The sequence below is a fragment of the Nelumbo nucifera genome, chromosome 1, assembly GCF_055504915.1.
Source record: "Nelumbo nucifera cultivar China Antique chromosome 1, China Antique-T2T, whole genome shotgun sequence".
Taxonomy (NCBI): Eukaryota; Viridiplantae; Streptophyta; class Magnoliopsida; order Proteales; family Nelumbonaceae; genus Nelumbo; species Nelumbo nucifera.
Genome location: NC_142649.1, coordinates 71575455 through 71636402, shown reverse-complemented (window position 1 = coordinate 71636402; position 60948 = coordinate 71575455). Strand labels below are relative to the sequence as shown.

The 60948-nt window shown below is 37.1% G+C and overlaps 2 protein-coding genes across 4 annotated transcripts; one reads left to right on the top strand and one right to left on the bottom strand.

The window, feature by feature from the left end:
• Positions 1–12620: 12620 nt before the first annotated feature.
• Positions 12621–32795, top strand: LOC104612815 (heat shock protein 70 (Hsp 70) family protein). Its single transcript, XM_010280402.2, has 10 exons — positions 12621–12916; positions 13270–14577; positions 22983–23195; positions 29435–29530; positions 29628–29777; positions 30258–30458; positions 31299–31445; positions 31525–31653; positions 31753–31883; positions 32278–32795. Exons 2-10 carry the CDS (start codon positions 13408–13410, stop codon positions 32372–32374), a joined length of 2334 nt encoding a protein of 777 aa, XP_010278704.1. The 5' UTR covers positions 12621–12916; positions 13270–13407; the 3' UTR covers positions 32375–32795.
• A 5048-nt stretch (positions 32796–37843) lies between these two features.
• Positions 37844–45913, bottom strand: LOC104612814 (protein DETOXIFICATION 40-like). 3 transcript variants are annotated; one of them, XM_010280400.3, is made up of 7 exons: positions 45154–45913; positions 44423–45054; positions 44255–44311; positions 43876–44114; positions 41725–41843; positions 39859–39945; positions 37844–38286 (listed from the first exon to the last, which is right to left on the bottom strand). In XM_010280400.3, the coding sequence occupies exons 1-7, from the start codon at positions 45493–45495 to the stop codon at positions 38221–38223; spliced, it is 1542 nt and encodes a 513-aa protein (XP_010278702.1). In that variant the 5' UTR covers positions 45496–45913; the 3' UTR covers positions 37844–38220. The 3 variants fall into 3 exon arrangements, with proteins under 3 accessions (XP_010278702.1, XP_010278703.1, XP_088759279.1); XM_010280401.3 differs by lacking the exon at positions 39859–39945; XM_088903153.1 differs by lacking the exons at positions 37844–38286; positions 39859–39945 and having other exon boundaries at positions 41783–41925.
• Between the last annotated feature and the right edge of the window lie 15035 nt (positions 45914–60948).

The following is a 60948-nucleotide window of genomic DNA, read 5'->3' as shown; positions in this document are numbered from 1 at the left end:
GTACAATTAATTCAGGTTGATTGGGCTAAAGCTTGCCAAGGGACAACGCATTTCCACTCAAATTAATTTAGTTATAAGGGGTTTTCTTTTATAAATTAAACCAAAGTCCTGTATAATATTAATTAAGGATCTGTTTGGTTCGCAGTAATACGGGTATGAAATCGGAATCAGAATGGCCCATGCTATTTGGTTGTATGGAATCCGAATTTAATTCCCAATTTTGGTAGAATGGCCCACTGTTTTCAAAACCGGACCAGACTGGATGGTCGGACCGGAAAAACTGGGAACCGGTCACCTGACTGGTTCCACTTTCCTCCAAAACCGCTTTTTCCTATAAAATCGTTGATTTTGGTCAGCAAACCGCTGAACCGGTTGATTAACCGTTCGAATTGTTCAAACCGTTCAAACGGTTTTGACCGTTTTCCAATTTTTTAATTTTTTTTTATTTATTTTTTGTCAGAATGGGCCAGTCATTCGGGTCAAACGGTCAGACCGTTTGAATCGATAACTGGACCCCTAACCAGTTTGTTTTTAAAAACCATGGAATGGCCATTCCACTTCCCTCTTGGGAATGAGTATCCCACCCCAGTTGACTAAAAAAAGCCTCCCTCTAGCGAGGTAGATCACCATTGGTTATTGTCAAAAATAATCTCATTTCGATTCCGATTCTAATTCCTATCTGAACCAAACTAGCAAGAGGCAGGGGAGGCCATTCTGATTCCAACCACGAACCAAACAATCCTTTTAAGTGCACCTAACGGTGTTTTGGTAAATGTAAAAGGGGCTTATTAGGATCTTTTACTTAGATAATGGCATAATGCCTCTTGATCATGATATAGACTAGTATTTAACAAGGGCATTCCTTATGGCTATGTTTGGTTTGAAGGAAAATGTAGGGAAATGAAGGAAAAGGTTGAAAAATCTTTACAAATCTTATATTGATTTTCCTGTCTTTCCCTTCTTTTCCTTACCTTTTCATTCAAACCAAGCATAACCTATGTGTATGCTATGATGCTTGAAGAAGCCTTGTTTGTTCGTTTCGCCATTGTGGGTTTTTGTTCTTCCAAGAATTTATATTTGGATTCTCTCACTTGGAACTTCTTTTTTATTTGTCATTATTTGTATTTATACATGCTCTTGGTTTAATGAAATATGCCATGCCAGGCTTGACTATGATACCAGAAATATATAACATTTTTGAAAAAAAAAAAAAAAACTTGTCACCAATCAATCAACCTGTATCGTAAACATGATAATCAATTAGGTTGGTATTTATCAAAATTTACGTGTGGATTTTTCTTATCTTTCTGACATCATAAATTTTCTATGCATATAATCACTTCTTGGTAAGTGGTTATACATTCATCTATATCTAATTATCTATAATTTATTTTAAATTACAACTAATAACCCCATATAATGATAATAAAATTTTCCTATAAAGCATTACAGGCATTAAATATTAGGCATAGTTTAGGAAATAGAAAAGTTTAAAATTGGTAAAAATGATTAAAGAATCTGCACTTTGGATAATAATGAGAAATTTGCCAAAAAAAAATCCATCCTCCAAACCCTTCTTTATCATGGCAGTTTCATGTTCAAAACTAAGAGATATTTAAATATTTGCTTAGAAAAACTTGAGTGTTGGGATAGGAAATTGGATGGTGGGATTTGGTTGCAGTTGGTGGAACTATGTTCACTGACCAATTGAGCCAGCTGGTATATTCAGCCATTTGCCGATGCAGTGCAATTCTAGACTTTTCGATGGGTGAAAAGATCTTAAGGCTCGGTTTAAAAATTAATTTCGTTTACAAGGTTTTGCACTGCAACATTTATATTTGCACTCTTCCCAAACTGAGCCTAGAGGTTGGGTTTGAATTTTGAAACCGGTTGGGTAGGCTCAATGTAAAGATGAAAAATATTAATAACTGTAGAATAAGTGAGAAATAATAAAAGTAAAATATAGAGACGTTGATATCTCATATCTACATAAAAATGCATAGGGTGTTGTCTAATATATCATTGCTGAAGTCACTATTGTTTTTTGTTTTGAATAACAAACAAAATCATAGATATTATGGGAGTAAAAGACATTGTGGGCTGGGCCAACTACGCATCTGTCATTCGAATGGAATTATGTACGTAGCATTGGGCTGGGCCAAATAGGCTTCGGTCATTCTGCCTAAATAAGATTTAAATCAAACTTTGAATTTATCTGGGTGGGCCCGAGGCTCATGCATTAAGCACTTGGGCTGACTCAAATTCATGAGTCTACGATACCCTAATACCCTATAGTTGAGACTTGAGAGGGTCTTTTGCAATTGGAAAAGCTTTGGCTGTTTGGGACAAACAGAGTGGAAACGTTTTTGGCATAGGTGTGGCGTGTGGGGTAAAAGAGTAGGGTGTTTGCTCCATTTTGCTATTTCATGCACAAGCATGTTATATCACCTGTTGATAGCTAGAAACTTAATAGAGCTAAAGAAAAGAAAGAGAAAAGATTGGTCGTTGATGTTAAAAGTCCCAAAGTTGACCAATGTAAAGAAGTACTATTCTTGAGTGCATTAACAACTAAGAGTCTGAGCATATCAAAATTTTGGATTTCTCCAGTTGATGAGCATAAGAGATTTCTTGAAATATTGCAAAAAGTTCTGCTTCTTCCACTGGTTTCAAACATTTTCTGCCTCCTTCGATTCGCAAACATTCCAACTATGCATTCAGAATAATAACTCCAAAAGAAAAGGAAGCTTGACTAATTTTCCCTGCATCAGTAAAAATGATACAATCAGTAGATAGATTAACATGTAGACATAGACGTGGGGGAGAGTCCTGAATTGAATTGGAATTTGTTTGAGAATCCAATATCCCATTAAAAATGATATTCACTTTTCAAATAATCCAAATATTAGAAATAATAGAAACCTTGAAAACTTTTTCATTTCGCGCAAACCAAACATAGTATAAAGCAATGGCATACCAGCTAAGGATTTTCCTAAATTCAGACTTGTTTGAAACTTTTATTATACAGTTAACCCAGGTAGGATGGGATGTGGCGTTTAAGATAATGTTCCGGGGAGATGCAAATAGAATAGATTGTGTGAAAGAACATTCAAGAAATAGATGATTTAAAGATTCTGGATTATTGTGACAAAAAAAACAGGTTTGATCTTGATTTCAGAATAGAATTTTTTCCTTTACAGGAAGATAACCATTTATGATATGCTAGAATAACAATTGACAACGAGGAGGGCACTAAAGGTGCCAAATCCATTTAATACAAGATTTGAATTGGTCAATTAATTAAGGTAAGTAATCCTGAAGTAAGTCCTTGTAAGCAATTGAAGATACTGAAAAGTTTGGACATTATCAAGCAAAATTTGGATTAAAGAGATATTCCAAGTGCCATTATGTATAAGATCAGTGAAAGTATAATTAACAACTGAGCAGGAATAGGGCGATTGATCGTGTAAAATTTGTCATTATTTTGGATTCAAGGAACTTGGGAAATTGCATTTGTAGAAGTTTCTAAGACTAGGAAACCAACCTCGTTAAGTAGGTTCTGAATTTTTGGAGCAGTAGATTTCCAAAAATAAGAACTGGATTTAGAGATGGATTGAGGGAAATTTTCATTTTGGGGAAGGTATTTAGATTTCCATAATTGAGCCAACCATTTTTGCTGCTCATTGAGGTAACACCAAACAAGCTTTTTGAGAAAGACTAAGTTGACCAACTTGATTTCTCTGAATCCTAGGCCTCCATAAGCTTTAGGAATAGCTAATTTATTCCAAGAACACCGGTTATAGGGATATGGGTTAGTATTCGATTTACCCCACCAAAATTTTTTTATGATATGGTCAATAGTAGTAATGGTTTTTTGGGGAAGTTGTGTTACAGTCATGGTATGATTAGGAATGGAATGAAGTACAGATTGTATAAGAATTCTCCTACCCGCTTAACTAATAGCTGACACTTTCCAAGTGTTAAACTTATTTCTAAGGTTGTCCAGAAGGAAAGAAAGTTGAGAATGTTTATTTTTGCCCTAGATTAAAGGAAGACCTAAGTATCTAGAATTTTCAGGAAGATTTTTCATTTGGAGTTGTCTCCTAATCATTCTTTGATGTCGATGATAGGTGTTCTTGCTAAAATAAATTCCAGAATTTTCCAAGTTAATTAACTGCCCTGAAATATTTTGGAAGTTATCAAGAATAACTTTGAGATTATTCAATTCATCTCGGTGACTCCTCACAAATAAAAGAATATCATCGGCAAAAAGAAGATTAGAAATAGTGGGGGCTCTAGATGTGATTTGTAGACCTTGAAGTTGGTTCTCATTTTCAGCTTTGTAAATCATTCGAGTTAAGTATTCCATGGCCAGAATAAAAAGATAGGGGGAAAAAGGATCCCCTTGTCTAAGACCTCTACTAGATAATATTTTACCCTCAGCAGTACCATTTATAAGAATAGAGTAGGAGACAAAAGAGATGCATTTTAGAATGATTTGGCAGATATCCTAGGAAAATTCTAAGGCTTTTAAAACTTCAAGAAGAAAAGACTATTCAAGTCGATCATAGACTTTTGCCATGTCTAATTTAATAGCCACATAGCATGTACCCCGTTTGTGATGTTTGAAATAATGAAACATTTCATGGGCAATAATGGTATTATCTACCATTTGTCTTCCTGGAATAAATGCTGATTGATTGGGGGAAATACACTTGTCCAGGATAGTACGAAGTCTATTGGCTAGAATTTTTGAAATGATTTTATACAAAACATTACAAGGGCTAATGGGACGAAAATATTGAACATTAGTACAATTTTCTTTTTTGGGAATAAGACAAATAAAGGTATGATTAAGACGTCTAAACAACTTCTTATTTTGGAAAAATTCCTTGGCAAAGTCTATGATTTCGTTGCCCATCAAATCCAGTATTCCTTATAAACTAAATCAGGCATTATTCCATTAGGTTTAGGAGATTTTAGGCTACCTATACTAAACAGAGCTGATTTAATTTCTTCCTTAGAGGGAATATCAATGAGATTTCTATTACCTTCCTCAATAATGATAGGGGTAAAAATATTGTTAATAAAGGTTATATCATTAGAAGGGTGATGTGTAAGAAGATATGAAAAATAAGAAATGAAAATTTTTGCTATGTTCTTATGATCTATGAGCCAAGATCCTTGACAGCCTTTAATGCCTTGAATTTCATTCCTTCTCTAGCGACACATTGTACTTGTCTGAAAATAATTTGTATTTTTATCTCTCAAGTTTAGCTATAGTTGTCTAGATTTTTATCTCCAAAAACTTTTAATCTAGGATTGAGTATCATCATAATTTTTGTATAAAGACATAATTTTATTCTGATCCCAAGGTGTAGATTGTTCCACTTGGATAATTTGTGATTCTAATTCATTCAATTTAATTTGGGGACCAGTGAACTTAGTTTTCCTCCATTTAATCAGGTTATGTTTAATATGATCCATTCTTAGACAAAGACAATGGGCGGCATAACATGCTATGTGACAATCCCAACCATTTAAGATTTCAGATCTACAAAATTCATCCGAGAGCCACATTTCATAGAATCTAAATCGTTTTGGATATTGGGTTTTCTTTGGAAAGGCTGAAATCCAGTCAGGAGTGGCTAAGGCTCTATCTAGGGTTCGATTAACGAGACCAATAGATCTTTTATTAGACCAACTCAGTCGGCCACCTTGAATGTGAATTTCAAAGAGATTTTGGTTTAGAATTAGGTGACAATATTGAGTAGATGTAAGCCTAGAAGATCTGTTAGAGGATGAAGGGTCTTGAATTGCAACACTAGCTACTTTGTTAAAATCACCAATAAGTGAGAAAGGAAGATTGACTGCCAGAAATTATTCCTATGGGCTTTGATAGATGGTCCATAAATAAAACTAAGTAACAAGTTACCTAAAAGAGGAGGAGAAGATATTTTGAGAAAGACATATCTTGAATGAATCAAAAAAATAGAAATGCAGATACTATTTTTCCAAAAGAAAACTAAACCTCTAGCTCGTCCTTCAGGAGGAATTAGATAATAATTAGAATAATGAAAGCGATTAGCTAATGATTGCATTTTATCTAAGGGAATTTTGGTTTCACAAAGAAATATAAAATCTAGATTGTAATATTTGACCAAAACTCCTATTCCTTGAACTACCTTAGGATGCTTGGCCCCATGACATTTCCAACTCAAAATCAACATTGGGCGGTCTTGTGGCTGTTAAGGGCTATCCACTATCGCCCTTTTCAAATAAAACAAATAAGGAGATAAGAGAAAGAAGCTAACTGGTTCTGTTGCATCTGCATGGGTATTTTCCTTAGTCAGTAAGCCTTGGTTCTGATTAGTCAGATCATTGTCAATATCCAGGTTAGGATGGACTACAAAAAGGATTCTCTTAGTCTGATTACTTTGGGTGAAAGACTCAGGTCTGTCATAGATGGGAAGGTCGGTAGTCTTCAACCTCAAGGTGTTGTAGGAGGTCTATCTGAGGACACTTACCTCTAGAATAAGAGGCACCCATCAAATCCAAAGACAACAGATTAGGGAGGGTAGTCTAGGTGTGAAGGGCTAACTGAAAGGTTTCAAAGGAAACTCTCATGGAAGAGGGAGCACTAGGGGAAGGATTTGACATAGAAGATGAAGAGATGACTCTTGCCAAGGTTGAATTTATGGGAGTAGTTGAATGACGAGGTTGGGAAGGAGGTGTAACATGTGAAGCACTTACAGGGGGGGGGGGGGCTCTTACAGCATTTGGTTGAGCATGAATGTCGATAAACTCATGAAAAGAAGGGCGACACCAGTTTCATTGCATGGGGATTTCAGTTCTCAACCAAGGTCTAGGGGGGATGCATGAATCGTTGGTTAAAGTATTGTTCAAATGATTGACTAGTAACATGGGGAAGAGGTTGTGATCATCTGCGATAGAGATCGCCAACTTGACCATAGAGGTAACAGGTTGAAGGGAGATCTTCATACTTAAAAACTGCCTAGTTTAAAGCACTATAAAAAGAACTTGTTTTAAGAAGTTGATCAATTGTAAGGTAGATCTTAGCTCGAATATAGTTTTGAATAACCATAATATGATGGGTAGGACCTATACGCTCAAAGATGGGTCTACCTATGTCAACATAAATAATTTCATAAGGAAGGTCATGAAGTTGAATCGAAACCTCAATTTGATTCAATTGCCATTCATATTGTGGTCTCCCAAGAACCCAAGGTTTAAGAACAATCCATTGTCCATTAAGCATCCAAGGGCCATTATCTCAGATGCGAGTATAATCCTCTTCAAATCTGAACCATAAACGAAAATGACCTTTTTGAAAATGTGCCATGAGGAGATGACTGGGGTCTAAATTCCAGAGAGTATAGAGACCTTGTTCCAGTTCAGAAAACTTATCAATAAGATGAGGAAACAATCGGTAAATAAAGGAGAAGTTCCAACCTTCTTAAAGATTTTTAGGAATATGAGGACGTATATCAACAAAATCAATTCCCGAGATGTTATTAGCTTGAAGCATATTTTGAAAAGCTTCATTTAAAGTGTCAAAGTCATTCATGTTTGAAAATAGTTGAGGAAGAAGGTAGAAGAGGAAAAGAAAGAAGGGATACGATAACCAGAAAGATTAGAAACAAGCAAAGACGAAGAAGAGAGATTTGAGAGGTAGAAAATGATTACAAAATCTTACAAGTAAAGAAACAGAATCAGGTAAGATGACGTTTTGTCACCAAGTGGCAACGAAAGCACAAAAAGACCATAGATATTAGTTATATCAAATAAATATTCTAAAGTTTGATAAGACAAGAAGAAAAGACCATTATTAAAAGTAAGTAAGACTAGAACTCTTTTTAGTTTAGAAATAGAACTAGACTATCGAAAAAGTTGTCAATAAGTTGAGATGTAACAAAACCAAAATAGCTAAGAAACTAGAAAATCAAGTTATCAGTTCAAGAAGGAAACTAGAGCTAACTTAATTTAACAAAAGTATATAAAACTTTGATTGATGCAAAAGATTGAAAATCAAATATAATAGGAAAATACTCCCTAGTAGATTAATAACACTTAGTGGTGCATTGAATGATGGTATGTATAGTATCCTTCTTTTCACAGAGCTCCGCTCTCAACACATTTCATGTTCAACACTTCACATCTTCAAACGTGCTAGAGTCACTATTTTCCTTTCCCTTAAATATATAAAATCAGTTTTAAAAATGAAATTTGAAAAAAAAATAAAGGGTAAATTATTCAAACCTCCCCTAAAGTTTAGTAGTTGCAATTTGCAATCACCTCCTCTGAACTTTTTGATACAGTTGCAAGTAGACCCCTTCTTGGTAGAATCTTTTAAAAAAGGGCATGAAAATGTCCAAAGTACCCATGCAGTTACTATTGAGTCTAGTTTCTATGGGAGTAAAAAAACAATACAAACTTTATGAACAACAAAAACAAAGAGAATTTAAAGTTGCAGCTTTTCTTTTGAGTGATTGATATGAAGGGAAAATTGAAAAATAAATCAATTTCAAAAAAGAGATTAGAAGGGTTTGGGGTAGGAGTTCGGATCTGCTCCTTACAAAGCATGCCTCATATCGACCTCACAACACTTTTTGGCTGTGCATCTGCAACATCTCTGTAGAGCATATCCGAACTCTTGGGGTAGTGATTCATATGAAGAGAAAATTTAGAAAACAAACATCTTTGTTAGAAGTAAATGCATAGGTATTTGGACATTTTCATGCCTCTTTTTAGAAGACTCTACCAGAGAGGGTCTATTTGCAATTATGTGGGAAAGTTCAGGGGAGGTGATTGCAATTAATAAACTCCAATGAAGGTTTCAATAACAATTAAAAACTACTAGGAGAGTTTTCAGCAATTTACCCAAAAATAAAAGGCACATGATTCGAAGTGTTGGTACACCTCTGTTGATACATAGAGATGTATTGGTAGTTTGAACCAACCTCTTAATCCATGTCGGGGAGAAAAATGAATATCCATTGCCAATCTCCAAAGGAAATGGATTTCCCATTGGGGAGATTATTTTAAGGGCAAATTTCTTAAACTACCCTTATGGTTTAGCTAATTGACTCAGTCTACCCTTATATGTTACATATTATCTTAAAGTACCCCTATTGTTTTTGACAATTGACATCGTTGTTAAGTGTTAACGAAAAGAAATGAAATGTTGAATTTTTCCTCCACTACTCTTCAAATTTTCAAAATAAAACTCAATTGATGAAAAATTTGTATTCCCCTCTTCCCTTCCATCTTCTTTTCCCCCAATATTTGATCCATCCTTCACCTAGGGAAGCCTTGTCCTTCACCCTAGATGGTGACCTGCTTGAGTTATGGGAATCGGTGGCTGAGTTGAAGGGGGGGGGGGAGGGATGAAGAAAATCAATGGCATGTAGAGTTTGATAAGTTTGTTGAGGAAAAATAACAAAAAGACGACGATTTCAGGCAGTAGCAACGGTGAGGAGCCTAGAACTAAAGGGATTTCTCTCGCCATCAAACAAATTTCTATTTAATCTCAAGCATTGGTGGCTATTCTCATAAATTAAAAACTGAAGGAAAAAAATAGACCATGGAATAAACTTAGGACCTTATTTCTGTAGTTTCAGAGTTCTCTAAAATGGCATTGTCACCAACAATTCGAGTAATTGGTCGCACCCACTCATTCCCTTTCTACCCTTTGACATGCTCGTACTCATAGCTGCCCTCTAGGAGTTGACCACACCCCAAAGACTCTTCACACGGACAGAAATTTGTGCTTGTGTAACACGTGGGTTATCGCTGCTGTTGTTGGGTTGCTCATCGCCAATCCACCATCAACTACCACGCACTGAGTTTGACCCGTCTAAGGTCCGGATGTAGTAGGCACGTTAGGTAAGCACAATGAGTAAGCACCTAATAGCTGTGTGACACCTGTCCCAGCTAATGTGCTTTTCATCTAAACGTTTTTGTTCCGTTAGAATTAATAAGTAAAAAACAAAAAAGGGGAAATCGTAGAGGAGAAGAGGCGTACCTGAATCAAAATTTCGGCCTGAGCAACGATGCTGCAAGAGGCAAGAGACTTTTAATCCGATCCGATTTGGGATTATTAGCACTCGACTAGTGATGATTTTCTTGGATTTCGGTAGGGATAGCCACCAGTTCGAACAACAGAGTTCACAGTGCAGGAGCCCGATTGATGATTAGAATGATAGAGCATTGGCAATGGGGTGATAAGAAGGAAAACTAGGGAAGTAAAGGGGACCAGAAGAGGTTGGGTTTCTGTTAAAATCGAATGGGGAATCTGAGAAGGATTGCATCGCCATAAGTCATTTGTTCTTGTCGATGGGGTTGCCTTTAGAGGGAGAAGACAATGAACAGTAGAAAAAAATAATAAAATAATAATTCTTGTCTAACAGAGCAAAAATGTTTATATGAAAAGCACATTAGTTGGGACAGGTGTCACACAGCTATTAGGTGCTTACTCATTGTGCTTACCTGACGTGCCTACTACATCTGGACCCTTGAGTTTGGCATAAATTCATTTTTCTTCTTTTCTTTGTCCGTCCTCAAGGATAAAAAACGGTGTGAGTTTAAGGGGGAAGGATTGAAAGAAAAGAATAAAATTAAAACCCAAAAGAAGAGCAATAATACTCTGTTGTTATCTTTTGCCCAATTCATTTCTGAGTGTTGTTGTTGTTGTATATGAATGGAATTGGATAGCATTGAATGCGTCTTATCCTTAGACGGGAATGATGAGGAAGAGATCCATCGCCATCAGTTCTCCTTTAAGCCCCACTACAATGTTGCTCCCTTCACAATTTCTCTGGCCACCAACGTCCATGAGCTGCTCGAATGTCTCCTCTGCACCAATTCAATGTACCCACCTATCCACCAGGTTTGTGTTCTTTACTCTCTCTCTGTTAATTTGAAAAACTTGTGGAATGTGGTTGCTGGATTGATGCTCCTGAAGGTTCTTTTGGGAATATGGATTTCAAACGATTTCTTGATCTATGATTTTTCTTGCCTGATTTTAGCCCCAAGAATATGTATTTTTGCTTGATTTGGTTCAAATTTGGATGTCATGTCTGGGTTGTTGAGTTTAATAACTTGGGGTCGAATTGGAATGGCTATCGCTGAACTGCCAGCTCCACCCTTGAAGAATCGTTGTATAAAACCCTGCAACTTGCAGTGGTTACCCTGCAAGTTTGTGGATCATGGCCGATTTGGTGGACCACGCATGGTGATGGCATTTGGTCAAAGCTATAGCATCAAAATTACATTTGTATACAGATACACGTAATTCTGTGATCAAAATGGCCTACACGGGAATCTAATGTGCGCCCTTTTGCTGAATGCCTTCTTGGTTATTAATTTCTTTTTCGACATTTCAGTTTCACTTTTTGGTTCTAGTGGAGTGAAACGGGGTTGCCGGCCATTGTCCATATCTTTTACTCAAGGGAATATTTCTAATCTGCGTACACATATCTAATTATAAGACCATGTCTATAATTAGTGATTCCAATTCGAGTACGAGCTTCCATCCTACCTTTCTTTTAATATTCACTTGGAAACAAAAAGAAGCTCAATCAAATGTTCCTCCTGTCCCAGTTCTATATCTCACACTCATCACAGTCATTAACATATACCCTGGAGAGGTCAACTGAGATAACCGAAGGAGTTGTAGTACTGGATACCCGTCGAGTTACGTCGACTTTTAGGGTCCAATGTAATCTCCGATCTATCATCTTTGTGGGATCTGCAACAAAACTCTACAAACATCCTCTCTCATAAAAATAAAAATAAAAACAAAAACAAAAACAAAGAAGATAATATTGGGTTTTAAAAAACAATTATACATCGTGTGATGTCACATATATAAGAATTTTAACGGAATACTATTTGATGCTAACAATAAGGGTAGAGCTAGTCAATTATCAAAAATAATAAGAATGGTTTAAGATAATAATTGAACAATAAAAATACAATTTATCAAAATTGTCCTTACTTTAATTAAATGTAGCTATCCATTAAAATCTATGATTTTTATATAACCCAACCTGAAAGTTAAGTGGGATAACACTTTCTAATCCTAACCTTAATCCAACTCGACTTTTGGGCTAACCCGGCCCAAGTTATAGCCCTATTCCTAACTCCACGACCCAAGACATACCCTAATACAAAAGATCACACGAAATTGGATCGATGATTGACTTTTGATATACTTTGATATATCTCCGAGCTCAATTGCAGCCTTGCTGCAGCGTGGAAAGGTAATTGTTTGTTGTTGGGGTGACATTGGAATGCACAGGGCTTACCAAGAGAGACTCCCAAGCCCAACTAACAAGTCTCAAGGTTCAACAGCTGGATGGATTGGTGTCCCAACGAATTCTGACTGCTAAAACAACTTTTCCACGATTGGCGATTTCTGACCCACCTACGGTCTAAGATTGACGGCCTAGATCGATATCGATTTCACACCGCACTCACATGTATATTTGGAGAAGATCCCAGATAACATTCTTCTGGCCCATCCACCTCGACTTCCAAATGATGACGTGGAGGTTCCAAAAGCAAAATATGATGCAAGAGTATGAGTGCGTGTTAAGGCACTGTTTGTCGAAGCCAAATTTGGAGCCAAACATTTTTCCGAGCAAACCGGTGAAATCGATGCTTCTGTTGTTGGCTCGGAACGCTCCTCCACTTTCTCTTTCTTCGTCATTCCTCAATGCTAGGCCTCGCTGCGTTGCCATATAAATGATTTTCAAACTCTCAATTTCTTTGCCAGCCAAGTGGAGGTTTCCCCTCTATCAATCACCACTCGTTTCTTTGAATCTCTCAAAGTGCAATTCTAGGGTTTTCCTCTGTGTCCCATCTTTCCTCCTCCTCCATTCCTCCTAGTAACCAGGTAACTTTGATGATTCTTCCTTCTTTGTCTCCTCCTTTTTCTGTTTCATTGAAGCTGTTATCTGTTGATTCATCGATACTTGTTGCTTTTCGCTCTTGTTTTTATTATCTTGATGGTAATCTGGACACTTTTCGTAAGCTTTTCAACTTTTGTGAATTTTCAATTGTTATTTCTCGTCAAGATGAGCTCTTTCGCGTGAAATTCCATTCTTTTTTGTTTTCTTTTCTTTTGTAACATGTGGTTATGGAATTAAGGGTCCAGTAGTTAATGAATCTCTAGCGGTTTCTGTGGTTTATGGATTGTTTCGTCGTTAATTCGGTAAATCTAAGTTCGATTTCTTGAATTCCATACAGGACGGTTCCTCGGGAATAAGGTTTTATAGGATTTGGCGTACTGGTAACTGTGAGAGAGGACCAACCCCAGGGCCTTTATAGTGTTTGTCTCCAACTTGTTATTGAATTACCACGGTTTATGTTCTGGTTGAGTTGAGAATGAGTGTGGTAGGATTTGACATTGGCAACGAGAGTTGTGTTATTGCTGCTGCAAAGCAGAGGGGGATTGATGTTTTATTGAATGATGAATCCAAGCGTGAAACACCTGCTGTCGTCTCGTTCGGTGAGAAGCAACGTTTTATCGGTGCGTCTGGTGCTGCTTCTGCATTGATGAACCCAAAATCCACAATCTCTCAGGTGAAGAGACTGATTGGGCTTAATTTCAGACAACCTGATGTTCAGAAGGAACTCCGGAATTTTCCCTTCGAGACTTCTGAAGGTTCTGATGGCAACATTTTGATTCATTTGCAATATTTGGGTGAGACACTGAAATTGACACCGGTTCAGATCTTGGCAATGCTCTTCTCACATTTAAAACAGATAGCAGAGAAGAATCTGGAAACTCCTGTTTCAGATTGTGTCATTGGGATTCCTTCTTATTTCACAGATTTGCAAAGACGTGCTTATTTGGATGCTGCGGCAATAGCTGGATTGAAGCCATTAAGATTGATGCATGACTGTACTGCTACAGCTCTTGGTTATGGAATTTACAAGACCGATGTCTTCAATGCAGGCCCTACTTATGTTGTGTTTGTTGATATTGGACATTGTGACACGCAGGTGTCTGTTGCATCATTTGAGGCTAGTTATATGAGGATAATTTCTCATGCTTTTGATAGAAACTTGGGAGGGAGGGACTTTGATGAGGTTTTGTTTAGTTATTTTGCAGCACAGTTCAAGGAAAAGTATAACATTGATGTTTATTCTAGTGTGAGGGCATGCATCAGGTTGAGGGCAGCATGTGATAAGCTGAAGAAGGTTCTGAGTGCAAATGCAGAGGCATCACTTAATATTGAGTGTTTGATGGATGAGATAGACGTAAAGGGTTTTATTAAGAGGGAAGAGTTTGAAAAAATGTCTTCGAATCTGCTGGAAAGAATTAGGCTTCCTTGTGAGAAGGCTTTGGCTGATGCAAACTTGACTGTGGATAAGATTCATGCAGTTGAGCTTGTTGGATCAGGGTCTCGGATACCAGCTATTACTAGAACTTTAGCTAGCCTGTTTAACAAAGAGCCTAGCCGGACAGTGAATGCAAGTGAGTGTGTAGCCCGTGGATGTGCTCTTCAGTGTGCAATGCTTAGCCCAATCTTCCGTGTTAGAGAGTATGAGGTATGTGCTATTATTCGTCATCGTTTCTCCAATGATAAATGCATTGCTGGTTTTCAGCCTTGCCCACTGCTGTTGGGTCTACTTGGGGTTTAATCTTGAAATTCTTCTGCACCCGTTCTGCAGTATTTACTCTTTAGGACGTGGTGCGTGAGACTGTTCTCCAATGTTTGGAATGCATCTGGAACTGGCTCATGTCTGGACCACCAAGATCTCTCTCTCTCTCTCTCTCTCATAATGTCATCCTTCCATGATCTACATATTACATGCATGTATACATGCATTGCACCTACCTGGGTCATCTAGATAGAAAGTCCGAAAGCCTCTTCTACATGGAAAAGTTAAACCCTTCTTTTGGGCATTGTTTAACTTGAAAAATTGAGAGTTCCACTGGTTTATATTGCTTTCTATAAAAGGTCTACTTGATCTGATTGAAAAACAGAAACCTGTATGTACATATGAGTACTTGTGCATATGCATGCAAATGTAGACTTTTCTCCTTTGTGTGTGTATATATGCATCTATATTTGTGCTTGCGCATGCCTTCCTTTTGGGATTGATTTAAAACTTTGGACCTTTTCAACTTCGACACTCCAAAGAGTAGACTTTGCTTAGTGCTATTTCAATTTGGGATATACTATTATGCTATCCTCATTTCATTGGAAGGATGCCTGATGTTGGACAAAAAAGAGGGTACAGTATTCATTAGATTAAGGATTTAAGCATCAAGAGGTTAATAAATGGAGATTCAGTGAGACTTAAAGAAAGATTAGGGCGGAAGAATCTAGTATTCAAGTTAATAATCAAGATATCACTCAAAACCTAAAGTCAGGATAATACTAAAGAAACTAAGATTGCATTATAAATAATTAGATAAACAGAAAAATTTGGGGCACAATGTTTGAGGATGTTTGGACTAAGCTCTGTTTCCCAAGAGACCTGTTGGCATTACTATAGAGTTGGAATTTGTGTGATTTATTGAGGAAAGGAAATATTTTTTGGGGGGGTGGTTCCAACAGCGGTGCTGTGGTCAATCTGGACAGAAAGAAAAAGGAGACTTTTTAACACAATTTCAGTACAGTAGATTCAGTTTTAAAAGGTAGCTGGGGAAGGGTATACTCATGGGCAGCAGCACATAAGATATTCAAGAATATACCTTACAGTAATCTTTTTCTTGTCTTGACCAATGCCTTATTATGCAAGGCTTTGTATATGTTTTTGTTTTTACTTTAATGAAATACTTTTAAGAATTTGGGTTGCAATTAGTCATGCCAAGTCCAAAGAACTTTGGCAGTGGAGACTGAATTGTCTTGGTGTTGCAACATTAATCTACTAGAAGGAAAATGATCCATGCTTTACATGGGGTTTGTAGGAGGAACATAACAGAATGGAACTTTGGAGGGGAAGTGGTCTAGTCAGGAAATTGTTATCTTTCTCCCTTGAATTATATGGGTTTTTTCACCCTAGGATCGAGAAGGAATTTAGTTGAAGTACTCATTCTTTCCTCATGTAACCTTGATGCTAGACTGCAATTACATCTCAGCTCCTCAGGTAATCCTTCTCCAGCACATGTGAAAGGGGTTTCTTCAATGTGGACAGGATTATCATTTGTATCCATGGTGACCCACTTTGGGGGGATGATTTACAGATTCTACTAAGGCCTAAGTCCTTACTTTATCATCAGGGTTAGGAGTAGCATAGCAACACATTGGATTGTGGATTCTTTGAAGTTTAAGGTATGCTAGCTAATGCCATTGGCTGAACTGCTGGAATATTATGATTGGTTGAAAGCAATGGAAGCTTTCCAATTATCTGAATGAGATTAGGGATTATCTTCCTTTCTTGCCAGTTTGAATCGGGTGGATTCCTAGAGATTTGAATTAGATGGCAGGTGGTTTAGCAATATCATTTCTTTTTAAAATCTAAATTTCTGGAGGATGGTGCTGCATGTTTACCCTTTTGTGTATAAATTCAGTCTCTCATGTACATGCCTTTCTTTTTCACTAATATAATCAGGTATAATTACCTTCATAGGGAGCTTTATGTCTTTATTTCAATGCAGCTAAGATGGACTACGATTGTATAGCCTCTTGTACGACAATGTTTTAAAAACCGACCTGGAGGCCGAACTGTTTTTGCCTCTGGGTTGCGGGTCACTGGTTCGACTGGCCGGGTCGAATGGTTCAGACCGTGCCACGTCATCATATATTAAGTATATATATATACATATATATATGTGTATCAATATATATTTTATCAATAAATAATGTATAAATATGTTTTAGATATGTTATATGTATTTTTATATTTAATTTATATTTTTTAACTCAGTTTTTAATTTTTTTATTTATAAGAAATATTAAAAATTGCAATTTGAGGCTAAAAAGGGTTTTTTTTTGCGAAAATAGTGGGGCAAGGCGCCTTGGGAGGCATAGATCTCGAAAAGTTACCCAAAATAAAAAAAAAATCACCCCAATCGGACATCGGAGTACTAAGTTATGGCCTCCAAAAGTTTGCATACATTGAGTGTGCAACCCGCGACCCGGTGACTGGGTCGAATGGGTCAGCGGTTGAATCGGCCGGGTCGAATGGTTCTTGACCAAGTCAACGGTTTTTGACCGTCTGACGGGTCTTGACTGAAGCAGACCTGGAATCTTGGCCGGTTGATGGTTCGAACGGCCGGGTTGAAAACACTGTTGTACGGTTCTTTATACTGTTTGATGCTTAATACAATACTTTACCTTTTCAAAAGAAAAAAAAAGGATGGACTACGATACCTGGATACTGTAAAAGGGTAGTGTATTGTGTTGGATACTTCAATTTCTATTGTAAATTTGTATCTGACACTAAAAAATTTTCAGGGTAAATTTTTGACTGCATCTATCACATCTACCATATTAAAATTATTCAAACCATTCTCCCTACATCTTATTCCTTTTCTGGCCTTTGCTTTTTTTCCTTTTAGAGCATTCAATGTGCACCAAATTGCTCCTTTTTGGCCTACTTTATGAAAGAAATTTCTGTAATGTGGGAGGAGTACTGTAAAATTGTACCATCTTTTTAAAGCAGAATAGTTTGCCAACTTAGATTGTTCTTTAATTTTAATAAAATCTTCTTGAGGTGCTGATAAAAAAAAACTAAGATAAAGCATGTCATTAATAGAAGACTGAAAGAGATACAGCCTTGCCCACTGGGCACTGAGAAAAGCAAGCACTTTGACTTTGTACAACTCAAAAAAAACCCAAAAAAGAACATCATACAAAAAGATTACTATGCTCCAAAAAGAATTGTAAGGACAATTCTTGAACAGTTTGTGAATCGCCACCTGGAATATAACCTTTCCCAAATGCTCTTTATGACTTCCTCCTCTGATCTCAACTGATTTTCAAAGAGTCTAATATTTCTTTCTGACCAGATTGACAACGCCACCACTGCTGGCAACACCTTCCATAGAATCTTACCTCTTCTCGACAGACCCCTCAGACCCCAGACCTGTAACAGATCCAATACATTCCTTGGGAGGCACGACTGAACTACAAAAACCTCTAGCATTTTCATCCAAATTACCCAACTGAATCTGTAGTGCAGGAAGAGATACTCCAACTTTTCAGAATTGTTGCCACATAGGACATATCTGCTTGGTTCTACTACCCAACCTCTGACAAATTGTCAGCTGTTAAGCACTTCCCTAAAGCTGTCACCCATAGACAAAAGGAGACTTCTAAAGGAGCCACCTTCCTCCACGCCAAGTCTTTGGGGAAATTATCTTCCTCCTCCCTGCAAAGGCTTCTGTAAAAAGATTTGACTGAGAACCTACCTGATTTCTCCTTTGCCCAAATCCTCCTGTCCCCCCTTGTACTGTCCACCCTTACCTCATTCAGGATCTGCATCAGCTCCTCCCATTGCTCCACTTCCCAATCATTCAGGTTCCTTCTAAAACTGGGACACCACACACCTGCCCCTCCAACCTGAGAAAACACCTCTGACACCATACACTCCTTGTTGATAGCAATATCAAAGAGGGTTGGGAATCTGTCCTTAAGAGGGCTATCCCCGTACCAGACTTCCTTCCAGATTCTCACTCTAGAACCATCTCCTACTTCCATTCTTAAACCTTGTCTGAAATCCTTCTCTGACTTCTGAATACCCTTCTGGACTGCACAGCCGTAAGATAAATTTGATTCTCCTGGGTCCCAATTTTAGTTCCTTGAGCCGTACTTAGCCTCTATTACTTTTCTCCATTGACTCGTGGTCTGTTCATTCCACCTCCAATATCATTTCCCTAGACAAGCCAAGTTAAACTTTCTCACATTCCTTAAACCCAAACCTCTCGCCTTTCTTTGCTTACAAGCTTTGCTCCAACTAACTAAATGAAGTTTAACCTCATCCTTCCATCCCTGCCAAAGAAAACCTCTCATTGTCTTCTCCAACATCTTAGCCACACTAGCTGGAATATAGAAGAGAGACAATAAGTAGGTAGGAAGAGAAGACAAAACACTTTTTTATAATGTAAGTTTCCCTCCCTTTGATAGATACCTCGATTTCCAGGAGGCAAGTTTCCTTTCCATTCTTTCCATCACTGGGTCCCAAGTCTTCTTAGAAATGCATTTTTGCCCAAGTGGCATCCCCAAGTACTTTGATGCCAACTTTCCAACTTTGCAGCCTACAATATCTGCCAACACTTCCAAATTTGGACCAGTCCCCACTCCCCCCTGCCATTAGCTCACTTTTATGCATATTGACTTTCAGGCCAGAGACCACTTCAAACCAAATTAAAATCATTCTGATTTTTTCCACTTGATCTTCTGTCATGTTGACAAAGAAGAGAGTATCATCAGCATACTGCAGCAGTGCTACCTCCATTTCTTGACCCACCTTGAAGCTCTCAAATAATCCTCCTTCCACTATCTTATTCACCAACATACTTAGAGCTTCCTATCATAAACAGCAAGGGAAAGAGGGGGTCACCTTGCCTTAGGCCCCTCGAGCTCTGAAATCTGTCTGCTGAAACACCGTTTACCAAGATAGAGAAGCTAGCTGTTGTTATGCACACCTTTATCCAATTCCTCCACCTCCTCCCAATGTTGAACCTTTTAAGCATGTAATTCAAAAACTCTCAATTTACATGGTTGTATGCCTTTTCCATGTCCACTTTGAGCAATATCCCCTCCTCCCTCACCAATGATTTAAAAGTCGCACCTAGACGCTCAGGCAAGGTGCATTTTAGGGTAGGCGCCTCGCCCAGGTCCTAGGCGCAGCCCATTCAAAAGGCGCACGCCTGGTGCGCTTTGCGCCTTAGCCCGGGCATTCGCCTTTTGAAAATTTGTCGCTTTTTCCCTTTTTTTGAGTCCCCTAGACGCCAACCCAAACAAGTCCATGTTAGGGTCTTAAATTCTTAGATTTTACACAAAAAATAATAATTTTATAGTTTAAATTGCTTTTAAGAAGATATTTTATTAAGATGAATGAATGGACAACCTTACCAAATAGGGTTCGCTCGCTCACCGAAGCTTCAAGAACCCCCTATTTGGTAATGTTGTCCATTCATTCATCTTAATAAAATATCTTCTTAAAAGCAATTTAAACTATAAAATTATTATTTTTTGTGTGAAATCTAAGAATTTAAGACCCTAACATAGACTTGTTTGGGCTTGCCTTGAGGGACGTGGCACAAAGGCGGCTTGTAGAATTAGGAATGTAATACATCACATTAGCTACTTGATGCAATTGAGAAAAAAAAGAGATTGTGGGTTTTGTATGCTTGAAAATGTTTTATATGTTTGATTTCATTTTTAAATTCTCATTTGTATATGCTTTACATATTATATTTATGTATTTTAATTTTAGATAGTAGGTTTTTTAAAACATTTATTTTAAAACTTAAGTTAATATTTTTATTAATGTTATGCTTTATAATTTTTTGATTTTTTTGCATTTTTTTCGAGTTTTTTGCATTTCTTTTAAATTGTGCGCCTTGCCTCAAAAAGGCGCGCGCCTTGCCTTGCACCTTGTGCCTCAGGCGCAAAATGGCACTTGCGCTTTTTTTGCGCCTTGCGCTTTTAAAACACTGTCCCTCACTTCTTCTTTTGGAGTCAATGAGTTTATTTGCCACTAGAACGCCATCGATAATTTGCCTCCCATCTACGAAAGCTCCCTGAGATTCTGATATTAGTTTACCCATCACCCCTCTCATTCTTTTAACTAACACCTTTGCAAGCACTTTATAGACACTGCTAACAAGGCTTATTTGTCTGAAATCTTTCAAACCCACTGTCCCTTTCTTTTTGGGAATTAGATGGTCTTAAGAAGAGATAGTCTTGCTCATTTCATGGGAAAGATACTGATATGTGTTAGATGGTCTCAAGACCTAATTAAGTATCCAATGCGGCAGAGTTGTTCAGTGCTAATACTGTTTTTTTTTTTTTTTTTTTTGAAAAAAGGTAAAGTATAATTGATTCAAAAAATCAAGTACAATTAGAGGCTGTAAATTGTGTGTATACAAAAAACCACTATACCACCAGCCCTATACAGATACTGTTTACAAAAAGATTATCAAGTATCTCAACAATGTTGACGCAGCCAGAATACAAGTTGGAGTATCATGAGAACCATATCAGAAATGGGATACCATATTCTACCACTCCTGGATCTCAACCATATCATAGACTGTTGAATGGAAATAAGAAAGGAGTATGGAGATTCAAACATACCTTCAGAGAGACTCAGCTCTTAATGTCATGTTTGAACTGCTCTTTAGTGTGGACACCTAGATCTGCTAATGCTCTGGCCGGATGGCTTAGCCAAAATGGGGGTCAATAAGACTGCTCTCTTCTGGGGGTGATGAATACAGTGTAAATTGCATATTTATGTATGTAATGTAATGATGGGAAAGCTTGATGGGTAGGTAGCTGAGGTTAGCCCATCAGGGGCCGTATTTAATGAATTCTCTCTTCAGTTACTGTTTATTTTCATCATAGAAGATAAAGAATGTTTTAGCATTAGATTTTTCATTTTTGTCTTCCATTCTAAAGTAGGACTAGTTTAGAGTATTGTTTCCTATTTTGTATCTTTCAGTCATATCATATATTAGGTCTATAATTAATAGAACATTGTTCTTTAGAGTAGGGATGCTCACAGTTTGGTTAACCCAACTGTGGGCCTATTTTCCAAACTGAACAGGTACGTCGGCTTTTGGAAAATCATGAACTGAAACCAACTGGTTAACTGGTTGATCGGTTTGGTTTTTTTGATGTTTATAATATATTATAAATAAATATATAAGTATATAGTATAAATACTTGAAATACATATAAAATAATAAATAATATATTATATATTATAAATAAATATATATTTATATAATGCATATATATTTATTTATAATATATAGATAATACAAAATATTAATCGCTGGTTTTTCATATTGGTTAACTGAAACTAAACCGGAATTTTTAGTTCAGTTTCGTCGGTTTGGTTCAGTTTTTCAATTTTTGATGAGCACCCCCTAATTTAGACCACGAAAAGATTTGGGGGTGGGGTGTATTTTGTATAAAAGGGGATTTGGGGCCTATTCTTCTAGTAGTGGTAACCCATTTAGAATTTTTCAAACCTCATTCACCTTAGCTCTGCCCCTGCTAGGCCCATGTATTCTTGTAGAAAAATATGATTGAGTTATTGAAGTTCTAAAAAATCGTGTAGTGACAACTGAAATAGAACAATGTATTTACTATACCTTATTTGTAGGGGTGAGCACTGAGCAGGACTTTGGAAGACCTGGAGCCAGTCCACACTACATGCTTAGTACTTGGATTATCTGGGCCCAAGCTCAGCCCAAGGTGCTCGACCCAAATCCAGCCCGACTATGTAGGGCATTTACTATACCTTATTGTGTTCATAATTTAACAATGGATATGGCACCAAACAGAACAGAATGGCAAAACAAAAGTCATGTAGCTGACCCTGTATAGTTGGGACAAGGCTTAGATGATGATGATACATGCTACCTTGGATCTTTTGGATGGGCTAAGTTTTACCAAGGCCTAGCTCAAACTCAACTTTAGGCCTATATTTTTGCCCAGGCCTTGTTTCTGACTAGCCAGGCTAGGTGGACCAGCCTAGCTGAATACTCATCCCTACTTCTCTTGTCCCAATCCACTTGGAGCCTTTTTTGTATTCATGTGAGAAAAATAAATTCTACTATTAAAAGTATAATACCATTTATAAAAAAAAAGTATAATACCCAACATATTGGAAATAATGAAATCATAACGTACAGATTATATGATGGCAAACCTTTTACTTGTAACCTAGAAACTTAGCTCTGTCAATTGAATCTTGATTTTTTCTATTCTTGTCTTTTAGCCTTTGCACTGACTGCATAAATGCTAATGTAGCATATGTATTTGCAGGTCCAAGATTCCTTTCCATTCTCCATAGGGTTTTCATCGGATGAAGGCCCGATTCACATACTGACAAATGGAATTTTGTTTCCAAAAGGACAATCCATCCCAAGTGTTAAAATACTTTCATGCCACCGAACTAATATGTTTCATCTAGAAGCATTTTATGGTGATCAAAGTGAACTCCCTCCTGGTACTTCTCCAAAGATTAGCTGTTTCAAGGTATGCCTTCCCTTGAATGTGCTTTTTATTCACACTGTTTGTGTCCATAAAAGAATGTTCTTTTCTTTTGTAGCACTCCTAAATGGATGAAGTGTTTGTGTGAGACATGTACTGGATTCCTACACTCCATAGGTTCTTGAGGGGCACTTCTATATATCATTTCCCTTTTTGTCAGGCTGCACTTTGTTCTGTTATTCACAGAAATATGGTGGACCTTGGAGACTGTTTTAGTTATTATGAGACATGACACCCGTACACTTCAACATGCTATTATCAACAATGCTGCCTGATGGTGCATTGGCACCTTTGTAATACTATTTTCCCTGTTATTTGAACTCTTGTTTTTATCTCTCTTTAGCTGTTGAACATCTTACTCCTAATACTAAGAATTTGATAGGTACCATGATAAATGTCAAAAGAATTTGATAAATGAAACTGAATGTATAGTATCATCATATTTGTTAGTACCCATCAGCATACCCATATTTTGGACTTTGATATATGAAAGTCTTATCCTCTAAGAAGTTGCCAGCTTGTTGGACTTTGACAAATGAAAAGTCTTATCCCCTTAGAAGTTGCCAGCCTGCCTCACGAGTCATGAGGAAAAGTCTTTTGTGCATCACACAAAAGACCTGGAGAACTACTGGGGAACCCAGTAGTTAAGATGGTCATTTGGTGTCCCTCCAAAAAAGGAGGGACAGGACCAAGCCTGTGGAACTGCAGGCTCTCTGTGACATGGTCAGTGGACCTAATATGCACCCTGCCCTGTCCTGTTGAGTTATTGGGCCAACTTTATTTATTTTTATTTACATAACTTAGTTAGGAAGTTACTGGTCCTTAGGCCCATTAGTTTATGTTAAGTGTGTTTTTTAGCTTTTTACAAGTTGCCGACTTACTAAGGGCATACTTGTACTTTTACACTTTTTTTTATGAGTATATAATTAAAAAGAAAGGGGTGACCAGATCTGATTTTTTTGGCTTCCTCTCATTCTCTTCTATTTCTTCTTTTCTTTTCTAGCAGAAACTTTGCCCTTCTTCTTTCTTCTTTTTCACAAAGTTTATATCAAAACAGCCATCAAAACTTTTCTACTTGGTATCATAGCAAGTTTAAAGACTTCTTGAGCTGCTCCATCATGCAGCCCTAGATCGGCCGACTGCATGATGAGGTGAAGGGCTGATCGAAGACCTCAGGTAAGCCTAGTTTTTGGATTTTTTGGTGGAATTGCAATCCCTTGTAGCTGGTATAGGGTTGTACACCAAAATCAGGAAGAACTGGAGAAAGGGGAGAGAGTCTTGTTTTAGTAGGACTCTTCAATTTTGACCTAGGAAGTGGCACCCTAGTTTTCTAGGGTTCCTTGAAGTTTTCTGTAGGGGGCGGTTCAAGTCCCACCTTTTTTGGAGGCCTTTGGAGGGAGCGACAACCTCTTCTCTCTCTTTTCCCGCTCCCACAGAAAAAGGAATCTTTAAAGGGAGGAACTTCTAGGGTACCAGAAGGGTGTTTGAGGTGTCCGAAGGAGATAAATACCTCTTTTTTCATCTCAAGTTGATTTCCTAACCCTTTTTGGGAGTTATGGAGGGCTGTGGAGTTGAAAACAAACTGGGAAGTGAAATGAGACAAGGGGAAGGAGGTGTTGGAGACCTCTTCGGGGCTGGGACCATCACTATAGTTAAGTTAGATGTTACAAACTACTTAGAGTGGTCACAATCTGCAAAGATGGCCATTGATGCTCATGGGAAATTGGGGTATGTCACTGGTGAGGAAAAGAAACCCGAAACTAACTACTCCCGATGGGTACAGGAGAACTATATGGTAATGACTTGGCTATGCAATTCCATGTTGCCCCATATAAGTAAAAATTTTTTATGGGCTAACACAACTAAGGAGATTTGGGATGGAGTTGCAGAAACCTATTCACAGAATGAGAATGTTGCTAGAGCTTATCAGTTGAGAAACCAGGTAATTCCCACCAGACAAGGAGATAAATTTGTTGTTATTTATTTTTCAGCCCGCAAAACCTTATGGCAGGAGATAGATCATTTGGAGACTATGGTTTGGGAAAGTAGCAAGGATGCAACAACTTATCAGAAATTGGTAGAGAAGAATAGGGTTTTTGAGTTTCTAGCTGGATTTAACCCCGAGTATGACATTGCATGACAACATATTCTTTCCAGAGATAGTGTAACTCTCTCTCAGGCATATGCCTTTGTGTCAGGAGAGGAGAATAGGAGGAATGTGATGATGAGGAACCCAGGTCTTGAGTAGTCAGCTATGGTTAGCATAGTGAAACCTAAGCAGAGTGGAGACAAGGGTGGAAATGAACTTAGGAAGGAAGATAAGAAGGATCTGACCTGTAACTATTGTAAGAAGCCTAAACATACTAGAGATACCTGTTGGAAGCTTTACCCTAACCTTGTGCCGATTTGACTCAGAAACAAGAAGGGAAATGTGAAAATGGCAGTGACTGGTGACTTATCAGGACCACCTACTACAGCTTCCCAGAGTCTGTTGCAGCAGGTGTAGTGAAGGCCGAATTGGAGAGATATGGGCAGTTACTAAATCAGAGAGATACAGTCATCCCTAACCCATTATCAAGTGGACAACAAGGTATAGGTGGATCAAGAGGTAGCCATTCTACTTCTTTTGCACATACAGGTAGTTCACATGCCACTGCAAACTATGATTCCATTAGAGGTAAGGAGAGACCCCCTTGGATTATAGATTCAGGAGCCTAGAGCATATGACCAACATTTCCACCATTTTCTCCTCATACCACCTCTGCTCTAGCAGAGATAGAGTTTTCACAGTTGATGGATCACATGTTCCCATTTGTTGGGAAAGGGTCTGTCAAGATAACCGATACTATTTCCCTACCCTTTGTCCTCCATGTTCCTAGACTGAGTACTAACCTTTTTTCTGTTAGTAGTTTGACAAAGAATTTGAATTGTTCAGTGATTTTCTCTCTTGGTTATTGTGTTTTACAGGATCTGGAATCAAAGAGGACGATTGGGAATGGTCGTGAGGTGAATGGAATCTACCTTCTTGATGCGCTTCCTAGTCATCAGAGTCATGTCAACAGGGGTATTGAGTCAGAGTTAGTGGGTCAGATTATGCTTTGTCATAATCGGTCAGGGCATTTGTCTTTTGCTTCTTTGTGTTTCTTGTTTCTGAAGTTGTTTGAGTCTATTAGTTTATCCAGTTTAGAGTGTGAAGGTTGTCAACTTGGAAAACATTTTAGACACTCCTTTAAAGCTAGTAATAAAAGATGTTGTTCTGCTTTTGATATTATTCATACTGATGTGTGGGGGCCATATCACATTCCCTCTATGGGTGGTTATTGGTATTTCCTTCTGTTGGTGGATGATTATTCTCGATATTATTGGCTACATTTGATGAGATCCCATGATGAGGTGCCATCTATGGTTTGACAGTTTCATCAGATGGTGCTAATGCAGTTTGGGGTACAAGTGAAAGTGTTTAGATCAGACAATGCCAATGAATATTTTGAAAAAAAACTTGGCATCATGCTTATTAGAGCATGGAGTAATCCATCAAAGCAGTTGTTCATACACTCTACATCAGAATGGTGTAGTAGAAAGTAAGAACAGACACATTGTGGAGTTGCAAGAAGCATGATGATGACCTCTAGTGTTCCAGTTCGTTTTTGGGGTGATGCAGTTCTTATAGCGGTTTTCTTGATTAATCGGGTGCTTTCTCATGTTCTTGGATATAGCACCCCGTTTAGCCTTCTTTTTCCTGAGGGGGAGATGTTTCATATTCCTCTAAGGGTGTTTGATTGTGTATGCTTTGTCCATGGGTATGTAGGAAACCAGAAGGAGTATTGTTGCTATGACCCAGTGTCTGACCCTCCTATTTCACCCACTTACCACCTCCCTTGCGTTCTGTTTCATAGTGTTTTACACGACAGTGTCTTCGACTGCATAGGGAGGCTGATTCCATAGCAGAAGAACCCACAACACTTCTTATCAACTCCTCAGAGACTCCAAGTTCAACTGACACTGATCCAAGTATGCCCCTTGCTTCCTCTGATGGTTTAGTTCGTATTGATACTACTAAGCCCATTGCAAATGACCTTGACCTTCTTATTGCACTCAGAAAAGGGAAGAGAAAGTGTACTACTCATTGCATCTCACACTATCTCTCCTACAATGGACTATCTCTTTCCTACCGGTTCTTCCTTTCCTCCCTCGACTCCATGTCCATACCCAAGGGTGTTAGTGAGGCTCTCTCCAAACCTGAGTGGAAGGCAGCTTTGATTAAGAATCGGGCGTGGGAGATTATGGATCTACTAGAACGCAAGGAGACAGTTGGATGCAAATGGATTTATACAATGGAATACAAGGCAGATGGGAGTATAAAAAGGTATAAGGCAAGGCTGGTCGCAAAAGGGTATACTCAGACTTGTGGCATAGATTACTTAGAAACTTTTGCACCAGTGGCAAAGATGAGCTCAGTCCTGGATTCTTCTATCACTAGTAGCTACATACTCTTGGCCACTCTTCCAACTTGATGTGAAGAATGCTTTTCTCAATGGGTACTTGCAAGAAGAGGTGTATATGGATCTTCCATCTGATTGTTACAATGATGTGGAAAAGGGATAGGTATGCAGGTTAAAGAAGTCTCTATATGGTTTGAAACAATCACCCGGAGCTTGGTTTGACAGGTTTAGAAGAGCATTGGTTGGTTTTGGCTATACTCAAACCCAATCAAATTATACTCTGTTTGTGAAGAGGAGGGGGTTTCTGGTGTTAGTTTTGATAGTGTATGTGGATGACATTGTAGTTACAGGAAATGATCTGAGCGAGATTGATACTTTGAAGAAGAATCTGCACAAAGAGTTTGAAAGCTAGGATCTTGGGGAGTTGAGGTACTTTCTGGGCATTGAGGTGGCAAGATCAAAGCATGGAGTCTTCATCTCACCGAGGAAGTATGTTCTGGATCTACTATAAGAGATAGGGAAACTTGGGGCAAAGGCAGCTAATACACCTATTGATCAGAACTACAGGATAAATGCTTCAGAAGGTGAACTAGTGAAGGATATTGGGAGGTATCAAAGATTAGTGGGGTGGTTACTATACTTATGTATGATACGACCAGACATCTCTTATGCAATGAGTGTGGTGAGTCAATATATGCATGCCCCACGAGTTCAGCATCAGGAGGCTATTGACAGGATACTTTCTTATTTGAAGGGACACCCAGGTAGAGGCATATTGTTTGCTGACCATGGACAGTTGAAGCTAGAGGCTTACACAGATGCTGATTGGGCAGGGTGTCTAGATGATAGGAGATCTACATCAGGAGTTTGCACTCTTGTTGGACAGTTGGAGTTAATCTAGTTTCATGGAAGAATAAGAAACAAACAATTGTGACAAGGTCATGTGTAGAAGCTGAATACAGAGACATGGCACATGGTGTTTCAGAGCTCCTCTAGATTTGTTCCTTGTTAGGGGAGATGGAATTGAGGCAGAAGAACCTATGATACTATACTGTGACAATCAAGTAGCAATTAACATCGCCCACAACCCAGTTCAGCATGATAGGACGAAGCACATTGAAGTGGACATACATTTTATAAGAGAAAGGGTGACTTCAGGGGAAGTTTATTTGCCATATGTTGCATCTGATTTGCAGCTTGTTGATGTTCTTACAAAAGGTGTTGCAAGAAACAAGTTGGAGCATGATCTACGTAAGTTGGGAATGTGTGACATTTATTCCCAACTTGAGGGGGAGTGTTGTGTTATTGGGCCGACTTTATTTATTTTATTTACATAACTTAGTTAGGAAGTTATTGGGCCTTAGGCCCATTAGTTTATGTTAAGTGTGTTTTTTAGCTTCTTACAAGTAGCTGACTTACTAAGGGCATACTTGTACTTGTACACTCTTTTTTACGAGTATAAATTAAAAAGAAAGGGGCGGTCAGATCTGTTTTTTTGGCTTCCTGTCATTCTCTTCTATTTCTTCTTCTTTCCTTTTCTAGTAGAAACTTTTCCCTTCTTGTTTCTTCTTTTTCACAAAGTTTATATCGAAACAGCTATCAAAACTTTTCTACTCCCCACCCCCTGAGTCCTCTGTAATCTGTACAAGACCTGGAATTAATCTTATCTTCATTGTTGCTTATCTGTCTCTCTCTAATATACACACGGACAGACAGATATACATGCTGAATTGTTTTATGTTCACTTCTAAATTCTAAAACGATGATATCCTGTTATTGCAGATTGGCCCTTTCCAAGTTTCACACACCGAAAAAACTAAAGTCAAGGTTAAAGTCCAATTAAATCTCCATGGAATAGTTACCATTGATTCAGCATCAGTAAGTACGAAAATTTGTTTTTTACTTGTTAAATTTTTTAGCTCTATTAATCTTTAGATATATTTTGTTAATCCATTATGAATCTATTTTATTGTAGTTGTTTGAAGATCAGGCAGACGATCCAGTTACAAGGAGCAATACTCAGTCCAAAGTTGACACTGAGTCTGTTTCTGGGCCTTCTGATGTGGTATCAAATGGTGCTAAAGATGGTTGCTTTTCACAGCCTGAAACTTTGCCCATGTCTGCTGTAAGTTCTGTTGGAGCTCACCATGTAGTTAATGGGTAATTTGGGTTTTTTCTTCATATCTTTGTTTCTTTGATCACTCACTAAACAAACTTTATTAATTATAATGTAAAGAATGCTCTACAAAGAATTCTTGGAGTCCACCTGTATGGGTCTTTCTTTCATATTATTAAAGGACAAAAGCTTAGATTTTACCTTGCTTTTTTGGGTAGTGTCAAGTACAATGTGCCTGGACTCATTTAAAATATATCTGTTAAACTTGCCTTGATTGTCAGCTCCCTTTCTTTACGATCTTCTATGATAATAAACTCCAGCTTGATGGTGTGCATGTATCCTTCTATGATAATAAACTCCATGTGTCATTCTCACAACACCCTATTGATTATGCTATGGTTAGAGTGAAACTTTTCTCAGCCTAGTTTAAGTGATTATGGTATGAACCTGGACATGTAAAAGTCACTCACAATACCATTATGCTAGCAGGCTGATGGAATGAGAAAGGGAAGGTTCTTGAAGAGGCTTGAGATGCCAGTTAGTGAGACTATATATGGTGGGATGACCAAGGCTGATGTCTTGGAAGCTCAAGAAAAAGAACTTCAGTTGGCACAACAGGACAGAACCATGGAGCAAACCAAAGATAAAAAGAATGCCCTGGAGTCATATGTCTATGAGATGCGCAATAAGGTATGAATTCAGAATCATGATATCTTAGTTCTCTATTGTTGTTAAGGTTTAAAAACATAGTCTCATTACCAGGATTTATTTGGTTTGATCTGTGCACATCTGGACACTAATTGCAACCTGACAACTCAGTATAATCTTTTTAAACAAGTTATTACTATTGAGTACTGTATGGCCCTTCTATTACTCCTAATCTATATTTATTTGGTCATGATCATCTAAGCCTTGTCCCACCTATATGGATTTGACTGTATGAATCCTGTTTTTTCCATTCCGTTCAGTTCAGTGCCATATTCATTTTTATATATTGAGTCCTTAAATTCTTACTACGACTGTTGTCCTTTTTGGTCTTTCCCTAGCCCTTATGGGTGCTGTAGATGGTCTCTCTCTAAGTGACTAGACCATCTTAGTCTACTTTCCATCATTTTATCACCTATTGGATCTACTCCCAGGTTCCTTTAAATGAGTTCATTTCTGATCCTGTCCTTGCTAGTTTTCCTACTCATCCATCTCAACATTCACATTTCTGTCACACTCATTTTTTGTACATGTTTTTTCTTGACTGCCCAACATTCTGCTTCATACACCACTGCTAACCTTACAGCTGTTTTTAGTCAGCATGCAAGGACATAATAGAGAATCTTTTGCAAACCTATTCCAAGTATACAAGTTCCTTTGTATTTTCATTGTGTGAAATAAATGTGATACTTATATCTGAAGATTTTGATACAATAATCTGTTTTCTCTCTCTCTTTCTCTCTCTCTCTATATATATATGTATGTATGCATGTATGTATGTATGCATGTTTCTGGATTTTAGAATAACACAAAGTATTTGAATAGCTTTTTAACACATACCGGAGCTTTGCAACTGATTTGGAGAGGGAAGGCATCTCTAGAAACCTACAACAGACTGAGGAGTGGCTTTATGAGGATGGGGATGATGAATCTGAAACTGTATACACAAGCAAGCTGGAAGATCTTAAGAAGGTAACTAAAACTTCTAAAAAATTTGAACTCTACTAGCTTCTTTTCCTTGGTGACATATGGACCTTTTGGTTTCTTATAGCTAGTGGATCCTATTGAAAACCGATACAAAGATGAAGAAGCCAGAGCACAGGCTACAAGGGATTTGCTGAAGTGCATTGTGGAAAAACGGATGGCTGTGAGATCACTTGCATCCAATGAAAGAGATATGGTAAACAAATTATTTGATGATTGTAACAATAATGATTATGATCTTGAGGGGGGGACTTTGATACCTGTCTAAACTATCCTGAATCATTCTTATTTGCAGATCATTAATGAATGTAACAAAGTGGAACAGTGGGTACGGGAGAAAACTCAACAGCAGGACTCTTTACCAAAGAATGAAGACCCAATACTATGGTCAAGTGAAATTAAGAGAAAGGCGGAGGCACTAAATGCGTAATTCTTCTATTTTAATAGCCCAAAAGAATTCTAATCAGATTTATTGCGTTGAGACAACATAGCTGTGGTGCCTTGGGGGCCATATTTCATGGTCCACGTAGATCCCTATGCCAAAACTTTGATCCAATTGGATTGTCATGGGCATCTAACATATTTCATTATATGGTCTGGATTGAAGATGCTATGTATTCCATATAGAAAGATGCCAATAGGGTGATTATTCAGTTGGATAAGTTTTTGACAGGTCTAGGTGGAACCATTGATCTGCAATACTGGCTTGTGCTTCCAGGATCCTATAGCAGCCACAATTATTATAGTGTTATTGTTGTCATTATATCTTCCCTTGTCTCATTTTCTTCAATGTGATGAAGTTTAACTCTATATATTTCAGGATGTGCAAACATATACTAAAATCTAGAACTTCTCCTCCAAGACCAGATAACACCATGGCCCCTGATCAGCCAATTGATAAAATGCAGACAGATTGAAGTGGATGTTCAACGGGCATGGAGCTTGTTTGCGTTATTTGTGCTTGCTGACAGGTTTAGAGATCTCACAGTTTTCTCCCATCTCTTTTGATTATTATATTTTTGTAAACAATTGGTCCAGATCCAAAATGGTCAAGATACGGCCCTGGGCCTTGTTCATTCCTATAAAGGCCTCTTCTTTCGTCCATAATCGTATAATCATAATATAGTATGGGTCGTGCAATGTTCCAATGCTGTCCGTCCTTTTGTACTAATCTATCATGGTTGGAATTAGGTATAGGGTATCGGATCGATCATATTCTTGTGATTAACTTGTTTCATAGAGGAAATGTCAAGTTAAACAGTATTCTGTTGTATCAAAAATATTGACCCCTTGTTGGGTTTTCAATACAAGACAAACAACACAAATTAAATTAATGAATTGATCTTAGATAAGCTATTTTAGAGGGGCTTCTTTTCACCTTATTTTGGTTTTCTTTTGAGTTCTGGATTATTATGGAGCTAATCTGGGCTGATTAAGCATATTTTCATTAATGGAATTTGGTCATAACATAGAAGATGCATGGATGATGCTAATTGTTCAGATCCACAGGATAAGATAGATCCTTTGTATTAGATAAGATTAGACAAATGTTTCGGCCATTGTGACTGTTCCAAATGCGAATGGTCTAATTAGATGTCCAGCTTTTTAATTCAAGAGCTTTTTTAGCTTTGGCAGCTTCTGTAACGTTGATTGACTACCTCATCTTGTTCTTGCCATTGTTTGGTCCCCCCACGGTCCCACCCAATATACATACAAGGTTGAAACTTGAAGATATCCTTATTGGAAAGTGTATAAGAAAGGAAATTTTAAGAGACAGGTCAGATATAAGCTGAGGTTATACAATCAAAGCTATTATGACCTACACTAAAACTAAAGTAAATATCTACTTTATAATATTATAGATATATTGGGATAGGTTTTGTAAAGTAAATATCTACTTTATAATAACATAGATATGTTGGGATAGGTTTTGTATGCAGTATATGGGAAAAAATTAAGTGTCCGTTTGATTTGCAGTTGGAATTGAAATCGAAATCGGAATGGTTCATTCTCATAGTCTGTTTGGTTCAGACAGAAATGAGAATGAGAATTAAAATCAGCATGAATGGGATTTCATTCCCAAGGGAGGGGTAGAGAATGGCCATTCCCTCAAATGGGGGAATGCCATTTCAGCAGAAATTGGAATGAGATTCCCATTCCAGACTCCTATTCCTGCGAACCAAACAGGGCCTAAGATATGTGGATAAATGGAAACTTGAATAAATAGCAAAAATATGCCAATAGAAGCAAATATAGGTCTCAAATGACTATAAATAAAGTATTAATAAGAAAAAGTTGATAAAAATGATTAGAAAATTAATTAAATCGTAATGCAGGTTCATTTTAACACATTGTGGTAGTATAGCTTGGTGGTAAGAGTCTTTTTCTTCCATTTGGGTGGTTTATCCTTTTGAGTCGTAGAAATTGTTTTAATTACAGCCTTTCCAGTAAGGTTTTAAAAACTGGACTGGACACGGAACTGTTTTGGCAACTGGTTCTGGGGTCAAATGGTCTGACCATCCGGTTTGAACAGAGTTCGTTTTGATTTTAAAAAATAAAAAATAATCAAATATCTTTGCCTGGGTCAATGGGTTGACGGTTTGACCACCCGGTTCAACAGGTTGCTGACTAAGTCAAATGATTTTTGGCCAAAAAGTGGTTTTAGAGTGAAACGGAATTGATTACCTGGACAGTTCCTAGGTCAATTGGTCCGACCATCTGATCCAGTCCAGTTTTCAAAACTATGCTTTCTGGTATCATGTCTTTCCAACATCATAGATTTTCCCATCAATTATTTTAATTTGAATTCATCATAGATTTTCCCATCAATAAGTAATTTTAATTTGAAGTCGATAGTGTATTGCTTTGTAATGCTTGAATATGAGTTTGTAAGGTTGAACATTGTTTGCAATGGTTAAGGGTCTGTATATTGGATTATAATGATTGAATATGAGTTTGTAACAATATGTATCAGTTGAGTATCAGTTTGTACATATAAAAAAATTTCCGTTTGTGATAGTTGAGTATGGATTTGTAATGGTGAAGTGGTAGAGCATGTGTTTATCTGTTTATCACAATTTTAAACTCATTAGTTTCATTTAAATTTTTTCAATTATGTAGTTTACATGGGATCGGATGCAAGAATCTTGTTGTCATCTATCTATCTATCTATCTATCTATCTATCTATCTATCTATCCATCTATCTATCTATATACTGAATCAATGTTATGCCACATCAGATGATGGTCTCTTTGTGCTCCATTACCCAAATCGAGCAATTCTAGAGGGGTGTAAGATTCTCTCTAGAAGCCCATGGAGTTTCCACCTAGCATGGTTTATCTCCCTTTTTCCTCTCATTTTTATTAGGAAACTAATTATCCCCCACTTTCTCCTAAATTATCTCTAACTATTTCTAATTCTTATTTATCTCCTAAATTATCTCTAATTCCTATTTATCCTTTCTTCCACTTTTTATCTATATCTATCTAAAAAAGTTTCAATTAAAAAAGTATAACAATTATTTAAATATTATAATAAAATTATGTAATAACTTTATTTAAATGTTTAAATAATAAAATATTAACATAACTAAATTTGAAATAGTTAAAATAATGAAATTATGTAATAACTATAAAAAATTATCAAAAATACAAAATAATTTTAAAAATAACTAAATAATATTATAAATAACTAATTTTAAATATAAAAAAGTTAAAATTAAATCATATTTTAAATGTTATCTAAAAAAATAGATTAAAAAATTTATCAAAAACACAAAATTAATTATAATATACTTAATAATATTTGATAATAAGAATATAAAATATAAATAATTGAAAAAAATTTAAATATTATTGAAATAGTGAAAGTAGATTAAATAACTTAGAAGTATTGAAACTTTTTATTATTTGTTTATTATATTTTCGTTATAAATCGATTTTCATTAGTTGTGTATTTTTTTGCTATAAATTTCAACAGTTATTGGAGATTAAACTATTGTTATTTGTTAGAGATTAGACTATTAATTTAGCTGAAATTAGGAATATTTCACTAGGCAGCCCAGTTCGGTTGTAGATTGTTTGGCCAGCCAAATTAATTTGGTTGGGTTGGGGAGTTGGTCACTTGAAATTGACTAACCATTAGTGAAAACTGACCAACTTGATTTGTATAGGTTAATGTTTTAAAAACCAGCCCGAAGACTGAATTGCTTTTGCATCAGGGTTGCGGTCACCAGTTCAATCGTCTGGGTCAAACTGGTCAGACCATTCCACGTCAACATTCTATATATAAATGTACATATATGTATATATGTGTGCAAATACATATTTTATCAATAAATAGTGTATAATTATGTTTTACATATAATATATGTATTATTTTATATTTTATTTATATTTTTTAATTCAGTTTTACTTTATTTTGTTCATAAAAATTGTTAAAATTATGATTTAAGGTCTAAAAGGGGCTTTTTTTCGCAAACATAATGGGGCAAGGCACCTATGGAACCTTTGGGACACATCGATCTTGAAAAGTTACCCAAAATAAAAAACAAAAAAAAAAACAAAAGATCACCATAGTCGGACATCAGTGTGCAAAGTTATGGCCTCTAAAAGTTTGCACATGCATTAAGTATGCAACTCGCAACCCAATGACTAGGTCAAATAGGTCAACAATTGAACTATCTGAGTTGGGCGATTTTTTACCAAGTCAACGGTTTTGACCGAAGGGCAAGTTTCAATAAAACTAGACCCATAATCAAGTTAGGGTAATGGTTCGATTTTGGTTGGTTTGCAAATGGCCAAACCAAAACTAACCCGACTTGGTTGGGTTGGGAAATTGTTGAATCGAAGTCAACCGAAAATACTAGAAAGTGACCAACTTAGGTCGAATTGGGTCAGTTTGGTCAATTTCATCGATTTATGAACAACCCTAACTGAAATTAATTATTGTTATTTTTATATTACAAAATAATTATTAAAAATAGTATTTAAAATATAAATAATTATTAAGTATTTAAAAACTAAACAATTGCCTATTCTTACATATTTCTATTATTTAACTTTCTCTTAACAAAGTCTATACATTGCACGGGTCCCTGCTAACTAGTTCCATCCTATTTGGTGCTATACCCATGATAAATTTTTTTCATGGGCTTTTGGTTCATTTCTCACTATTTCAATTCATTCCCTTTTTGGAACGCCCCAGGCTCTTTCTTCAGATCTTAGTAGTAATGCAAATGGCCTTCTTTATGCAAATTTGTTATAGTCAAGCATCAATTTATGATAATTATCAGTTGGTAATGGTTGAGTATTGATTGATACGGCTGATATATGATAGGTTCTAACGCTCTTGGACACAGATAAATTGACACTGAAACTAAAGCATTGCCAACGTTCTAGATGCTACATTCAGTTCAGGTATAAAATGATACAACACCTTGATACATGGCTTGTGATAAATCCTATACAAATCGTTATAACAGGATGAGAATTCTTGTATCAGTTGAATGGTGCAGCCAAATAGGTAATGAACATAACATAGAGCTCGGAACACATTGATAAGAGTTTGAAACTCGTTTATTGAGGCTGTTTCGGGTCTTGATAGTGATTCAAACAATGAATATGCTAAGCAGTGTACCCAATCAAGTGGATAATCTTGATAGAGTTCGAAACTGGTTTAATTTTGATGCTTCTTGCAGAAACAATTGTTGTTTTATTGCTTATGTGGCCAAAAATCACCTAGGCTAGATTTTAAACTTCAAAGCTTATGAAGTTAGATTTACGGTTATTAATCTAGCTGAAGTATGGGCTGCTTAGGAAGCCCATAATCTTGCCCCCAACTTCAATAGAAAATCCATCACAATTGTGGGGGATTCTAAGTTGGTTATCGACAGTTTGAAGAACTGTATAAAACCTCCATGGAGATTAATTGAGAGGGTTGATGGCGATGTTGCATATTGTCACACCTATCGGGAAAGTAATCAAGTGGCTGATTGGCTTGCGAATTTTTCTCATTCCAATGATGTATCCCTTCCTTCTCTTCCCAGTTCTTTAAGAGCTTTATCGTATGCTGACATTTGAGGACGTGACAACCCCCCTCTCCAGTCTTGTGTAACCCCTCTTCGGCCCCGTTTGCTTTTCGGTAAATTACTTACCAGAGTAAATGCACTTACTCAGGTAGTGTTTCTCAAGAAAGACTTGTCCAGGTAAGTGCATTTACCCATGTTCTTTTATTTCCCATGTAAATAAGACAATGATTATTTTAGTCATAAAAATCCATTATTACAAGGGACATTTTTGTCCCATTCAAGTATTGGCAACTTTCCCCAAGGTGGAAAAGTTATTTACCCACGTAGGAAATGGGTATCATTTATGTAGATAAATAATACTCAGGAAAATAAACTTTCCCTGATCTCCATATAAATCTGAAAAAAGAACATAGGATTCTTAGTCAATAGGAATCAAACTCCCATTGACTAACTTCCCCCCTCGCAAAATCCAAAAGATGAACACCCTTTTTTTAATTTTTATTTTTTAAATAAAGAACATAACATAGAAACATAGAACTAAAAGCGAATGTAATACACCAGTGAGTAGATCAGCTGATGTCGTCCAATTAATGAGCACAATTGACTGAATTAATGAAGCGTGAAATGAATATCTACCGATAATTTTTCTGGAAGCTCTCGAGCACCAGTAGAATAAGATGATTGCCATCACTAACAATAAATATCCGATATTCACCCATCATTCAGAATCTTGTTTAATCTTTCAACAGCGGCTCTTTCTTTTCGTCCCATGTCTCTAATCGTTTCATGGCTTCCTCCACCTGAATCCATCTCAAAATGCAATCATCATTAAAACGCTTGTTCACGAAAATAGACTGACATAATTCTATTGCTCTACTGAACCATAAACAACCTTAGATTAACGATGGACTGGTCTAATTCTATATTGAGTTAACTTGATACCCATATCTAAGGGTAAGTAGGTAGGTTTTACTTGAAACCAATTGGAATTGATCCCAAACTGGCTTTGAATTGACCCTACCTAATTTGTTATAAGGTAGGGTTTGGTTTTAAATTATTGGAATTGACTTCACCCAGGCCGGTTCTAGGGATTTACCCTACCCAAACCAACATGATGAATTGGCATTGATTGGCCTTGGTGAAACTGGCTTTGGAACTGAGCCTATCTTGAAATAAACCCCAAAATACTTTTGAGGATATAAAGATTTAAACCCAAGCACTCATGGATACAAAGCCATAGTCTCACTTGACCATTGAGTTAATTAAGTGATTTTATTATTTGTTTTCATTTAATATTTGAATGTGTATACTAAGTAATGTAAAAAGTAATATTTACAAAATTTAAATTATAATGATAAATTTTGAACCATATTTTAATCTACATATTACATTACTCAATTTAATCAATAAAGATTATATATGTTTTAAACTATATATTATATTTATTGAAAATTAAGTTTTTAAAGGACATGCCATTTTTTAAAGGGGGAGAATAAAGAAAGAACAGGGTTTCAAATTCTATCACATGAAGCTGAACCAAACCAACCCATGCTCACTATCAGCCTAATATCCTGAGTAGTTTGTTTGGTCCTGCCTTAATATTCTTTAACCTACAGTGGTAGGAGATGCAGGCAATGTAGGAGTTTACATCTGCGCAAGCATTGGTAGCATCTCACATATTTGTCATTGGGCGATGTTCCCAATACACTGTTGGGATGTGCTATGAGGTGCTGGTGGGGCGCACTCTGTGGAGCACAAATGTGATCTCATAATGTATTTAGGAATTTTGAGGTTGCTGACTACCAAACTTTCTTCTAATTTCAATTTAATTCCATTTCTTTTTTCCTGGGTTTGGACCAGATGTAACTATTGTTGGCATTTTTCTTTGGGCCATGTTTGGGAGTGCTTAAAAATAAGTGTTTATTTAAAAAACAAGTCTTATTTTTTAAGCCTAAATTTCCAACATTTTTTAAGTGTTTATACAATAAGCACATATTCAATTTTTCTTCCAAAATTATCCCCAATTGAATTTTAAAATACCACTTATAAAATTATCCCTAATTGGATTTTATAAAAGTACTTTTATGAAATCACTTTTAAGAAAGTACTTTTATACATAAAAATACTTTTAAGAAGTATTTTTACGAAAACACTTTTAAAAAAATATTCTTATAAAAACACTTTTATAAAAGTACTTTCATAAAAATACATATTTAAATATTTATTAAAAGAAAAGACTATCAAACACCCAACCTTAATCGTATCGTCTGTGAAGTAAGAATTGTGTGGGGTACTACATGCTTCTCCTTCTAATATTCTACCTACCAAAGGGGAATTATTCTCCTAGTTTCTTTTTTCAAAGAAAAAGTTACCTCTTTATTCCAGTTTGTCCGGTACGTAACCCAAATCAAAATGAGAGTTTGGACTGTGGTGCCGCCGATCATTCCAGACCAAATACCCTACAACAAACCCAACCTTCTTTTGTTATTATATATATCGGACGGATCATAAAAAAAGAAAGAAAAAAATAGACAAATTAAATCATCTCCTACAGCTTAACTCATATTACTCATATAGAAGTAGATCGGACTGCCAACAATGACGGCCCCGCTTGGTTGCCCAGCCCAGCAAGAATTGCTGGGCTGTAAGGGCACTTAAACCCAGCTAATTAGCTTATGTGGAAAATTCAGAATATAATGGATGGTATGGATTAGCCACATCATTTGTGGACATGACAGAAATAGGGTGGGACTTTGCAGCGTCCAGATAAGTCTATAATGCCCATTCAGTGTTTTTTTTTTCTTTTTCAAAAATTTGTTATTTGGTACCATTTCCGTCATGTAAGTTGATTTTTGAGAAATGGGCTTTTCGTCTATTTGGTACTGATTCTCAAGGATTAATTATTTTTGTATCAGAGTTATTATCCAATGCCATATTAGATGCTGTCATTCTTAAAAAATCAGAATTAATTAGAAATAAGGAAATCACAAAAAAAATGTAATATCTGAAAAGGGTTAATTTCAAAAATCGATTTTTGACAGATTTTTTCAAAATCACTAAGCGTTTATTTTGCATCGTTGCCATTGCTCCAGAAAACGGTGCCACATCAGCGCTATGTCAGAAAAAAACGGTGCTCCAGGAAATGAGCATTTGTTTGGAACTGTTTTTACATAAAATGGTGCTCCAAGCCATGCCTCGTTAATCGGGAAGGTATGGCTTGGAGCAACGCCAAATTTGGCATTTCCTGGAGTTGTAGCTCATTGTTGCCAACAGGGATGTGAGGTGGCAGTGGTGTGGCACTACATAATGGGTACCAGTGCTGAAAACATTTTCTGGAGCATTGGTACTAAATAGAAAAAGTTGTTGTTGCTCCAACTCACACATCAGCAGCATCAATGCCAAACATATACTATAACCAACCAATCAAACAGAAATTTCAATGCGAATTCCTCCAACGCTGAGGTAACTCCAACATGGCATTTGTTTTTAAGAAATCAGTATTGGAGATTGAATCTGCTCCTCACGCAGGGCGCCTCACACCGACCTCACATGCATATCCCAGTATGCATTAGAAACATCTCCCATAGTTAAACGTTATTATTCATGGGAGATATTCCCAATGCATGGTGAGATGTAAGTCAGTGTGAGGCGTCATGTGTGAGTAGCAGATCCCAATTCTCAGTATTGGATACCAAATAGACCTAGCAAAAAGTTGACCCAACTTGCGAACTTGACCCAACCCAACCCAAAAAAAATAGGGTTAGGGTCTCATATTTAGTTACCTGAATGTGAGAATGACCTAACCCAACTCGACCTAGAAAAAACTGGGTTGGGTTGGGTTATGGGTCAACCCGTTGACCCGATTGTCAAGTCTAATTGAGACTATTTATTTATGCATTTTTAGAAGTTTCCACTCTTTAATTTTTTCTATTTAATCTTTACTCTTTATTGTTTACTCTTTAAATTTTTAGATGTTCAAGTTTTTTTATATGGAATTTTAAGGTTAACTCCTTTAATTTTGACATTTTTCATGTAGTTTTTCTTTATTTATTTTTAAATTTAGTTATTTTTTGGGATGATCCAAATTGACCCATGGGTCAATCCTAACCCGAACATTTAGGGTTAGGGTCTAGCATTAAACAATCCAATCCGAAAAGCAACCCGACCCACCAAACCCAATTGCTAGGTCTAATACCAAAAAACATCACTTTAATTAATTTAAATAAAGAAGAAATTACCTTAGCACCCAGATCGAATTTAAAACCGAGTAGAACCCCCACGGGGACCCCAACCACATAGTAACATCCCACGTTCACATATGCAACAAAAGCTTGCCATCCACATCCAACCGCCACACCTACCGATCCGATCCGATCCAATCCAATCCAACAAAATATAATAAATATCAGAGATAAAGGGAACGGGATCTAGTCCTCACACTGCATTAAAACATTTCCCGTGAATAATAACTTATAAATAAGAGAGATGTTTCCAATGCATGGTACGATGTGCATGTGAGGCGCGAATGAAGCGCCCTGTGTAAGAAGCAGATCCGGTCTCGACATAAACAGAGTGACAGAAAAACAGAGATTCGATTGAATATGGAATACAAGTAGTAACCCTCTGTTCATCATCGTCGCTTACTGGCTTTTCAAAATTTTGGGACAAAGGTTGGGATCATACTATTCATCCATCGTGACCGCTGCCGTGGAATCAGCAGCCGTGCATGATATTTTAATTGTTCTCTATTCATAATTTAATTTGTTTTCTGCCAAAAGACAAATATTAATAAAGTAACTGAGAACACTGAAAGATTCGATTATCTTTTTCTTGGTACTATTGAAATCGAAGGCTGGAGACAAAGATTGTAGACATCGGGCTGAGTTACCTATTTCGAGTGAACACGGTTAGCCCAACCCGGTGTATGCACTCTTGTCTGCAGCTAATCCGGAGTCAGTCAGGCTGAGTTTTTTTTTGTTTTTGGTGAAAAGGATGATTCATTCAATACAAAAAAGACACAGCGAAAAGCCAAACACTACAAGGAGAGAAAGGCAGAAAAGAAAAAATAAAATAAAATAAAAGAGCTTAAAACCAAATCCGTTAACCTCCTTCAGACACCGGATTCTCTTATTCCAGAGTAGTAAGGGCGCACTGAGGGAAATTTTCAAAGAACAGAGAAGAACCTGATCTTCCATGAGCGGCAGTTGTATAAGCTACCTAATTTGCAGATCTAAGAGCAAAAAAAGAAAACAGAGTTGCAGCACTGCCCTTGAGCCAGAGCTAAGATATCGATCTCTTACAACAAAGTAAATATCAACAGGGCAGACAAAGTCTTCCTTAGTTAAAGAGTAAACCAAAGTTTTAACAACCACTTTCTATATAACAAAAGAACTGAACCTTTGAGAGATTGCCAACTTTAAAACTTCAAAAACAGCTTGGGCTTCAGCTTGCAAAGCAGAAGACACCCTACAGCTACCAGAAGATAAAGCCAAAACAGTTTCTTTCTGCATCTCTTCGTGGACTAAGCAAAATGTGGGTGGGGTCAGACAGTGAGTTGGGTAAATTACAAGGATACTGTACTATTTGAATTCACATCGGCCCCCACAGCACATCCCAACGGTGTTCTCAATAGCAAGTAGGGGAGGTGTTCCTACTCCACGCTGAGATGTACATGTGAGGCGCCTGTGGGGCGTACTATTGTAATTATCGTATTCTTTTATTTAACACAAAGATGCCTAAACTTAAACCGTTAATTCAGACTATAGAATGTGTTAAATTATTAAAATGCCCATTCTAATTGATCCAAAAATACCTTTATTTATTTATTTTTATTTTTTTTAGATCAGACTAACTAAAATAACAAGAATCGTTTCACTGATATAGAAAAACAGGTATCTTTAAATTTTCATTTCATTTTGTTTAGATAAAAAAATGCATCACTTCATCTTAAAATATAAAAAAAGTTATCCACTCCTTTCTATAAAAAATCAAGAAAAAACAAAATGAAGCCTTCTACAATTTCATTTAAATATTAAACCTAGCCAAAAAATCTGCAAGAATCTTTTGGAGCACGGAACTAAGAAGATTTCAATATTATATTTTAAAAATCAATTGAATAGTAAATCACTCAAATAAATAATAAAAGGTAATTTGGGGATTTTAGAAAATGTTAAAACAGCTGATGAACATAGAGTATTATCTAATTTGTCACAAAGTGAAAGTTTAGGGATGTTTGTAATTTACCCTTTTATGAAATATAAAACAATTACGGCAAGTCAATGTGTGGTTGGCAAAGCCAAATTCATCACGTCTCTGATCTCTCTCTCTAATCTCTGATTAATAGCGTTTGAACGATGGAAAGTGGATAGAGATGGATGGTAGCTAGCTACCTGATAGCACGGGTTGGACCCCGTTGAGGATGAGGGTGATGGCCAGCAGCGGGCACAAGTCGGAGACGGCATTGGCCACCCTTTCACCGTCGGTGAAGGCGTAGCTGATAACATGCCGTAGAAGGAGGACGATTATGGCCGCCACCACCGATATTATGAATGACAACGAAGTAACTATCAATACTGAGAATGCTGCCGCCTTCGGATTTCCGGCACCCAGTTCGTTGCTTACCCGAACACTGCGTCACTCAGATTCACCATTATTACATTAATTAACACCTCGATTAAATTAACTGGTTCTAGTTAATTAATTTTCTGACGGAATCTTTATCTCGTATTTCCCTTTACTATTAATTAAAAGTAAAACTAATTCACTCACCTTGCAGCTGCGTTGAAGCCGACTGAAATCATGAACACCCATCCAGAAACCGTCGTGCTGCACATACCAATCGCGTTTTGCTTAATTTAGAAATCAATTAATGGTTGACAATCAGACCGATCGGCTGTAAAGGAAGAATAATGCGATCGAGCTCATTTGTCGTCTTACCAAATAGAGAGAGAGTCCAACGCCAACTCAGGATTCTTGAGCAACCCAGAAAGCAAAACCAGTATCTGAAAGTACCAAGTCTCCAAGCAGAGCATCACCGCCGATGCCACCGACAGTTTGAGGAAGGCCGGCAAACCATGGAAAGCTTGCACGCTGAAGCCTGTCCACGTGTACTTAAACTTTTCGTTCATCACTATGTACAGGAACTGGGCTCCCACGATGATCCACCACGACAGACTCAATATCAACGACGCTCCCAATAACCCCATGCCCAGCTTATACACAGCCAACCAGCTTAGCAGCAGATGCACCCCCAACGTGACCGTCGATATGTATGCGCTGGGGGCCACTATGCTCTGGGCTTGCAGGAATTTCTGTATCGGGAAGTTGGCAGCGTATGCGAATATCTGTGGGATGAGGCCGTAGACGAACATCGCTGCCGCCGATGCGATCTCCGGTGATTCACCCAGGAAGATCAACAGTGGCTTCGACAAGATGTATATCACTGCCAGTGGAATCCCAGTTGCCATAAGCAGAATTGTCGATCTCTGGAGATAGATGCCCAGCATTTCATACTTGCCAGCCCCGTATGACTGCCCACACAGCGTCTCGACTGCACTTCCCATGCCCAACTGAAACAGTATATTATATAAACCAGAGTATGAATCATATAATGTAACAGAGAGAGAGAGAGAGAGAGAAAGAGAGAGGTTTTGGGTAATGTGTAGTACCATGAGACCGTAAGCGAAAATCTGAATACCGGTGTTGCCGAGGGAGGCGGCCGCGAGTTCGAGGTTGCCGAGATGGCCAGAGAAGATCTGGGTGGACATGGACATAACATAGTTGATCATGTATACGATGACAGCAGGGGCAGCAAGGTAGAAGAGGAGCTTCAGTTCGATCCAGGTGGCAACTCGGTAACGCTTGAACGCTGGCATCTGCATGTCCGACAGTATCTGTTCGAGTTCTTTGCTCCATTCCTGCTCCGCCGCCGATTGTTGCCGTGAAATAGATGCAGCCGGAGATTTTGAATGTAAGATGGGCTGATTGAGCTCTTCCCCAGACGTCTCCATTTTTATTTTTTATTTTCTGGGTGGGTTATATCAGGGGAGATGACGGGGAAAGAAATTTTAATGGATTTATACAGTGCTAACTGTAGCTGGTTTGTGAAAGTTCTACCTCTGACTTGTTAAAGAGCATGAGTGGTGGGTTTATATTGATTCTATAGCTTGTACTGAAACTGAAAGAATTCGACATTAATGATTTTGTTCTATTTGCTTTATTGTGAAATGTGATAATTCAACTACTCTCAACAAACAAATGGTTTTAAGTTTTAAGGCGAATTAAATATATACTTCATGAGGCTGAGGAGTGATTAATTATTATTATGTGGTAACCATCAGCCGGCCAGAGCGACGGCTTCCTCAAAAAAAGGTTTCGACTTGAACAAAACAAGAACGGGGAAAAAGATAAACGTAATAAAATAATATGTGGATGACGGTCAACATTTGTGTTTGGATTTTGGCTAAGGTGATACTGATCGATTGACTTAGAGTTATTATTGTTTCGTACTACCAAATTGTATGCTGAGCTCATCACTTATCTCATATTTTCGCCTTCTTCTCAAATCCAATGTATATAACACCAAGCTTTTTAAAATCGATCCAAAATCGTAACCGTTTTGGCCACCGGTTTCTCGATACTGATCGATTGACTTAGACTTATAATTGTTTCGTACTAACAAATTGTATATGAGTCTTAATGCTGAGCTCATCACTTATCTCATCTCATATTTTCGCCTTCTCAAATTCAATTAAATACAATTTATATATAACATTAAGGTTTTTAAAATCGATCTAAAATTGAAATTATTTTGGTCATCGGTTTTTGGGTTAATGGTTCAATTATCTGAATGAATGACTCGTATCAATGAAAAATAAAAATAACCAGAAACTATTAAATAGATTGAACAGATCGATAATTTAATCACCTAAATTAATAAGTTATTGACCAATTCAACAATTTTTTATCAAAGACCAAATTTAAAGGTAAAACAAAACTGATTTTCTAGACGATTTCCAGACCAAATGATCTAACCATAGGTTCCAAAACATTGTATATAACCATTAGCTACCGACAGAGTGAGCCTGTTGATTTGATTTTATTCTCTAGCTAGCGGCCTCATTACCCATCTTGCCTTAGACATCAGTGGTGGGGCTGCAGATGAGTATCTCCTTTTCTTTACATACCTGATGACTTGGTTAATTGCAGTGAATTATTGATTCTCTCCCTTGATTTCACTGGAAATAATAAATAATACTCTGTTTTGTTAAAAACTGTAATAGTGAAGATTGATTTTTGTCAAAACTTTATCTAGTAGGGTATTTACCAAAAAAAAATAGTTAGTAGGGTAGGAGTTCCCTGAATAGAATACGGCGAAATTTGGCTCACGTGGACATCCCATCCCATGTATTTGGACAAGGCCCACTGGCTCACATAATTGTGATTTTGATATTGACCTCCGGCTGATGACAAGACCAAGATGAATCCAGATTTTTTACTCACTTTTTCTACCCATTTTTACTGGCCATGAATTGGAACCACACATCTCTCAATTCATAATAGAGATGTAGGGCTCAATTCACTACGGGTAGAGAATGAGTAGAAAGAGTGAGTAGGAAATCCCGATTGGCATAAGGGGCCAATCGACTTCATTCCAATTTGGAGAGAATGGAGAGTTGTGACTTGTGAGGACGGATTTCTTAAATTTCAAAGCTCATGTTCATATCACAATAACATCTTACCTAATTTGTATATTTTACCTGCGGTCCCATCCACGGGATTTAGAAACGTTCGGCTGGGTCAGTTCTATCCACACCCCAATACAAACTCAAAGTGCCAGCAATCATCTACTTAGAACTACAAGCATAAACCCATCTCTTTTTCCTGCATCTTCAAATAATGCTGGTAATTCATCTCACCCAACTAGTTCAAAGATTGATTCAAAAGTTTGTACTACCACTTCTTCTAGAAAAAAATCTTGGGTGTTGAATCATTTTACTAAACTTGATTGTAAGGGCAAATATCCCCTTAATAAGGTAGACAAGCGGTAAAAGACTTTGGAAGTTTCATTTCAAAGTTCTAAAGAGGGGAACACCACACCATCACTTGTGCCTTACAAGTTTGATCAAGATGAATGTAGAAAGGAACTTGCTAGGATGATTATTATAGATGAATTACCTTTTAAACATGTGGAACGAGAGGGGTTTCGTGACTTCTGTGGTAAGATGCAACCAAAATTTGTAGTTCCTTCACGTCCAACAGTAGCTAAAAATTGTTATAGTCTTTATGTGGAGGAAAAGAAAATGTTGAAACAATTTTTTAAAAAACTATCATCAAGGGTATTCTTCACTACAGACACATGGACATCATCTCAAAACCTTACTTACATGTGTCTTACTACCCATTTCATTGATGAATACATGAAAGAAATTTATGGTGTTGGAATTGTTTTTTCTTGGAGGTGTAAGAGTGATGATCCATCTATTAGTTTAATGGCTTACAAGATGAAAAGGAAGTATGACAAGTTTTGAATTCTATAGTTCAAGCTAATTATCTCCTAATGTTCACTCAAGTAATCAATCTCAAGATCCAAATGATATGGAAGTTGAGATTGTGGAGGATGTTGCTGATTTTATGAATTCATTATTTAACAAGCAAAAAGAGGGCCAAGGAACTGTAGAGAACAAAACGGAATTGGATAAATATTTAGCACCAAAGGTCATGTGCTTGATTCATTTTGTAACTCTCTAACTCCGAGAATGGTAGAAGCTATCATTTGTGGACAAGATTGATTGTGAATGTCACGCGGTTATCTTTATATAGAGGGGAGCTTAGATGAGCTTGAAAATACGGAATCAAGTAAATTTTGTGTTTTTTAATTTTTTTGTTCATGTTTATTTTGTTATAATAATTCTAATTTGTATTTGTCTTTTTATTGCAGAAATGACATCCTTGATCGAGGAGCATCCTCTTGTCAACATTGATGACTAAGTGGTTGAGTGGTGGTGGAATTTGTGTTTGTGACTTTGTGGTTGTAGTTGTGAAATGTAAACCTTGTGTTTTTTTTTTTTTAATTTTTTTTATGGTTATGGACTTGTATTTGTGGTTTTTATGGATTGTGGTTATGGACTTATATTTGTGTTTTTTTTTATGGATTATGGTTATGGAATTTGCATTTGTCCTTTTTGCTTTTATTACTATGTCTTGGTTATTACTTTGGATAGGTTAATAAACGAGCAAATGGTTTGGCTGATTCCCTAGTCTGATCTCATTCTCCTTCTCTCTCTCCCCCTTTTTTTTTATTTTTCATGATTCTGAATTTCTGATGGTGTTTGGTTATGCTTGAATGGCAGGTGCCCAGAAGAAACCATACCCATTCATAGAACAAAGAAAGAAGATATCCTAAGAGCTAGCTCAGTGAAAAGATTTAGCAAGAAGAAACACAGAACCATCCCAAAACTAACCTTTGCGAATCCTGACTTGATTAATGAAAGTGGTCATCATTCATTAGGTAAGGAAAAAATAAGAAACATGAAAGAAAAAAAAAGAGGACTTTTTTCATTTACTTTTGTGCTGCTTTGTTATCTCCTTTCTTAACATCTCTTTTTTATTATTTTTGGGGTGATTAGCATGCAATAGAAAAATGAAGGTGTAATGGGTAAGGTTTTAGGTGCTTGAATGAAGATTTGGGCGGGTACTCATGGTTTTCTATTTTGCTTTAATTTTGCATGAACTTTGCAGTTTTTTTTCTCTAGTATTGGGATTGAACCCGAAAGTGGCCCATGTTGAAATATGGTTCCTCTTGGAAGCTCCAAACTTGTTTAGAACGGATACAATGGGAATGGGGGAAAGATATTCAGACCCAACACCTTGTTGTAGCCTTATAATTCAAACAACCTAGCAGATCTCGGTGAATAATTGAGTTGGCTACTTGGCTACATCTACACAGAGGCCCTACCATTCTCCTTGGGAGGTTCACGAAGAAGATTGTAGTGAATTCCATATCAATTTTCTTGCAAACAGATGGGGATTTCATATAAATTAACTGAAGAAAATAAATGGTTGGGAGAGGAGAGAAGGAATTTCACATTTACTTTGCTAAGAGGGTTCTTTGACCAAAGACTGTTGAGGAAGTTATTTTGTTGTTCTGACCAGTCTATTGAGGGTTGTTGAAGTAGTTGTGAATAGATGCTCAGTTTAAATCATTTAAATGCAAGAGAATGAGGCTCTAGGGAAGACAAAAATACCAATTCATTGTTTGTCAAGTTGGTCATAAGGCATCCCTAATAATGGGGAGGCATGGGTTCTATCTGTAGAAAGGCAGGCTCCACACTCCACACTTACTAGTGGGCCTGTGTGCACCTTGCTACTAACCCCACTAATCCATTAACTAGGTCTGGAGTAACAGTGGTACAGTATCACACCCCATAGGGATGAGAGAGAGAAGTCTGAGAATGCTTCAGTTGTTGTCTTCCAAACCTTAAACAGCTATTGCTAGTTTCGTATTAGGGTCGAAAAGTAGGGCTGATAGCCTTGGGATTCCATGCAGGTCATAAAAAAATTAAATTTGATTATATGGTCATATTTTGTGCTGCCATCTAATAGCTCAATATCAGCCATTAAAGGAAAACTCAAAGCTTCTTGAGTAAGTTTTTCTTACTGAGAAGCAAGAAATTTATGTATTGTTAGTGGTGAATTCTTAATTAATGAAAACAAGTTTATGAGATGACCAACCAAAGAGATATGTGTTTATTAGATGGTTTCATCTAATAAATTTAGTTATTCTTGCAGAAATTTATCATGAGGATGCTTACCAATTTTGGCATCCTAACTCCAACCCAGGCGTCAATTTCAAAAATCTTAGAAGAAAATCCTTGATAAAAACAGCCTCTCGCAGCTAAACCCTAAGGTATTCCTCCTCACTTTCAAATTTGAGAAGCACATGCCTCAGATCTAATGTAGTGACAGCAATAGATTTTTGGAGTCTGAACGTACCTACCAGAAATTCCTTGATTTCCGCAAGGGAAGGGTGACCATATGAGCATTTTCCAACTAGTGCGCATTGGAGAGGGGAGAGAGATTTCTCAATATCTTCTTCTGAAAAAAGCACTGCCGGTTCTCCCCACTTGATCGAAGGGACCTTCAAAGGAATATCCACCGCTTTGGATCAAGAACTATAGGAAAAGGATTCACAGAGGTAGCAACCACCGAAGCAAAGGAAGCAGCACCTCGAGATTCCCTAGGCGGCTCCCCCATTTCTCTTTGAGAAACATGCACAAACCACAAACCATTAATTTGAGTTTTTTATGGCCATTTCCGATTCTGCTTCCAAACCCCTTTATTGAGAACCAAATGAACCCTTAATATTTTTCATTGTTTATTGACCCTGGATCACTATTCTATACTAATGAGAGATCAACAAGGCATGTCTATCCTTGCATGTGAAGCCTAGCCAGGTGTACCTACCTTGGCATGGATAGGGTAGGAGAGGTGTCAATTAGACGGATTTGGTCCAACCCGATCTAGTCCAATGCGAGTCCACTTACAAATGGACAGGACCCAATGCAAACCGAATGAAATATCAAAATTTATATAAAAACACTTTTGGCATTGAAAAAGCACTTTTGTAAAAGTATTTTCATAAAAGTGCTTTTACAAAAGCACTTTATTGATAGTACTTCATAAAAGTGGTTTTATAAAAGTACTTCCATAAAACTGCTTTCGTAAAAGTGCTTTTGTAAAATGCTTTTCTAAAAGTACCTTTATAAAAGTGCTTCATAAAAGTAATTTTATAAAAGTGCTTTTGTAAAAGTTCTTTCATAAAAGTGCTTCCATAAAAGTGCTTTTATAAAAGTACCTCAATAAAAGTTTTTTTTTGTAAAAGTACTTCCACAAGTTTTTTTGTAAAAGTGATTTCATAAAAGTGCTTTCGTGTAAAAGTACTTTTGCAAAAGTGCTTTCATAAAAGTATTTTTGTAGAAGTGCTTTTATAAAAGTATTTTTGTAGAAATGCCTTTGTAAAAGTATTTTTACAAAAGTGCTTTCGTAAAAATAGTTTTCATAAAATTACCTTTATAAAAGTGTTTTTATAAAAGCGTTTTCGTAAAAGTACTTTCGTAAAAGTATTTTTATGCTGGCTTCAGTTTTGATTGATTTCAAATTGGACAAGGGTTTGGCCTCATGATAGGATTATTGGAAATTTGGTTTAGGCCCAATTCAAACCAATAAGAATATGAACCAATTTATTTTGGATTGGCCCAATCTAATAATTATAATAGACCGTACAAATCCAATTTGATGGAGCAGATTGGATTCAAACCAAAATCGGTTGATTGACACGACACCCCTAAGTAGGTCCTACCTTTTGTAGGTTAGTGGCTGCCCAAGCTACTTTGTCCTTGTTTACTATTAAAATATCATATGCTTGATACCAAAATTTGATCTAGGTGTTTATCTATTTACCTGATATTCTATGATTTTTTTTTTTACTTTTTTTCATTTTAATAAGATTAATCATCTCAAATTTTAAAACTTTGAAAAATTATGTACATCAATGTATCCATGCTTATCTAGATGCATGCCTCAATATGGACGGTGTATATCGTATCAATCGATATTGTTGTTTTAGATTTTCCTCTCCCCTTCTCCCTTTTCCTCACTCTCTCTCCTTGATTAACTTTCTCTATTCATCGTTTTTTCCTCACTCCTCTATTTTTTTTTTGTTTTTGTTTTTTTGCTTTTGTCCTTGATTAACTTGTTCTTTTTTTTGTTCCTTTGGTATAAGGAATTTGGTGTTGGGTGATGGCTATCATTGCTGATTTGGATTTTGCCGTCCATGGCTATTTCCCGATTATATTCCATCGGCAATTACAGTTCCTAGTGGTTAGTTTCTTGGTGGCAGTTGCATACCACTGATGTGGTATGGATGTCGTTCTTGGTAACGGGTGTAGTTATTCGAGGTTTTGCTGTCTTTTATGGCTTTTCTCTTTTACCTTTGCGAGTTGTTGCTGTCTTTATCTCGTGCTTTCGGTGGTTGGAGATGTATTGAATTGTTTCTTCTGTGGGTGAATCTTCCTCACCGTATATTTATTGTGTATATTTTGTTCTTTCTAAGAAATTGTATCTGTACTTTTTTTGCTTGATATTGTTACCACTTCTCTATATTTAGACCAAGTTTATTGATTGAATGAAATATACTATTAGCTAATATTAATCCTTATTCCTTAGGCTTTAATTTATTTTAAAAAAAGTTGAGATGTTGAAATATGCATGATGAAGCCATGCATATTTGTGAAATTATTTTATTGGGGGTAATGAAGTTAAAATATACTTTAATTTTTCTATCTTGGGGTAATGACAATTTCAGTGATTTCTTTATTTTGCTGGTTTATACCTTATGTTCGATTTTACACAAAAAAAAAAATCCATGGTAAATTATTTTTTGGAGATTGCAGTAGGAGACCTCTCGGCTGCATGATTTTGGGTCGATGGAAGCTCAGATCTGGGTTACTTAAAGCTTAACTGTGACAAATAGACAAAGGCTTTATAGATGAGAGAGAGAGAGGGAGGGGACTGGGGTCAGCCAGGGGCAGAGCCAGGAAATTTTTATAAGGGGTGGCTAAAAGATAAATGAAGTAAGGATGGGGACAATAGGGGGCAATCATTGAGATGGAGACAAAAGTCCAAAGTGGCCTGTAGGCTTCTTTTGGTGAAAGTTTTCAAAATCGGATTGGATAAAGAACCATTCTGAAGAGCGGTTTCTGGCCAAAATGCAATTTTGCGGGAAGAAGATGCCGATTTAAGAGGGATTGATAGAGTTGGAAATTTGAAATGAGAGAGTGAAGAGAATTTTGAGATTGAAATGAGATAACCACAAAATGGGACATGAAACGAAACGAGTTCAATTCAGCTCCCACAAGATTGCCCCCACTACATCACACAAAATGTGACGTTGTGGGGACTGATTTGATCTCAAAGGAAACACACCAATTTGATAGTTAATCTAACTCTTCTAGTTTTTATGCAGCGATCCCAGCAGGAATCCTACCACAGCTGGCACCATACAAACATTTATGTACATAATATCTATGTGGATACTGGTTTATGGTCCTTGTTAAACTATCAATTAAATCCAAACTGAAGCTATCACTATTATATTTTGGAAGATCCAAAATTAATTGCAAAAGGGAAACTTATTTAGCTAGAATGGTTGTGGAGGTTGGGGATAGTGACTACAAAACCATCAATGAATGTCTGGTGAAATGACATTGTGCGCATGTGATTGCCCCCCGGATTGGTGTTGTTGTTAGTTTGCTTATATATATATATATATATATATATATATATATATATATATATATATATATATATATATATTTCTCTTGAACCAATCTTTTTTCTAATCCCTCCGAAAAAAAAAAGAAAAAAAAAAAAACTAAAAGATAAGCCAAACTCATAACTTTATTTTACTTTGGAGTTTTGAGCGCAATCGGACTGGAAAGGAAATCGTTTTGGGTCTATTTCCCGGGTCGAATGGTCTGACCATCCGGTCCGAACGAACAGTCTATTCTAACAAAAAATAAAAAAAAAGGTTAAAAATCATTATTTGGATCAACCGTTCGATCGTCCGAATCAATGATTTGCTGACCAAATCAATGGCTTTTCACAAAAGACAGTTTTGAGGTAAAACAGAACCAATCAGGTGACTGGTTCTTGATTTTCTGGTCCAACCATCTGGTCCAGAGACCAACTCTCATCAGTTATAACTTTTGAAGCCAAATGCAAAGGAGCATGGTTTTTGAATTTTTATTTGATAATGAAACAAGAATGGCTATACAAAGCATTCTCTTGATTAAAACATTACGGGATAGAATTATTTGGAGGGGCCGGTGACAAACAACTAGACCTGTTCATGGGCCGGGCTCGGGCCGGGCTTTTACTCATCATTAATGGAAATACGCTAGGCCCGAGCTTGAGCCCAGCCCGACCAACGGGCCTAGAACTTGGGCCCGAGCCCGGCCCTGATAAAAAGCCCGAAGCCCGAGCCCAAGCCTGAAGCCCGACCTAATAAAAAAAAATACAATTTTCTCTATTCAAATTAGAATTAAAAATTCAGATGGTTTTTTTTTCCTATTTAAATGAACAATGGGCCTACAAGATGGTTTTTTTCCCTTTCTTTTACGTTTTAAAGCACAATTTTATATTCTTAAATAAAAAAATTTATTCAAATGGACATAATCACATAACTCATTTTAAGTCTAATTTTAGGTCGGGTCGGGCCGGGCTATTTTGACAAAACCCAAACCCGGCTCGAATTTATTGCGGGCTGGCTTTTTGGCCCGAGTTTAAGCCCGCGGGCCTATAAACATGTTCAAGCCCGTCTGGGGGCCGGGCCGGGTCGGGCCAGCCCATCGGGCCACCCGGCCCATGAATAGGTCTACAAACAAGAAAGGGTGGTCTCTAACTCTCTATCAAATTTATGAATTATTTTACAACCTTAATTAACATTAATAACCTTCATTTATTTAACTTTATCATAAGTCAAACGAATTAACAAATTTAACTGAACTAGTTTATTCAACTTATCTTAATAAGACTAATTAACCTAATTAAGAATTATATTGATTTAATTTTATTAAACAAACTAACATAATTAACGTAATTAATTTTCTGTTAATTAACTCAATTAATTTGTTATTCTCCTTTTTCTGTTAACTTTCTGTTAATCCTAATTATTATAATTTTGGATATAGCTAGTACTGTTTACTATTGGATATATGTTTTTTCATGATCCAATGGAGCCCTAATGGTCCAAGTATACCAATAAAGCAGCCAGCAGTCAAAGAATTGATTTTTCATGTATCTTTTAGGATATAAGTTAGTCAAAAAAGAAAAGCTTTGGCAATGCAGCTGGGCACAAGGAAAGCTGGGAATAGAAATAGAGAGCACAAGGCGACTAACTTTGTTTGGGCGTTTGGCTGACATTTTAGACAAAGAAAGAATGCATTATTTTGCTCAGTCAAACTTTATGTAATTAACAAGAGAACTGGACCGAACTGGCCGGCCCTACTAGAAAAACTATGAACCAGCCCACTGGTCGGTTCAGCCAATCGGCTTATCTGATAAACTCTCTGGGGTATTGGACTCTGAAGAGCAGACTATATCTATCCAAACTAGACCTGGCAATCGGGTTTGGTGGGCCTCCATTTTATTAGTGTCATATTCTAGTTTGACAATAGGTGCGTTGAATGGTCATGAATCTTCACTTATTTGGTGTTTTTTGAACTGGCTGGAAAGAATTTTGGATCTGGTCAAACTATTTCCAAGTGTTAACTTTGTATAGAAAGCTAGGAACTATACTAAGCGGCCCATATTCTAGTTCAGTGGGCCAAATCTCATGAATATGCTTGTTATTGGTGGGCTGAACCATTTTTGGGATTTTAGCAAATTTTTATGTCATGTATAATAAAATGTTGACAGCAATCAATCGTGGAATAAGTAAAAAGAGGTTTTTCATTTGGCCTTTTTACAGTTCATTCCATCTCAGAATTGAGAAATTATTTTTTCAAATATATTCATCCCCAGCTCTCCCTATAAACAGCATCTTCCCTTGAATTGGGAATCTTTTTCTCATGAATACTTTGGCCCATTTGGGACCGTTCAATCTGTTCAAATTGGTTTGAATTTAGATTGGTTCCAACCTGAACCTGGTCCATTGACACTTGTATTCTTATCTTCTATCAATGGACCAAATAATTGGTTCAATCCGACTCAATCCAATATAAATCCATTATGGACAGTCCAATCTAATCCAATAAATAGTTGGACAACTAAGTCTGGACTGGTCCAATTCAATATATCTTATTGGTTCATCCAATCCGTCCAAATTAATTTTAATTTGAATGGGGTCCAACCAGTAGAAAGATTGCTGAATTAAAAAATATGAAATAAAAGGAGTTTCTTGAAGAAAGAAGGAAGAGAGAAGGAGAAGAAGAGAAGAAGAGAAGTTGAAAAGAAGGGAGAACAATAATCTGGCCACCCTTTTCACTTATTATTTATACTAAAAATAATAGAACAGTACAAAGACAACTATGCTCTTATAGGGCGGCAAGACATAAAACAACATATATAAGACAAAAACATAATAAAATTCGGACTCACATAACTACTGTAGTCCCCACCTCCTATCTAACAACTAACATAAAACATATACTCATAAAAAACATCATAAAACTGATTAATCTTCAACACTCCCCCTCAAGTTGGGAGTAAATGTCGCACATTCCCAACTTGCATAGATCATGTTCAAGCTTGTTTTTTGCCACCCCTTTAGTGAGAACATTAGCCAGCTGCAACTCTGAAGAGACATTAAGGCAAACAGACTTCTCCGATTGTTACCCTTTCTCCTATAAAGTGTCTATCAACTTTTAATGTGTTTTGTTCTATCATGCTGAATTGGATTGTGGGCAATATTGATTGTAGCCTGATTGTCACAGTATAACATCATAGATTCCTCTGCTTTCACCCCAATCTCACTCAAGAGAGATCTAACCCAAAGAAGTTATGAGACACCATGAGCCATGGCACTTAACCTTTCCACAACCGCTTGCTTCTTACTCTTTCAGGAGATCAGGTTTTCACCTACAAAGGTACACACTCCTGATATTGACCTCTTGTCATCTAAGCATCCTGCCCAGTCTACATCTGTATAGGACTCTAACTTCATATTTTCATGATTTGAGAAAAGAATGCCTCTACCAGGGTGCTTCTTCAGATATGCAATTATCTTCTCAATAGCTTTCTAGTGTTGAACTTGAGGTAAATGCATGTACTGACTCACAACACTGACAACATAAGAAATATCTGGACGAGTCATACACAAATACAATAACGACCCACCATTATTTGATATCTCCATGCATCCTTTACCAACTCACCATCCACACCATTAATTATGTGATTTAGATCAATAGGAGTGTCTGTTGGTTTGGTCCCTAGCTTCTCAGTCTCCCGCAATAGGTCAAGTACATGCTTCCTCTGTGAAATGAAGATCCTATGCTTGGATCTTGCAACTTCAATCCTCAAGAAGTATTTGAGCTCACCAAGATCTTTGATCTCAAATTCTTGCTATAATGATTTTTTGAGATCACCAATCTCCTCCAGATCATTTCCTGTTACCACTATATCATCCACATACACAATCAGAATTGACACCAGAGCATCTCTCCTCTTCACAAAGAGAGTGTGATTAAATTGTGTTTGTGTGTATCCAAAATGGATGAGTGCCCCTCTGAACCTGTTAAGCCAAGCCCTAGGTGATTGTTTCAGTCCCTACAGAGATTTTCTGAGTCTGCACACCTTTCCCTTACCAGCATTCTCATAAAATCCTGCTAGAATGTCCATATATACCTCTTCTTGTAAATCACCATTGATGAAGGCATTTTTTACATTAAGATGGGACAAAGGCTATGAATAGGTGGCTGCTAGAGATAAAAGGATACAAACTGAACTCATCTTAGCTAATGGTGCAAAGGTTTTCAGATAATCAACACCATAGGTCTGAGTATACCCTTCTGCTACCAACCTTGCCTTGTATCTCTCTATCTTGCCATCAGCCCTATACTTCACTGTGAATACCCATCTACATTCGACTGTCTCCTTGTCTTGGGGGAGATCAACTATTTCCCAAGTTTGGTTTTTAACCAAAGCATCCATCCCATCTTGCATGGTTATTTTCCATTCAGGTTTGGAGAGAGCCTCAGTAACATTCCTAGGTATAGACACAGAATCCAGGGGAGAAAAAAAAGCACGGTAGGACGGTGATAAGACATTGTAAGAAAGATGGTGTGAAATGCAATGGGCTGTACACTTTCTCTTCCCCTTACAAAGTGCAATGGGAAGATCAAGCTAAGTGGGATCAATTACAGTAATGGTGTTAGAGACAAGAACATTATCATCAGAAAACATAACAGGGTCAGGCTCAAGAGGAATACCTGGAACTGTATCTACCGAATCTGGAGTTTAAGAAGGACTGATAGAGAGTGTTGTGGGTTGAGGATATGTGGAGTCAACCATCATTTGTCGGTGTTGATATTTTTGTAAGGTTGCTCGTAGTGGCTTAAGTAATGAAATTGGAGGTGCAAGTATTGGCTAGATTGATGGAGGTGTTGGCTGAATTGATGAACGTGCTGGTTGAACTGATGAAGGCACCAAAGAAACAGGAAGAGGAACAGATTGTGAGTTCTCCTCCCTAAAACTCTCCCCCTGAGGAGAACCACTTGAGAAGAAGGTGGATTCAAAGAAGGTAACATCCATTGTGACAAATCTGTTCCTCGACATTGGGTCATAACAGCAATACCCCTTTTGGTTCTGAGCATACCCAAGAAAAACACATTTCTTGGCCTTAGGATCCAATTTCTTGCGATAGGGCCAAGAATGTGAACAAAGGAAACACACCCAAAAACCCTCAGAGGTATATGAAATATCTCCCCATCTGAAAAAAACAGACTAAATGGCATCTTAAACCCCAAAGTCCATGAAAGAACATGGTTAATCAAATGCATGGTTGTAAGAACTGCATCTCCCCAGAACTGCACAGGAACTAAAGCACACATCATAAGACTCCTTGCCACCTCCACAAAGTGTCTATTTTTTTCTCTTAGCAACTTCACTCTATTGTGGTGTATATGCACAACTGGTCTAATGAATTACCCCATGTTCTAGGAGATACATGGTCAGGTCCTTCTCAAAGTATTCTCTAGCATTATCTGATCTAAAAACCTTAGTTCTCACTTCAAATTGTGTGAGAACCATCTGATAGAATTGTTGTACCAAGTTAGGAACCTCATCGCATGATATCATCAAATATATCTAAAAATGTCATGTATAATCATCCACAAACAAGAGAAAGTAACATAATCCTCCCATAGAAGGGACATGATATGGCCCTCATACACCAGTGTGAACAATATTAAAAGCAAAAGTATTTCTTTTATTACTTGGTTTAAAAGACTATGTACAATGCTTTCCTAACTGACAACTCTCATACTCTAAAGTAGATAACTGAACAGACTCAAACAACTTTAGGAAAAGATGTTTCAAAGAACTAAAAGAAAAGTGTCCCAAGCGATTGTGCCAGAGCATAATCTGGTTCACTGACTTTGACCCACTACTACTGCTACTACTAATATGATGGCCCTGATGTCTTAGAATTTCATCTAGAAGGTAGACTCCATTCATCTCACGGTCACTCCCAATCATCTTCTTTGACTCTACATCCTGCGAAACACAATTACCAGAAAGAAAGGTTACGAAACAATTCAAATTCTTTGTCAAAGAACTAATAAACAGTATGTTGGTATGAAGTCTAGGGACGTAAAACAGAATACAAAGTTATATCATTGGTCACTCTAATTGTCCATTTCCCAGCAATGGGAATATGTGAATCATCTGCTATAGAGACTCCGTCTCTACCAGAACACAACTGATAGGAACTAAAAAGGGTAGGGGCATTAGTCATGTGCTCAGATGCTCCTGAGTCTATAATCCAAGGAGGTCCCTCCTTAGCTGAAGTGGATGCAAAATTTGCAGTTGCATATGAACTCTTTGTATGTGCAAAGGAAGAGGTGTAGCTAGCTCCTACATTCTGTTGTCCATATGTAAGGCTAGTGCTAGGTGAATCTTTCTTACTCGTAAGCTGTCCAAACCTCTCCAGTTCTGTCATCACTGCTGCTACTACAATGGATTCCCAACCAGTTTGGGAAAGAGGGACCAAAGAGTCTTCTGTAGTGGCTATATTTGCATTTCCTTTCTTGTTCCTTATTCGGGCAGGCATAAGATTTGGATGAAGCTTCCAACAAGTGTCCCTGTTAAGCTTAGGCATGTAATAATCACACACCAAGTCCTTTTTATCTTCCCTTCTAGTCTCACTACTCCCCTTGTCGCCATTCAGCTTAGATTTTGTTGTACCAACCATAGCCGACCGGTCAATCCTAAGCTGTCTCAGCATTACATTCCTCCTACTCTCCTCTTTAGAGACAAGGGCATAGGCTCGAGAGAGTGTCACACCCTCCCTAGAAAGAATATGCTGCCTAACAATGTTGAATTCATGGTTCAGCCCTGCCAAGAACTCAAAAATAATAGAGCAGTACAAAGACAACTATGCTCTTATAGGGCAGCAAGACATAAAACAACATATATAAGACACAAAAACATAATAAAATTTGGACTCACATAACTACTGTGGTCCCCACCTCCTATCTAACAACTAACATAAAACATCTACTCCTAAAAAACATCATAAAACTGATTAATCTTTAACACAACCCAAAAGCATTAACATCCCTAGTTTTAGTATTTGTAAGAAACCTCTAGGTCTTATCATTTTGCATTTTTTTGGAAAGTGTTAGAATCATTTTTCCAAACAAAAACTTTGAATGCATATGTTGAGAATATTTTCCCATAAA

Bases quoted from the DNA above. Each gene is read 5' to 3' on its own strand.
- LOC104612815 (XM_010280402.2), top strand. From the start codon at position 13,408: ATGAGTGTGGTAGGATTTGACATTGGCAACGAGAGTTGTGTTATTGCT. The intron at 14,578-22,982 runs GTATGTGCTATT...ATGTATTTGCAG, and splicing joins TCCGTGTTAGAGAGTATGAG to GTCCAAGATTCCTTTCCATT. The intron at 29,531-29,627 runs GTAAGTACGAAA...ATTTTATTGTAG, and splicing joins TTACCATTGATTCAGCATCA to TTGTTTGAAGATCAGGCAGA.
- LOC104612814 (XM_010280400.3), bottom strand. From the start codon at position 45,495: ATGGAGACGTCTGGGGAAGAGCTCAATCAGCCCATCTTACATTCAAAA. The intron at 41,844-43,875 runs GTAGCTAGCTAC...TCGGATCGGTAG, and splicing joins GGTCCAACCCGTGCTATCAG to GTGTGGCGGTTGGATGTGGA. The intron at 38,287-39,858 runs GTAACTTTTTCT...AGATGGATTCAG, and splicing joins GGACAAACTGGAATAAAGAG to GTGGAGGAAGCCATGAAACG.